The sequence below is a fragment of the Rhinichthys klamathensis genome, unplaced genomic scaffold (assembly GCF_029890125.1).
Source record: "Rhinichthys klamathensis goyatoka isolate OS25496 unplaced genomic scaffold, OSU_Roscu_1.1 h1tg000603l_1, whole genome shotgun sequence".
Classification (NCBI taxonomy): domain Eukaryota; kingdom Metazoa; phylum Chordata; class Actinopteri; order Cypriniformes; family Leuciscidae; genus Rhinichthys; species Rhinichthys klamathensis.
The window spans coordinates 508490-580578 of record NW_026607058.1 but is presented as its reverse complement, the minus strand read 5'-3'; the positions used below and the strand labels follow the sequence as shown (position 1 = coordinate 580578).

Here is a 72089-nt window from a genome sequence, read left to right as displayed (position 1 = left end):
GCCTGTCGGCTGTGTACGGACGTTGTTTTGTGACGCTATTTTGTATTGAAGTCTATGGGAAGTCTAGTTTATTTTCCCCCAAAAGTGGGCATGAATCTGTTCAAAGACATTCAATGACGTAGCGCCGGTTGTGCGTATGGATAAAACAGTGTGGACGGCCCCCCTCCCAGTTAAATGTGTCGAACATTACGCGTCTGCTCAAAGGTAAAGCTAACATGCTGTTTTCAGAATCAGAATGTTTTATATCCATTGTTGAACATAATTCCCAATTAGGAAATAGCTTTGGCTTAGTTAAAGGTGCATAACAGATAAGATAATAAAATAAAATGGATATCTGAATGCCTTGTATTTTGTTTGATCTATTTCATTTTATTATATGATCTGTTATGCACCTTTTAAGCCAAAGCAATTTCCTATTCACGAGTTCACACGTACATGAAATCTAATGTAGTATTTATGCGTATTTGGCTTGCTGTCAAATAATGTTTGGAGGGCTCCGAGCTCGGAATTTTGCCCGAACCCAGAGTACTCCCGCCTTTACTGGGGTTGACCCAGCCGAGTGTGAGGGGATGGCGTGGTGGAGGGATGCTGAGAAACTTGTCGTGAGACAGAAGGTGAGGGAAAGCTCCGGCTTCCTCTTGAGTTGATTGGTTGATTACCTGAACATGCTCCTCCCGAACTTTGTTACATAAAACTTCATTTTGTGAATTCTGTTCATCAACAATGGAAATAAAACATTCTGATTCTCAAAATGGCTATTCTCAAAACAACAGAGAAATGTTAGTTAGCTTTGAATGGCTTTGACGCACATGTAGGTTTACGTTAGCTAGCTAACATACCCTTGTATTTTAACAAAATAGCTACTCGCAATAGACAATAATAGACCATAACATATGAAAGAGAACTTACCCTGCAGTGCAAGAGCATGACTGGTCCACAAGGCTGTGCTGGTTGCATTTGAGGTACAGGTCATGGGGTTTCTCAGATTTCGCTTGAGACCGGTAAGCATTAGCCTCGATAGTAGTCGTGTCTCCTTCATTGCTTATTTTTAAAATTTTAATATATCCCTCCACTGCATACTGTAACCCCTTTTGCCTCGATCTGGAGGATATCGCGGAGGTATTGCTCCAAAAAAGGTCACTGACACGCACGGGTAACGTTAACTTATACCTCTTCCCTTCATGGCAATCTGTCGCGCTGGTCGTGTTTGACCATTTGTTTGTCGGACGTAGCAACAGTAACTAAGGGGGGCGGGGCTCGGCGAAAGGTCATGGTAATCTATAAATCGCTTGTATAGGAACTGTTGTGAGATGCACACAGAGTGACTTTCTATTGCATGTGAAAAGAAGGATGCTAAAGTTTGAGCTGACTCACAAATGTACTCTTATACAACAACTTCCTCTTCTCAACATGGACTGCGTGTTCCCGGGGTGGCGGGGTTTATGTACATTTTAGGGTTGCTGATGTCACTAACCCGGGAGGAATGTCGTGTAGGCTAGTCCCTACCAGCCGTTTGTTGTAGTCCTTAAAAAGAGATTTCTGTAAAAGCCAATATCTTCCTTTGCTTTGAGTTTGAACTTTGAGCGTTGTAACTTTGCAGATGTTGTTTATGCTCAAACAGCAACATTTCACACTAGCTAAAGTTAGAAAAGTGAAATCATACTTTACCACCCCTTTAATAATTATTTTCTGGCCCTTTGCCAGACCTTTCAACTCGGAATACCTTTTGCTGAGAGCTGCACAAGTGAATTTACTTTCTGGATTTTCCCAGCTTCCAGACATAATCCTAATAGTTAGCCTATGTTACTTTTTTCATTCCTTACTATTAATTGATAACCTATAGGCTATCGTCTGTTTCCAAATCAGCTTCTAAATTTTGTGCATCATTTCTTCCTTCCATCTGTCCTGAATTTAAAATAGCTGCTTTGATTTCCTGCAAAGCTTCCTCTGCTTTTTCGGTGACAATTTAAATGTCCACCTTTTATGGTTGTATGGATGGGTTTTGCCATCTGGCTAATGCGAGGGATTAAGTCTCTAACATATCCCATTAATCCCATTGTTTGCTGGACCTGTCTAACTGTTTTCGGTGTCTCAAGTTGGTTTACTCGGTCTTTCATTTTCCCGCTGAAATCCAAAAACCCAAATATTCAACCATATGAGTCATTAGTTGGGTCTTTAGTTTCAAACATGCCTCCGCAAATCGTTTCAATACATATTTTACAGTTTTTACGTGTTCTTCTTCCTCGTTAGAAACTATCAACACGTCGTCTATATAAATTTCAATCTCTAAATCTTTCAGAATTTCTAGCATTATCGCTTGAAATACTACTGGTGAATTTGAGTAGCCTTGTAGTAATCTTTTATAAACATATTGGCCCTCATTTATCATTCTTGCGTAGAAACGGGCGTATATGTTGGCGTGAGATTATGCTTACACTCCTCTCACTGCCTGATTTATGAAGCTGTGCGTACCTTTGAAATTCAGGTGTACGCAATACCTGCCCTTGATAAATGCCGCGGCTGAAAACGATCGTCATTAGAATAACACGCCCCTATATATTCATGTCTCCGCTTCCCCCACGCCCTCATTTTACGACATGGACACACGGAAGACGGCAAAGAAGAGAAACTTCTCCGACGTGGAGATCGAGACCATCACCAGAGAAGTGGAAAGAAACTAAAAGCGCCAGGTCAGCCATCATTGGGAATTGGTGTACTGTGGAAATATAGTTTAAATAGCTGTTTGGATGAGCAAAGGACCTATCACAATGCATTATTTTACAGCACGTGTTTTGAAACAATTAGCAATTAATTTCCTATCATGTCACATGTATTGTTAAAACGTTTTTTGTTGTTGTTGCTCAGTCTGAACATGTTGCAAAATTATTATTAAATCAAACAACAATATTGTTGATGATAAATTCAAAGTTAATTGTATTTTTTTTCAAAACGCTATAAATCCATAATTTTTTTGTCTTTTAAAAAAACAAAAACAACAACAAGAGAACATGCAACATATAATCAGGGACTCATACAATAAATGAATATAAATTAAATAAGTGCAACTGCATGAAATAAATAAAAGCCAAACAAAATGAATGGGCTCTATGCACGGCGGTATTTCCGTTGAAGGTCTAAGGATGCTCGATAACTTCCGCCGATCGTAGAGTCCAATGCAATACCGAGAATTTATATTGAATTTTATACTCCATGGTTATACTAAAGAAACGTTAGTCACAAAAACAGATAAAACAGACACCCCTCGTTGTGTTTATGCTTCTTTTTTAAATTATATTAAATAAACATAACTATATATAAAATTACATCTAAACGTATGAAAGTTTCGTTTCAAAGACGGGAGGACAGTAAATTTTGAAGACTCTGCCATAATCCCGTTTTCCTCGGTTTTCCTCCGCTTTAATCTCCCCAACCGGAAACCGAAGAGCATCCTTGCGTCAAATGCGGAACTTATGCGTGCATATAGCCTATTGTAAAATAAATTAGCCTAAATAGTAAAAAATAAAATAAATATTTCCAATGTCACGTTCCAATATTGTCCACCACATAAAACATAATTAAAACAAATAATTTAAAAATAACACACATACAAATATACCAGTCCTTAAATACAACAATGTTAAAAAAATACATTCAAATCATTTAGTAACACATTTAGGCTAATAGTCATTCGTGCCGAACCTGAAAAAAGTAATGATAACAATATTCAGGCCTACTAATACGTGTTGTAGCCATTAAATAAGTGCATTTAGTTTCATATTTGTAAAATATTATAATGTTATTTTTTTCCCCATCTATGTTGATTATGAAAAGTGAACATGAGTAAGATAGGATGCGCAATATACATGGTCAGACATGATTTTGGCCACTTAATTAAGTTTTGTTTTGTAGAAAGCCTTTCTTTAAAGTGAATTTCGTTTTGTATAAATTGTATCTTAATTTTAATATTTTTTCATCAACCAATTGCCTGGATTTAATAAATAATAAGCAAATAGCAGACAATATAATCATGAGTCATGACATGGAGGCGCGGTCCCTTGCATTGCACGTGAACTGGAGCGCATCTCATCATAAATTAACCGAAACTCCGTAGCCTATAGACATGAGAAATATATCTATAAAGAAAGCTTGAAATGTGAAAAGAAATGGGCTACTCTCTGATTATGTAATCCATTACATGCATTTCTCTCTAGGCGCGTTCACTACGGAGATGGTGATCATCAATTTCATCTTTGCAGACACAACACTAGTTTATTAATATAAATAAAATACAAATTTCTTTTTAAAAATGGCGTTTATCGTGTTTTGGAAAAGAGCTCCTCATATCGTTTAGTTTGTCAGTGCGTTTTGTGGTGTTAGGAATTGTTTTTCTGCGCATTTCCGCACTAACTCAAAACGTGCGTACATGTACACCACCTCCTGAGCTGGCGTAGGATTTGAGCGTGCCGTACGCCAACGTCCATATTGATAAATCTCAAAGTCACCGTGGTTTTGGGTGTAGGCCTACGCCAGGTGTACGCTGGAAATTTGGTGTACGCACTTTTGATAAATGAGAGCCAATGTGTATTGCTCACATTGAAGCAGTTCTTTCTTGACTTTCCCTTGCTAGAGGTATCGACCAAAACCCATATCGATTTTCGAGAAACATCTATCATCTCTTATCTTTTCAATTGTGTCTCGTGCTTTAATCAGATAACGCCTATCCGGCTTCGTTAACTGTTCAAGGCTTTAAAATTAGTTACTAATCTAAAATGTTCCATCGGGTTTCGGTACCAACTGTATCGGGCTATTGGTAATAGGCCAAGCTCCTTTTACCTCCCTTATAATTCCTTGCTCCTCTAGCTCTTGTAGGCTATTGTTTGTTTTAGTTCTGCTATTCATTTTTTATTAATCGGGTATTGTCTTTGGGGTTTATGGATTCCTCCCTCAATAACATGTGCAAATCTATCACTTACTTTCCCGCAGTCATTTTTACTTCTCCCGTATGGGGTTTTCCTCAGTTCTGACATTCATTGCTTCGTTGCCCACTGTGAACCCTTAATTTATTTTTCTATTCTTTTTAATTCTTGCTCATAATTCACCTCTTTAAATCTTAAAATCTTGTTCAGGTCTTTTGCTGCTAATACATTTTCAGAACCCTCAATCATAGTAATTCCATATCTTTCCCCTGTTTTTTCCATTTTTTCTTGTCCGTCATATGTATGTAGCCTACATGAATACCATTTTCGTCTAATGGCTCAGCTGAAATTGAAATCTCTGCCCCCGTATCGATTATATTTATATTAGTGCTGGGCCGTTATCGGCGTTAACGTGCTGCGTTAACGTGAGACTCTTATCGGGCGATAAAAAAAATATCGCCGTTAATCAAAGTTGGGTTGGGATCATAAATAGCTTTTTCGAATATCGTTATATTTTCGCGCAATTCTAATGTGTTGTATGACGCCGCGCCTACTGTCACAGATCGCGCAGCAGGGTATTTTCCTGTCAGGGACACAAGGTGTACTTTTACTTTGTTACGTTGGGCGACGTTCCTCTCGTTACTTTATTTTAACGCAATACGTTGTTAAATGAGTTTATTCCACGCGCGCTGTGTCCTTTGTATGGGCATGAGCGATGCTCTTACAAATGAATCACTCTTTTGAGTCGATTCTGTTCAAAGACTTCATCAAACAAGTTGTCATATGATCTGTCTAAATCGGTTCGCGAATCAGTTGATCTGTTCAGTTCCTCGTGCACTGAATCGTCTAAAGCGCTTTCAATTCACACTCGGAGTCGAAACAGGAAGATTTAAGAGCATCAAGAGCGTTGGATGAAGTGGCCGATCTACAGTCTAGTCTAGTGAATGCAAATCTGCAAATGCATCATATTTTTGCCAGCGATGAAGATCTTTATTAGTTGAACATCTTCGTAAGCTGTCTGTGAATGAATGATTCCACAGGACGATACATTCGATTTCATTTCATTCAGGTAATACATTGTGTGTGTATTGTGCGTGTATTGCGCAGTGGCATAATCACACGAATAGTTTGCATTGATTGAAACTAATTTGTTTAAAAATGAGGCTATTGCAGTAACAAGACAGGTTCACATAAAATTCTTATGACATTTGAAGACATTATTTTTTGATCTAACGAGCATTGGCGATGCAAAAACGGACTGTCGTGCGTATTGTTTTTTTCTTCTTCCAATTAGCCTACTATGTTAAAAAAAAGGACGAAAACATGTTACTTGTTCAATTAATAAACAGTTTGTTTGATGACAAATCGCTAAAGATGAAATTGGCCTCCCTTTCTGTCATTGCGGTTTTTTTTTTTTTTTTTTTTTACGATATTCGACTTTTGCTCCTCGATTGTCGAATGGCATTTTTGGCAGAAATGCACATCCCTACGCGAGGCAAACTATTCTCAAAGACTTACTTTTAGTCATTATTTGGGTAGCACACATATTCTGAATGCCTTCGGGAGAATTCAAATGAGCCATTTTAATCTAGATTAATCTAGATTAATTTCAATATTAATCTAGATTAATCTAGATTAAAAAAATTAATCTATGCCCACCTCTAATTTATATATATAATTATAGTTATAAATGTAGCCTATTGCTGTTTGAGCTGCGCACGCTAAAGGATAAAGATATCATTACCGGTAGGCTACAATTAAGCGCTTTAGCTATGCATCGTTCATTAACTCAAACGCATCCTATATTAGATACATCATATATATATACACATTACACACACAAAATAAACATATTACAACTTACAATGGCACAAAATGCTGCGAATGCTCAAGAGAACTTGACTGTGCTTGTTATGACGGCTTGACTCATGTAGACGCACGCTTTCCGCCACAACGCGCTCGTCGCGCTGAAACTACTGAAATGGCCACCATAACAGTGGAGTGTGATGTGTAAGATGAGAAAGCAGAGGTTAAGTCGTTTGTCATGGTTGTGAAAAACAATCTTTGCCAAGCGCAAACCAGTACAGTAGTAATCAATACATTTTATCGGGGACCGTCATGCCTTTTTTCACAATAATTTTGGCGGGTCATAGAAAAATGTATTGCTGGCGAATGGAGGGTCAAGTCTATTTTGACTATTTATCTCAAAACTCCTCCGGTAGCCCCTTAAATAAAAAACGAACAGTCCCTAACATGTAAGAGAGATCAGATGATCAAATGTATGTGCATGTCTTGAGTTCCCATTTACGTGCAAATATAAGTGTGTGTCCAAGGCCTAGTTTTGGTAGGTGTCCATGATGTGCACATAATGGAAAGAAGTTGCTGTCTTACACAAGGATAGTCAAATGTGAAACCTAAGAATTTAAATAAATATTAACAAGAATTTCTGATCAACGATAGTGCTCAGTCGAATGTGGTAGATCAATATTAGCTAATCAATAACTACTATTTGTTCATACCTCCTGGAGAGCTAAGAACTATACAGGTTAATAATTAATGTGAATAATGCATAATGTATAATAAATTCTAAAGTGAAGGTCATGGTAGCCCACTAGTAATGACTCAAGTATTATAAAATCCTTCAGAAGAAATTACTAATTATTTGGATCAGTTTTCTAAAGTGAAAAACATGATAACTAATGTCTGAAGTCATTGTAAGCTTTGGAGGTTTTTGTAAGGTTTTGGAACTCCTTCCGATGGATTTTGGTAATACTTGAGTCATTACTAGTGGATTACCATGATCTTCACTATAGTTAATAAGGGTAGGGTAGGGAGACATGTATGCCTACCTCTCTGTTACCTCGCCATGAACAATCAGTTAGCTTTTCTCAGGAGGATCTATTTGTCTCACTGTCTCCTTCAGATTCCTTGGATGAGCCTGAACAAGGTCACTATTCCTTATTGGAAGACACGTCATCTCTCTTGCCCAGGGACGTGCACAGGAATTTTGTGGGGCAGTTGCTCTGACCTGAAAAAAGGGCACTACCCCCAAAACTCAATGGCTATATGAAGGAATATATTCAGTTGAATTTTGCCCATACAAATTGCCTTATCTGATCGTGTTTATGTCCAAATGCAATGCCTCATATTATGGTCTTATTATTATTTATAAAGATTGCAAACATCAAAGATGACAGGTTTATGATATACAACTTTGTAAACAGTATACAAAATGTATTAACAATATGTTAAATGTCACCAAAATACACATGAGAAAAAGAGTTCCTCATATTATTGTTTATTGTTTTTTAATTATTATTATTTTTTATTTTATTTTTTTTATAAATAATCTGGATTGAATTGACAGATGGGGAAAAACTCGCTTCTAATAAAAAATAAAAAAAAGCTTAGATTTCGGAAAAAATACAATCTTTTTTAACCTTTTGGCTTCCCGTACATTCAATTGTGCTTTTTGCTCATCTGGGCAACTACGCATGATTTGTAGTATGATTGCGTAAAGGGAACAGGAATTCCGGTAAGGAACAGAATCGACTGCTACACCCAGTGCCGATCCTGACCTCCCTGGGGCCCTAAGCAAAATTCTGCTAAGGGGCCCTCTACCTGACCTGTGATGTCGTGAGCTATGTAAACCATTTGCCATTGCCACAGTCACACCTGACACTTCAGCGCTCCCATACAATCCTCCCTCCTTTAAACAAAACAGTCAAAGAATAAGTACAACAATATAGAACAGAATGAGGTTCAAACACACAATATTTATTGAATAGAGTATTTTCTATAGAATGTTAAGATAATAAGTGAATATTATTAAGTAAGTGAATATTAACGTAAACATAAATAAGAAGAAAATAATAAATTATAACCCTGAGCTTTGGCTTTTGGGATTAACTTTGGTTCTTTCTACAGCCTGGGCATTTTCGGCATCAGTATGATTTTTTTATTTTTTATTATGCATGTTGAAGCAATTCTTGATTTATGGTTATTATTTACTGAGGGATGTGCATCCATTTTGACCAGTATGTCCAGCTAATCAACATTTTTAATTCAATATAGCCTATAAATCAATAGTCAATCAATGTCAAATTGTCAATACATTGCTTTCTATCTTGCATAATTAGTGCAGTTGTTTAGAGTTTTTAACTACACTGAGACTAGGTAATCAGTGTCTTGTTTTAAACGTATAATGTGTACTTTGATTGGGAGTGCCATCATTCACATGCATATATTGTACAGTATGTCTGGTCTCCACATATTTCTGCTTGAAAAATGCGAGTTTCATTTCGGCAACGCGCATATGAACGCACGATAACACACGCGACGCGGTTATGTTTTCTGAGCTGCAGTAAACAAACACCGTTGCACTTTGTCGTTTATCAAAATCAAACGTAATAAATAATTGTATTTTACTCTCACTTTTGTCAGCCAAAAAGTGATGCAAGAGATGCACTGCCTGCCCAGCTAGGTTAGCAAGACCGAAAAACATCAAACTTTGCTGACATCAAACTTAGAGAGGAGAGAACACAAGTTTACCTGATTGTTGTTCCCGCAATTCACTCTCATGGTTTTTTTCTTCTTCCTCTTTTCGTGACCAGAAGGATAGTTTCGCTTCATTTTGTCGTGGATGTTGTAGCTACACATTTGACGGCGCGCTATGACTATGACACGAGATGCAGACTGATCTCATGAAATGGCGTATGTATGACACGCCAATTCGTATTTCCATTTTTGGCGTGCTATCAACACGCATAATCGCTTTTCAGCGTGTTTATCAACGCCTTTGACTTAACGTTATATTACTGTATTATGTATATATAAATATATGACCTACCCCAACCCCGTCCCTAAACCTACCCGTCACTGGGGTTAATACCATTTATGAGTCTTCTCCTACCATCCTAGGAAAATAAATATCACTCCACAGATGTAGATATAGATTTTGCGTCGTTTCGCTCGGACATTTAACGGCGTACACATACACGCGGAATCACTCGGACATTTAATGGCGTAGACATACACGCAAAAGATTTCGGCGTGGACATACACGCGGATAGCTCAAAATGCGTATAGATAACACGCCACTTGAATTGAAAGTGGCGTGTATGTTTACGCAAAGTCATGATGTCATGTTGCGAGATGGAGGCGTGGCCTTAAGTAATTTGCGTGGCCCTACGCCGGTCGCGTGCAGTCTATGGTCGCGTGCAGCGTTTGCCCTTCATACTGACTTTCACTTTCGGTGCCCGAATGTAAGTGAATGAGGCTTTGCGATTTTTTTTTTAATCTAGGCCTACGTGACATTCTGCATCCATTGTACGATTTAATTTTTTTCTCGGAAGGGCAATTTGAGTGAGAAGGGCAACTTGAGTGAGAAGGGCATATGGGCAGTTGCCCGGGCAACCTGAGCAACCCCCCTGTGCACGTCCCTGCTCTTGCCCCAGTCTCAGCGGTCCCATAGTGATGATGCTCGGACCTCAGGGTTATGCTGAGCCATCAGTAGTTTTCTTCGTTAGATATACTGAAGATGGCACTAGCCATATTCACTGTAAAATATAGTTAGTTGAGTTTACTTAGAAAACTTGATGAAATCGTTTGCCTTAAATTTAGCAAGTAAATTAGCTCATGGTTTTTGAGTTGATAAAACTTAGTACAACTTAGTTGAAGTAACTAGAGGTTACAATTTTACAAGTTGAGTATAAGTAACTAGAGGTTACAATTTTACAAGTTGAGTATATAGTTAAGTTAAAGATTTAAGTACACTGAACTCAAACAAAATAGTTAGAAAACATCAGTATTTTTGGTTACACTTTATTTCGATAGTCCACTTCAGACATTCTACTAACTAGAAGTAACTTTTCAACTACATGTCAACTAACTATCATTAGAGTATTAGTGTAGAAGACTGTCAGTAGACTGTTAGGTTGTGGTTAGGTGTTAGGGTTCGGGTTAGGAGAATAAGTTGACTTGTATTTGCCAAGTTACTTATAGTCAGTAGAACAGGGGTGCCCAACCCTGCTCCTGCCGATCGACTGTCCTGCACAGTTCATCTCCAACCCTAATCAAACACACCTGACTTTAATTGTCAAGTGATCCTGAAGACCTTAATTGGTTGCTTCAGGTGTGTTTGATTAGGGTTGGAGATAAACTGTGCAGGACAGTCGATCGGCAGGAGCAGGGTTGGGCACCCCTGCAGTAGAATGTATGTTGGGGAACCAACAAAATAAAGTGTAAGCAGATATTAAGCAGACAGTCTACTAATCCTCTAATGACAGTTAGTTGACATGTAGTTGCAAAGTTACTTATAGTTAGTAGAATGTCTAAAGTGGACTATCGAAATAAAATGTTACCGTGTTTTTGTCTTTGTGACTGGTTGCTCCAGGAGGGAGCAAAATGTACTATAAGGAAAAAAGCATCTGCTAAAAAAAGAATATTAATAAAATAGATCCATGGAGCATATAACATTATTGAAGGAGTCTCATATGGAATATAAGTGGTAAGAATATAAGTAAGCATGCTGAACACCAGTGCACCTTCATGTTTGCATTGTAAATATAATCATATCCTTCTCCCCTCGGTAAATAAACACAGAGGGAATGAAAGTTAAAGCTGTTCTCTTCACATTCAGGTTGCAACCAGCACAATGGACAATCCTCTACTGAAATACAACGCTAAAGAGTACTTCTGGAAAGCTGCTCTGTGCCACTTCATCGTGGATTAATTAAACGCAAAGGGCCGGGTTTCCCAACAACGATGTATCTTAGCTCTTAAGAGCGCTCTCTACGTGCAAGGTTACGAACGCTCGCCGCAATTCCACGCGCGTTTCCCAAAAATGCACTTAACATGAACGCGCGAGAACGCGTTCTACGTGCTACTTAAGCGTCGCTGTCCATTTGCGAAGTGCTGAAATATAACCTGAAATTTATAATGGAATCGTATTCTGAATGTTTAACCTAATAATCGTCATTTGTTGTGGATTAGAAATCAAGACAAGTCTATATAACGCACCTACAGGCGGAGGCACTGACAAAATGGCTGAACAAATATAAAAATAAAAAAGAGAAGATAGCCTACCTTCCAAAAAGATAAAATGTATTTTTAGAGGAGATAGAGCGAAACAAAGATTTTATTTTTTATCAGATTTAAAGGACACCATATAAATAAGGAAAAACAAAACATCTGGGAGGACATTGCAAACTAACTACAACCAGGGGTGTTCAAAGATCAGGGAAGGAGGTCCGCAAGAAATGCCCAATACATGGTTATAAATACTGGTTTTCGTGCACGTCAGCAAGTCATTGACAGATTTTTTTTAATTCATCCCTATTTTGCCCAGTCTTTAAAGCATATTTCCCACATTACTTCTTTTATGATTTTTTTTGTTCATTCATTTAATTTAGATGTGTATTTCTATTTTTTTTCTTTCCTTTTTACACTCTAAAAAATAAAACATTGGGTCAACAAAAAAAAATATGTTAACGTTTTCCACTAGAATTTTTAGGTTAAGACTGCTGGCAGAATTACATTAATTCAAAGCGATGTTTTAGGCCACAATAAAACGCATTTCTAAGTAACATGAATGCAAGTATTTACGTTGGTCCAACATAATGTTTTAAGTAAGGTGAAGAAGCTTTTAGGCCACATTAAAACACATTTCTAAGTAGCATGAACTTAATAATTTTCAACATGAATGCAAGTGATATTTTAGTGCAAACAAAATAATTATTCATCATGAATTCACAATCTGTATGTTAAATAAAACAAATGAATGACTTTTATAAGGAATTATTTATATTTTTAAACAGCTTTCAAATCACTATCTTTTTAACACCATTTTTAAATTGTAATATATTTCTCTTTTAAACATACATGTAACATTCATCTTTTAATATATTTCCCTTTCAAATCATTTAAATGAACTGTATTACAATTACTGTCCTTTCTACAACGTAAAGCATCAATTTTCTTAGAAATTAACCAGTGTAATTATCCCTTCAAATCAAACATTCAATTGAAATGTATGGTGGTCACTACACTGTCATTGGTCAGGCGTGCACACGCTGTTAAAGGGATACTCTACTGGTTTTTCATATTAAACTATGTTATTCCCTTAACTAAGACGAGTTGATACACACCTCTCTCGTCTCAGTGCGTGCACTAAATCGCTGTCTTGCGGCGAAACTTTGTTAGATCTCATCTCAGCCCTGTTCATTCAATACGTGCCCAGAAGAGAAGCGACCAAACACCTCCACGTTTTCCCTATTTAAATACAGTTACACGAGTAGTGTAACTCGACCTAGGACGGTGACACAAAATAAAACGTTGCGCTTTTCTAAGCGTGTAAAATGGATAACTATATTGTATGGCAGAATACCATAGCAAGTGCTTGGGAGCACTTCGACTCGGCGCAGTAATATCATCTCTCGTGAAAAGTCCGCTCCCGTTGAAATGAGAGGGAGGAGGAGAGGGAGCGGGGGAGAGGACTTTTCACGAGGACTTTTCTCGTCTTAGTTAAGGGAATAACATAGTTTAATATGAAAAACCAGTAGAGTATCCCTTTAACGATACCATTGGCTGTAGAGTGTGACAATCTGTCAATAAAAATCAGCCAACACTTTTTTGTTCTCCGATACATTGATCTCATAAATTGCCTCTGTGAAGTTTGAATGACGGAAATCCGTGGTAGCGACGGAGAACTTGAATCCATGTTTTGAACTAATTATTTATCACATTAACTGTCTTAACATGAATATTAACTTATTAACCCTTATAAATGAAATATGGTTCTTCAAAATAAATTCTCAACAGACAATGAGAGCAGGCTGTCAGAGTGTTTCTGTTGAAAACAAGCACTGAGACCCGGGGAGAGAGCAGCTGCTCGCTAACAGCATACAGGAGATATACCCTGGTCATTTTTATTTAATTTGTGTAACGTTACATTTTATTCATAAATATTAAAAACACACTCTTTTGTGTTAAAATACGAGCAAAAGGTGCGGTGTCGTAGACATGCAATTAATATCTCATGTCGTTATGATTTGTGAATTCGTGTAACGGGTTACTCCGGTCCGAAATCAGTGTTTTTTCCCCTGAATTTTAATTTTAAATTAGGCATAGCTCCAAAAGTCGGTCACTTAGAAGTCTGAACCCAGTGTCATCTTGACATGCTAGATTTGTGATTTTTTTCACAGCAAAGCTCTTGTCTGTAAACCGGTCGCTAAGTCCGTCTTTCATGTTTAACAATGTATAATAACAATTTATAATAAACACACACACCGTTGGATTACAAAAACACTATTGAGCTTGATTTGTGAAAACTTTCACATGTCAGTTTGGGTCCGTTAACCTTTCCCTGAGTGTTTAACTTAAAGGACAAGTTTGTAATTTTACACTTAAAGGGTTAGTTCACCCAAAAATGAAAACTGTCAGTAATTACTCACGCTCATGTTGTTCCAACCCCGTAAGACTTTCGTTCATCTTCGGAACACAAATTAAGATATTTTTGATTAAATCTGAGAGCTGGATCACTCCTTCATAGGCCTTTTAAGGGATCGAAACTGGCCGGACCAAAAGTTATGAAAGACATCGTTAAAATAGTCCGAGTGACTACAGTGGCTCAACCTTAAGTTTATCAAGCGACGAGAATACTTTTTGTGCCCAAAAACAAACAAAAATAACGACTTTATTCAACTATTCATTTCCTTCTCTGTGGGCCGTGATATTTCACGTAGTGTAACTACGCAAAGCTTCTAGGTTGTACGTCACGCATCACACACATGACCAGTGTCGGCCAATAGTGAGCCTACGTGTAACGTGCAACCTAGAAGCTTTGCGCAATATCACTACGTGAAATATCACGGCCCACAGAGAAGGAAATGAATAGTTGAATAAAGTCGTTATTTTTGTTTGTTTTTTGCGCACAAAAAGTATTCTCATCGCTTGATAAACTTAAGATTGAGCCACTGTAGTCACTCGGACTATTTTAACGATGTCTTTCATAACTTTTGGGCCGTTCAGTTTCAATCCCTTAAGAAGCCTATGGAGGAGTGATCCAGCTCTCAGATTTAATCCAACATATCTTAATTTGTGTTCCGAAGGTGAACGAAAGTCTTACGGGGTTGAACAACATGAGGGAGAGTAATTACTGACAGAATTTTCATTTTTGGGTGAACTAACCCTTTAAAGCCCTGTTTTAAGATCATTTCTGATGAAATAGAAAGGTTAAGATTGAAATTTGGACATATGCTGCTGTCCCGAGAATTTTCGGTTTCTGTGGTTGCACCCCCCACCTCCACAATGGTTGCATAGGTGCACTGAAACAATCCTTCATAAAACGCATTAAACTTTAGTTTACAAAGACGTGAAACTCACCGAGTGGTCAGGGGTGTTCACTGGTGCTCACACAAAAATCGCTGCAAAAGATGCTTTCCAACAGGTTTTTGTCCAACAAAAACTACGATAAAACCTGTTGGAAAGCATCTTGCAGCGCTTTTTGTGTGAGCACAAAAATTATTAGCGATTTTTGTGTGAGCACTAGTGAACACCCCTGACCACTCGGTGAGTTTCACGTCTCTGTAAACTAAAGTTTAAATCGTTTTATGAAGGATTGTTTCAGTGCACCTATGCAACCATTGTGGAGGTGGGTGCAACCACAGAAACCGAAAATTCTCGGGCCAGCAGCATATGTCCAAATTTTAATCTTAACCGTTCTATTTCATCAGAAACGATCTTAAAACAGGGCTTTAAGTGTAAAATATCGAACTTGTCCTTTAACCATTCTGATTTGTGAAAACTTTCACAGGTCATTTTGGGTCAGTTAACCTTTCCCTGAGTGTTTAACTTAACCATTCTGATTTGAGGAAAACCTTCACAATGCAGTTTGGGTCAGTTAACCCTTACCTGAGAGTTTAACTTCACTACTCTGGTTTGATACCTCTTTCTTGATTTGTTAACTGTCAGTTTTGAGACAAAATCCAGACAGGAACCAAAACACTGGTACAGTAATCCAACACAGAATACCGACAGAACTTGAAAAGGCACGTGGAAAAATGTCATGAGTAGCACAAAACTAAACTCAGGTAAGGGTTAACTGACCCAAACTGCATTGTGAAAGTGTTCACAAATCAGAATGGTTCATTTAAAACACTCAGGGAAAGGTTAACTGACCCAAACTGACCTATGAAAGTTCTCAAATCAGAATGGTTAAGTTAAACACTCAGGGAAAGGTTAACTGACCCAAACTGCATTGTGAAAGTTTTCACAAATCAGAATGGTTAAGTTAAACACTCAGGGAAGGGTTAACTGACCCAAACTGCATTGTGAAGGTTTTCTCAAATCAGAATGGTTAAGTTAAACACTCAAGGAAAGGTTAACAGACCCAAAATGACCTGTGACAGTTTTCACAAATCAGAATGGTTAAAGGGATAGTTCACTTTGAAATTATGTTTTAGCTTACCTCCAGTGCATCCAAGATGTAGGTGTCTTTGTTTCCACAGTATCTTCAATTTTGATAATTTTAGGTAAAACCGTTGTTGTCTGTCAGTCATACAATGGAGGTGAAGGGGGTCCACCTCAAAGAGCAGTCAAAATTAAACATTATTTAATGACTCGTAAATGTAAGTACACATAGATGCCCTAAGACACGAAACGAGTGGTTTTTGTGAGAAAACGAACAGTATTTATATCTTTTTTACCTAGTGTAAGCATATCCACGTCCAACTGATCTGAGAGCAGGGCGCTTCGGTCTGCGCATGCGTACGGCGTTTGCCGGAAGGGCTCCCTCACGCGTGTTTACGTCACTCATTGTTTACGCAGAGATTTCGGAAGCAATGGTTTTCTTTTACTACGGTTAAAACATCCCGGATAAGCACAATTTCGTACCATTTTAATTAGCCGTCTTAAACTACAATCTCAGTTCAGCGTAAACAATGAGTGACGTAAACACGCGCGAGGGAGCCCTTCCGGGGCATTCCGGCATTTCCATTCACAAGGTGGTGGAAAAAATGTCTACAGTGGTGGATGACTTACTTGAATGTGTTACAATAGAAGTATGTAGGGAAAAAAAGAAAAATGTTACTGTAAGTTGCATTTATAGATCACCTGGTTCTAATATTGATTTTTTTATGGACTGGATGGAGGAAAAATTTACAAAAACAAATCAGAAAGTCATGTTCATCTGTGGGGATTTTAACATTGATTTGCTAAATCCCAACAATCACAATAAGACAGATGATTTTATCAATACAGTGTTTAGTCTGGGCTTTTTCCCCAAAATTACCAGACCCAGTAGGATTACTACCCATTGTGCAACTGTTACGTAGCAGCAAGGAAGAAGCAGAGAGAGAATCCAATCGCAAGCACTTTAATAGTCAGACAGACAGTAATCCAGGGAAAACTCAGAATAAGGCACACAGGACACGGAACTGGGAATAACTCACATCAAACAACTACAACGACCGACAAAACACAACTGAAACACAGAGGTATAAATACACAAGCAGACAGGCTAAACAAGATAACAAGGGGGCGTGGTAAATCAGGGACACCTGGGAAGACTAATCAACATAACGGGGAACAGCTGAACATGGGACAAGACACATGGCAGGAACACATGACAAACAGGGAATCACATGACAGACGAGAACAAGGAACAAGACACAAAACCCACACCGTGACATAGCCCCTCCCCTATGGGCGGCTCCAGACGCCCATAAAAACAAAAAACAATAGTTCAGGAGGGTGGTGAAGCGGAGGCGGTCTGGGGGAGGGATGGAGGGCCAGGCCAGCACAGGGGAACGGGACCAGGACATAGTCATGGTGGACCTGGGCCATGAAGCGTGGGCGGACCAGGTTGTGCAGGCGACCAGGGTGGAGCAGGCAGTTCAGGTGGCCACGGTGGAGAAGACCCTACGGGCGGCCACTGCGGAGAAGACCCTTCCGGCGGCCAGGGCGGTGAAGACCCCTCGGGCGACCACGGCGGTGAAGACCCCTCGGGCGACCACTGCGGAGAAGACCCTTCGGGCGGCCACGGCGGTGAAGACCCCTCGGGCGGCCACGGCGGTGAAGACCCCTCGGGCGGCCACGGCGGTGAAGACCCCTCGGGCGGCCACGGCGGTGAAGACCCCTCGGGCGGCCATGGCAGCGCAGGATCAGTGGGCTCCGGTGCAGGATCGGCGGGCTCCGGTGCAGGATCGGCGGGCTCCGGCGCAGGATCGGCGGGCTCCGGCGCAGGATCGGCGGGCTCCGGCGCAGGATCGGCGGGCTCCGGCGCAGGATCGGCGGGCTCCGGCGCAGGATCGGCGGGCTCCGGCGCAGGATCGGCGGGCTCCGGCGCAGGATCGGCGGGCTCCGGCGCAGGATCGGCGGACACCGGCTCAAGTGTGTGCGTAGCCCACACACACCACATGGCTGTGGCCATAATGGCCAGTGTTGCGGTCACTGAGGGTTCAGGCGGCGCATGCGTGGCGTGATCGGTCTCTGGCTGGGCAGACGTGACGTGAACGGTCTCTGGCTGGGCAGACGTGACGTGAACGGTCTCTGGCTGGGCAGACGTGACGTGAACGGTCTCTGGCTGGGCAGACGTGACGTGAACGGTCTCTGGCTGGGCAGACGTGACGTGAACGGTCTCTGGCTGGGCAGACGTGACGTGAACGGTCTCTGGCTGGGCAGACGTGACGTGAACGGTCTCTGGCTGGGCAGACGTGACGTGAACGGTCTCTGGCTGGGCAGACGTGACGTGAACGGTCTCTGGCTGGGCAGACGTGACGTGAACGGTCTCTGGCTGGGCAGACGTGACGTGAACGGTCTCTGGCTGGGCAGACGTGACGTGAACGGTCTCTGGCTGGGCAGACGTGACGTGAACGGTCTCTGGCTGGGCAGACGTGACGTGAACGGTCTCTGGCTGGGCAGACGTGACGTGAACGGTCTCTGGCTGGGCAGACGTGACGTGAACGGTCTCTGGCTGGGCAGACGTGACGTGAACGGTCTCTGGCTGGGCAGACGTGACGTGAACGGTCTCTGGCTGGGCAGACGTGACGTGAACGGTCTCTGGCTGGGCAGACGTGACGTGAACGGTCTCTGGCTGGGCAGACGTGACGTGAACGGTCTCTGGCTGGGCAGACGTGACGTGAACGGTCTCTGGCTGGGCAGACGTGACGTGAACGGTCTCTGGCTGGGCAGACGTGACGTGAACGGTCTCTGGCTGGGCAGACGTGACGTGAACGGTCTCTGGCTGGGCAGACGTGACGTGAACGGTCTCTGGCTGGGCAGACGTGACGTGAACGGTCTCTGGCTGGGCAGACGTGACGTGAACGGTCTCTGGCTGGGCCGACGTGACGTGAACGGTCTCTGGCTGGGCCGACGTGACGTGAACGGTCTCTGGCTGGGCCGACGTGACGTGAACGGTCTCTGGCTGGGCAGACGTGACGTGAACGGTCTCTGGCTGGGCAGACGTGACGTGAAGCTCAGTCTCTGGCTGGGCAGACGTGACGTGAAGCTCAGTCTCTGGCTGGGCAGACGTGACGTGAAGCTCAGTCTCTGGCTGGGCAGACGTGACGTGAAGCTCAGTCTCTGGCTGGGCAGACGTGACGTGAAGCTCAGTCTCTGGCTGGGCAGAAGTGACGTGAAGCTCAGTCTCTGGATCGGCAGAAGTGACGTGAAGCTCAGTCTCTGGATCGGCAGAAGTGACGTGAAGCTCAGTCTCTGGATCGGCAGAAGTGACGTGAAGCTCAGTCTCTCGATCGGCAGAAGTGACGTGAAGCTCAGTCTCTGGATGGACGGTCTCTGGCTGGACGGTCTCTGGCTGGACGTGAAGCTCTGGCTGGACGTGGCTGACGTGAAGCTCTGGCTGGACGTGGCTGACGTGAAGCTCTGGCTGGACGTGGCTGACGTGAAGCTCTGGCTGGACGTGGCTGACGTGAAGCTCTGGCTGGACGTGGCTGACGTGAAGCTCTGGCTGGACGTGGCTGACGTGAAGCTCTGGCTGGACGTGGCTGACGTGAAGCTCTGGCTGGACGTGGCTGACGTGAAGCTCTGGCTGGACGTGGCTGACGTGAAGCTCTGGCTGGACGTGGCTGACGTGAAGCTCTGGCTGGACGTGGCTGACGTGAAGCTCTGGCTGGACGTGGCTGACGTGAAGCTCTGGCTGGACGTGGCTGACGTGAAGCTCTGGCTGGACGGTCTCTGGCTGGACGTGAAGCTCTGGCTGGACGGTCTCTGCCTGGACGTGAAGCTCTGGCTGGACGGTCTCTGGCTGGACGTGAAGCTCTGGCTGGACGGTCTCTGGCTGGACGGTCAGGTCTCTGGCTGGACGGTCTCTGGCTGGACGGTCTCTGGCTGGACGGTCTCTGGCTGGATGTGGAGATCAGGTGATGACCTGGCGTACCACGGAAGGAAGCTCTCCTCACAAATGGAGAGGGCCTCTCTCCAGTTCAGACCGGCTAAATCGGGGAGTTCCCTCGGGCTGACCTCCTTAGCCCCCAGCCGGTAACAAAGTTTTATCTCCTCGTCCCCCAGGGAGCAAGAGGCAGCAACTGAAGCAAACCCCCAGGTGAACTGAAACAGGTCTTGGCTATCTAGGGCCAAGGCCGCGACCTGTCCAGCAAACTCACGGATCTGTGCTGCTGGGTTCATCTTTGATCGGTCGTTCTGTTACGTAGCAGCAAGGAAGAAGCAGAGAGAGAATCCAATCGCAAGCACTTTAATAGTCAGACAGACAGTAATCCAGGGAAAACTCAGAATAAGGCACACAGGACACGGAACTGGGAATAACTCACATCAAACAACTACAACGACCGACAAAACACAACTGAAACACAGAGGTATAAATACACAAGCAGACAGGCTAAACAAGATAACAAGGGGGCGTGGTAAATCAGGGACACCTGGGAAGACTAATCAACATAACGGGGAACAGCTGAACATGGGACAAGACACATGGCAGGAACACATGACAAACAGGGAATCACATGACAGACGAGAACAAGGAACAAGACACAAAACCCACACCGTGACAGCAACATTGATTGATAATATTTTTACTAACGACATACACTGTAAAAAAACCCCGTAAATTTACAGGTAATGGCCTGTATTTTTTTACAGAAATTTGCCGTTTTGTCATTATACAGTGAATTCCTGTTATTTTACAGATATTTGCTGTAATTTAAAGGTCCACTATTAAATTTACAGGTAATTGCTTGTATTTTGGTTTTACATCAATTTTACGTTTTTTTTAAAGGAAATTGTCTGTATTTTTACAGGGTTATGTGTAATTTTACATAAAATATTCGTAATATTTTACAGATTTTTTCTGTTAAATTAGAAAACACAGAAAAGAAGGTATAACTGCAGAAATCAGCAGTCATTTAACATGTTTTCCTTGAAGATCATATCTATGAAGATCATTAAGCATGTGGGTGTTAAAGTGAGTTTTAAGGTTAAAGCTGCTGTCCGTAGCTTTTTTTGGGTTAAAAATTATCCAAAATACATATTTGATAAAATACATAACCAGCCAGTGTTCAAAACTATCTGCTTGCCTTAGCTCGATGCAAAACGGTAAGCTTGTAATAATGTTTTTAATTTTAGTGGTACTGGTGGATTTCCGCGGGAGATTCGAGCATGTCTTTGGGTCATTACGTCACATCTGTACACATAAAGAAGGAGTCTCGGCTAGTATAAGCTATATTGCGTGTGAGGATGTTGGAGGTAGAGATTTATAGCCTTTTCTCGCAGCACTTGATATAATTAAACTTATCAATTTGATGGCGGATCCAGAAAGGTTCAAACGACGATCATCACCAGTGACAACTAGAGACTCACCCGCTGTAAAATGCAAAAGACTTCGTTCGGACTTCGGAGTGGCTACAGAAAAAAAGAGACTGCAACCGGACCCATGCGAAAACAAGGATAATATCGGAAGGACATTACATGATGTAGTCACGCAATGCTTGCTGACGTTGTTAACATTAACAATTTGACGTATAGCTACTTTGCACGGTTTTGCGTGAAATGATAACTTATAAGCAATTGTTAGATTTAATCAGCGCGATTTACTGCAATGTCAGAACCAGAACAAAAGTGAATGTTTCTTACTAGTTCAGATGACATTTCCCGGTGAAAATTCTTATGTTGGTCATACTTCCAAAAAGAATAATCTGTGATTCTGAATGACAATAGAGGGGTTTCACCAACGTCACGTTCTGGGCGGTAACCCGGATGCGCGGCCATTATGGAGGCACTCGGATGTAAACAACAGCATGGATTGCACTGTTCATGTACTACTGAACACATTGTTACACTAATAAACCACGGAAAAAACACGTGGTAGGTGCGAAATCATATAGAGAAGGACTTGGGAAGCAGGACAGAGCGAAACATTTTGACAAACTAAAGTTAATATGTTTTATGTGGTCACATTATGTGGTAGCTGCTAAAGATCCGAACGAGTTAGCTTCTCTAGCACGTAACATTACTGCAATTCTTCCATCTATTTATTATCCCGAAATAAGATACGTTCAGATTGTCAGTCCAAAAAAGCACATGAAATTCGTTTCAAGTTACATCCATATGTGGTTTGAAATCCTATTCAAATCACATATCAGGACATCAGCCTCAGTCTGAACGCTCGGATTTCGCGTGGTATGTCTTAAAATGCAAACGTAATTTATAGGAAACATGCTGAAAGTCACTGCCGAAACAATGCTGTGTTGTTGCAAAGTGCCGGACGAGCAGAAAAGTATTATTTCTGAAACCGGCGCAGACGAGCGTGGGAAAAAAGCAGTAGCTAACGTTATATACCAGCCTCCTACAGTTCTGCCGTAGTAGTCCAGCGCGGCGGCTACACATTTCCATGTTGTAACATTTAAAAAAGACAACATCTAACATTATATTGCAAATGCAACCCCTCCATCAACGCAAAGTCATTGCCATATTACCAAATAACATGCATGGACACACACGTCGGATCTGAACAGTTGCGATACACAGTGTGGACATCATTTTAGATCAGATTCCAATTTGATACAAAGATAATCGGATTTGGACTGACAGTGTGAATGTAGCCATAGTTAACGTTAACTGCGTCGACATTTTAGCCATAGTCAACGCTTCATTTACATGTGTCTGATGCTGTACCTCTCTCAACCACAAACGCCTTCTTTCATCAGTTTTTTGCACTCTTCTCTTTAACTTTTGACAGTCTATAGCACTCGACATGTTTTTTCCCGATGTGACCGATTGGTACAGACAAAAACTCGACCATTTTTCAGCAGCAATAATCAGCCAAATTTGCGAGTCCATTCAGTTCAGTGGCATTATTTACGTTCTGTGCCTCCAAAATGGCCGACTTCCGGATTGATGACGCGTCGTGAAACCCCTCTATATCCACATCGGCGCGGTGACTGACAGCTGCACACTCTCCTCAAACACTGTGTTCCTCCGCGCTGTGCCGTGTCGAGGGTGTTGAACTACAACTCAAGTAAAGTTGATAATTCCGCGAATGACTGCAATTGCAGATTTCGAACAGAGATGGCGACAAAGTGGAAAAATGCCGGACTGCAGCTTTAAATAATAGTATTTGTAAGCTACATACAGCAGCCTGGATCATTATAGTCTTTTAATCTTGTCTTGCAAATAGATGCTCATTTTGATCATCATTTATTATTCTCCCTTAATTTCATGTATATTTTATGTCTTTTATGAATATTTTTCCAAATCTGCGTTGCTGCACATTGCGTGGCTTTGTGTGCGTGTGACTGTGTGTGTGTGCTCGCGCGCGCGATGACGCAGATTCAAATTATCCGCCATTACATTTCCGTTGCTTAGTCCCGCCATAGACGAGTCCCGCCCACAACGGTTAGCTGGTGGTTAGATCAGTCGTCAATTTTGGATCTGTGTCAAGGCAAGGGCGAGCGGGTCAGCGAGATATATCCAGCTGCAGACCCGCAGCACCACCAGTTTCAGAACCCCAGTGCCAGAACCCCAGCGCCAGAACCGGAAGAGAGGGAGGGGCGGAATTATTTACAATGACACAAGCATGGTTATTTTTGCAAGTATTTAAAAATATTTAAAATTGTTGCACCTTTTAAATAATATTTAGGGTATGTTTATTACACAGTGAGTCACAGTGAGCTCGTTGTATGAACTATAACTGGTATGTGACAAATAAAGAGCAAGACAGCGCTCGTGTTGTTTGAAGACGTGAGAGTGCGCGCGCGCGGCCAGGGCTCTCTGTCATGCGCAGCAGTCATTCTACTCTACATCACTCACCGATCAAAATAGGCTTTGGCGGGACAAAAATTTGCTTTGGCGGCCGCCAAAAAGCGGGCGATCTGACGGGTTTTAGAAGATTAAATACAACCCGAAACTAAAAAACAGACCCGACCTCTATTTGAGACCGGCCTTATATTTACCCAGACCTGCAGCCACACCAGGCGTGTAAAGAGACAATCGTCTATTTGGGACTCGGCTATTATTTGAAGTTTTACGGTACATTGTTATTGTTTCTTTTAAAACAATGCCGAATTTTATCTCTCTTTTTAGATTTTTGACATTATTTTACATAAAGAAAAATGCATGCTGCACATGTTCTTGTGAAATAAAGTATATTTTATATAAAATGCCCTTAAGTTTCAAGCATTATTTTTCACCATCGTGATCAGGAAGTAACTCTCATAATACAATGAAACGGATAACTATATAGAATTATATTACACAAAATCAATGTTTTAAAATGCTTATTGTACTATACCTTAATGTATCATTATAATACGTATAAAGTATGACGATTCGTGTCTAAGCAAATTACGCTCCAAAACGTTAGGTGGCGCTCCGCCCCTCACTTCCGGTCCTGGCGCTGGTGTTAGAACGTAAGCTCCGCCCTTACTTCCGGTTCTGGCGCTGGGGTTCTGAAACTGGTGGTGCTGCGCATAGACATCATGTCTCTATATGATATCTATGGTGCTGCGGGTCTGCAGCTGGATACTATTGGGGTCAGCGGGAGATTTGAATTCAGTCTACGCTCGTGAAGTGGATTGTGATCACAGTGGTTCAAAGCTATAATCGTATTCGTCAGGAGCAGCCGTGAGCAGGAGCTGAACAACACATGAGTTATAGTCCGGGTGTCTGTCAGTCCGGTGGGAAATAACGCGCGTTTTTCAGTGAGCCTGGTTCATCACCACGGACATCATGCCAACAACCGATCACCGGCTGAGGTAAGAGTCTCATACTACATATGAACGATATTTTATATTACATTTGTGTTAGTTGACAGTTTCCAAGCTAACGTTAGCATTCATAAATGTTCAGTCATAACTGGCGTCGAGAGCTGGAGGGCAAAACACTGCAGCATGCGTCTTTCAATTTCCCATCTGTTTTAAGAAAGATCATTTGAACCCACATCTCTAAAGACCTAAAACAAGCTTTAGTAGACTTGTTATGCGTATCAAAGTCCGTCCAATTGTGTATAAAATCTTTATAAAAAACGGCGGGACATTTTGAAACACTGTCTGGAAGCTGAAAACTCTTCTCTTAAAAAACATCCTTGATTTTATTTTAGTAAAATTGGAGTAACCACGTTTTTGGCGAATTTATTATCATTTTAATAACCCTGGTTTTACAAAAAAATAGGTCTACCGTGTTTTTTTTTTTTCTTTGTTTTTTTCTTTGTAGTTAAACCATGGCTAATTTTCGTAACGTTAATGGTTAACATGATTAACTCTATCAAGACCGTTAAGAAATCGAATTAAGTTCTGTTCTGTAGGCTACTTGTTGATAATAATACAGCAAAGCCTAGAACAGGAAGACTAGAATATGAATAATGAATATAACGTGATGAACCCTCTAGGTCAGGGGTCTCAAACTCAACTTAACTGGGGGCCGCTGGAGGTAGAGTCTGGGTCAGGCTGGGCCGCATCAAGTATTCCACAAAAAATAGTATTCAAGTATTCCAAAAAAGGAGCACAACTGATTCAATCTTCTCAATATTTATTATTAACGTTTCTTCTGAACTGTTCCTCTGAATTTGAACATTCCTTTCTGTACATGATTGGTTCTTCATGAGCCGTCCTTCTGACAGTTGAAGTTCATTTTACATTTTACTTTCTTTGTCTATAACACATATTTGTGATATTTATATTTGCTTATGTCCTTTTTATTTTCTTTATACAACACATTAATGATATTGAATGTTTTTTTTTTTTTTTGGAAGGCACATTTCCTTTTATTACACTTAGAAAAACGATTATTGCTTTTGAAATACAAATATTCTTATTCCCGTCTTATTGAATTCTCTCTACACATGTATAGTGTCTCAAATTACTGACTGCACAAATCAAAGCAAACCTTCTTATGAACCTGTTGGACACATATTACAAGCTCAAAATGATTATTCTCACATTGTTTTAGAGCAGGGGTCTCCAACACGTCGCTCGCGAGCTATCAGTAGCTCGTGGCCTGATTGGTGTTAGCTCGCCAAGGGGCCGTTCACATATCGCGCTCACATATTTTGCGCGCTCAAGTTCGTTATTTCAAATGTAGGCGCGCGGCAAGCATGCTCATAATTGAAGCGACGCGCTCATTTTTTCCAGGCGCAGTATGTTTGTACTTCGCGGTTGTCTATGACAACTATTGACAACAAACCCACCGTGTCACGAGACTATCTATGGTAGCCCATAAGGGATAAAATGTTTTTTGTTTTGTTTTTTAACGCGCCACACGCATCGACGGGCCGCACTAACATTAAACTTTAATGTCAAGTAGGGGGCCACAAAATATCACCCTGCGGGCCGCAAATGGCCCGCGGGCCGCGAGTTTGAGACCACTGCTCTAGGTGTAACTGATGCAGCTAGGTCACAGTAAATCATATTCATTTTTACTTTCTATAAATGTAGCTAAAATCACATGGCAGCTCAAAACATACTGTTAACCTTTCCTGCTCAGCTTCCAGATCATAGTCAGTTGAGGTTTTGCATTGTCCCAATGGAACATATTCTGACATGTGTAAATGTAATACTGAGTTTTAAAATAACTTTTTTTTTTTGTGATTTCAGGTCATGTGGAAAGCAGATGATCATGGCAAACAAGGTATGGGAAGAATTAACTTTAAAAAAATCCTAATGACCAAGTCTTCTGATTCCATATGATTGCACTAAAAGTGTGCACAAGGTTTGGTTTTGCTACAGTAAGACCACGATTGTGTTAGATTCCACCCATCTATAGTTTTAGTTTTTTTTGTAACTAGGCTCTGTCATTTAGAAACATGTCTTTTCCTATCACTGCTATCTTAATGACACATATCTCTACCTTTCATTCCAGCCAGATGATCTGACGGTAGCTGCTCGCATCCCGGCCTAGCTGATGGAAAATTCATGCTGGATGAATGACCTTCACCTTCAACTCAACCTTGCCAAGACAGAACTGCTTATGGTTTCAGCCAAACCATACTTGCTGTGATCCTGCTGATTTACCTTATACATCATTAGGAGGATCAGGCCCTTCATATCGGAGCGGCACAACTCCTGGTCTAAGCTCTTGTTCTATCGAGACTGGACTATTGTAATGCTCTCTTGGCAGCTCTTCCAGCATCAGTCAAACCTCTGCAACTGATCCAGATGCTGCAGCAAGAGTGGTCTTTAAAGGTAGCCCTATAAACTCACTACTTTAGATCTATGTGTCCTCCAGAAGCTTGTGTTCTGCAAGTGAACGGCGCCTTGTGGTGCCATCAGCCCAAAGAGACACAAAACCACTTTCACTGACCTTTACCTGGACTGTTTCCTGCTGGTGGAATGACCGGCGCAACTCAACACATTTTCAAGAAACTGCTAAAGATCCATCTTTTTCGTAAACACTTGCCCCAATAATACTAAATCTTTGTTAAAAACAAAACAAAAAACTTGCTATGTGTACTGTGCTAGACTAACTGGGACTTGTCACTGCACTTATTGCTTCTATTGTTATCTTAATTGGTAAGTCACTTTGGATAAATAATAAGTTATATTAGAGTATAATGGTATACAGCAATTGCATTTTAATGTGGATATTTTTACATGTTCTAAATTATATACTAAGCTCCTATTTCCTATCAATCACTTATCTTGATGTTCAGTGTTTGTTTAATTACTAATACTGTAAATGTGCAGGTATTCTCTCATACATTTAGTTAATTTAACAGAAATTGACTGTAAATTTGCTATTATTAAGTACTTAATTAGAGATTGGTCAAAGTTGTGAAATTGGATCTGTGCAAATAAAAATTAAAACTAAATTTACAAACATTTGTATTTGAATTTATGTACTTATTGAATTTTTATACATAATTGCATTGTTATTTTACACAGAAAAACTATACCGGTATATTAAAAGAACATTACTGTAGATAGACAGCATTATTATATAAAATAACTTTATAAAACCCTAAATTTACAGTTTAACCTGTAAGTTAAATATGTTTTTAATGTAATTTGACATAATTTATCAGTTTTTCCACGGTTTAATAAGCCATTTTCAACAGTAATATACTGTAATTTAATAATTTCATTGTTATTTTACACAGAAAAACTATATATTAAAAGAAAATTACTGTAGATAGACGGCATTATTATATAAAATAACTTTATAAAACCCTAAATTTACAGTTTAACCTGTAAGTTAAATGTGTTTTTAATGTAATTTGACATAATTTATCCGTTTTTCCACGGTTTAATAAGCCATTATCAACAGTAATATACTACATATACATATTTGACTGTAAAGTAAATTCTGTATTTTTACGTTTTTTGCATGTAATTTTGTGAAATGGTTTTTTGCTGTAATTTAACGGAATATGTCTGGAAACTTTGCTGCCAGAGATTTGCCGTTTTTTTACGGGATTTTTTTTACAGTGTAGATAATACAGTGAGTGGACTATTAATAAATGACATCAGTGACCACTTACCAATTTTTACAGTTTACAATAGCAATTACACATCTAAAAAAGACAACAAACCTATATTTAGAAGGGTCAGAACAGAAGAATCTATGGTTGCATTTAAAGATGATCTGCTTTCACAAGACTGGGAATTAATATATAAGGAAAAAGATATTGATAAAGTATATGGTGAATTCCTAAGAATATTTCAATCATTATATGATAAGAATTGTCCGATAAAAAAATATGGTAGAAAACAGAAATATAGTGATAGTCCGTGGATTTCAAAAGGATTACAAAATGCCTGTAAAAAGAAAAATACACTTTATAGAGAATTTATTAAACACCGAACTAAAGAAGCTGAAAATAAATATAAAAAATATAAAAATAAGTTAATTATGATTATGAGAACTTGTAAGAAAGAATACTATAGTAAACTATTAGATAATAATAAAAATAATATGAAGGGTATATGGAATATACTGAACAGTATTATAAGAAGAGGCACGAAGCAGTCTAATTATCCCCAGTATTTCATTGATAATGAAAAAAAGATCAATAACATGGAGGAGGTGGTCAATAATTTTAATAAATATTTAGCAAATGTTGGACCAGATTTAGCTGGAAAAATTCCTCAGCCACAGATAAGCCATATCAGATGTAATGACCTTATTGAAAGAAATCAATGTTCAATGTTTTTAAAAGCAGTAGAAGAAAAATAAATCATAGACATTGTTAAAAAATGCAAAACTAAAGCATCCACTGATTGTAACGAAATAGATATGAAGATAGTAAAACATGTAATTGAGGGGATCGCCAAACCGTTAACTCACATTTTTAATTTGTCATTCCAGACTGGTCAATTTCCAACAAAAATGAAAATAGCAAAAGTCTTACCTCTGTACAAAACTGGAGATAAACACCACTTCACAAATTACAGGCCTGTCTCTTTACTGCCACAATTTTCGAAAATTTTAGAAAAACTCTTCAATGACAGATTGGATAATTTTATAGATAAACACAAACTGCTTACTGACAGCCAGTATGGATTCAGAAAAAATAGGTCAACATCTCTAGCTTTAACCGAACTCATTGAAGAAATTACAAATACCATTGACCAAAAAAAAATTGGAGTTGGGGTATTCATTGATTTGAAAAAAGCGTTTGATACAATTAATCATGAAATACTAATCAGTAAATTGGAAAGACTTGGGATCAGGGGGATAGTGCTGAATTGGTTAAGCAGTTATTTAAAAGACAGGAAACAATTTGTGAAGCTGGGTGAATACACATCTGATTGTTTGGACATTGCGTGTGGGGTCCCCCAGGGGTCAGTGTTGGGACCTAAATTATTCATTCTCTACATTAACGATATATGTAAAGTATCTGAATTACTCAAATTTGTATTATTTGCTGATGATACAAACATCCTTAGTTCTGGCCAGAATTTACAGCAACTCCTGGACTTAATCACTTCAGAATTCAGAAAAATTAAACAGTGGTTTGATACAAATAAATGATCATTAAATTTGAGTAAAACTAAATTCATGACATTTGGCAATTGTAAATTTAGTAATCAAGTTCAGTTACAGTGTTAACATAGAAAGAGTATATGAAATGAAATTTCTTGGAGTGATTATAGATGACAAGATTTGCTGGAAATCTCACATAAAACACATTCAAACAAAATTGTCAAGAAGTATTTTAGTACTGGCTAAAGCTAAGTACATTCTGGATTACAGATCACTCCACATTTTGTATTGTTCACTGGTGTTACCTTATTTAAATTACTGTGTAGAGGTTTGGGGCAACACATATCAACATTCATTGCAATCGTTATTTATACTTCAAAAAAGAGCGTTGAGAATAATTCATAACACTGGATATTTGGATCACACCAACTCATTATTTTTACAGTCAAAAGCATTAAAATTATTTGATTTAGTTGAATTTTAAACAGCGATCATTACGTTCAAGGCTAGAAACAATTTATTGCCTGGCAATATACTGAAAAGGTTTTTTGAAAGAGAGGGAGGCTACAACTTAAGGGGAAAGTCTAATTTTAAAACTCCCACTTTTCGAACTACTAGGAAAAGTTTCTGTTTATCTGTTAGTGGTGTTAAATTATGAAACAAACTAAATAATGAATTAAAGCAATGTCCAAACTTATTACATTTTAAAAAGATGATCAAAGAAACTATATTCCAGAGGTATAGAGAAACTCAGTGCTAATAATAAACTGTGCTAAGCCTATATTGAATCATTTGTAGTATGTATAAATATTGTCGTGTTTGTGTAATATTAGTATGTGATTAGAACTTTTGAATATATTTTTTCATTGATTGTAGATTTATTATCTCCGCAGATTTATTATTTTGTAGTTATCTCGTTAAATATGGTAGTAATGGTATAGGGGGTAGGAGTATATAAGTTTTACTTCTTCCTACCTCCTTTTGTGCATGTAAATAGAAGTCTTTAAGTTCTTGAAAGTATGGAGTTTTACTTTGTTGTTCATTTGTTTTGTTTTTCTATTATTAGTTTCTTTGATTGATTTTATTTATTTTTATTTACATGTTCAAATAAATAAATAAATACAAATACATATACAAATTTCGTTTTGTATAAATTATCTTAATTTTAATATTTGTTTCATCAACCAACTGCCTGGATTTAATAAATAAGAAGCAAATAGCAGACAATATAATCATGAGTCATGACATGGAGGCGCGGGCGCGGTCCCTTGCATTGCACGTGAACTGGAGCGCATCTCATCATAAATTAACCGAAACTCAGTAGCCTATATGCCTCACAGACATGATAAATATATCTATAAAGAAAGCTTGAAATGTCTTTAAACGAAACAATTATAAACGAAAAGAAATAGGCTACTCTCTGATTATGTAATCCATTATGCATTTCTCTCTATAGGCGCGTTCACTATGGAGATGGTGATCATCAATTTCATATTTGCAGACACAACACTAGTTTATTAATAGAAATAAAATACAACTATCCCACTGTTGGTATTAACGCGCCACCCGAGTGAAAAACCTTATTTTTTTGTTGTTTTTTGTGATTTTCTTTGTCCAGTCGGTGTTTTCTACCCCCAGGTGTAGGTCTCACTGGCTCATCAAGGCCATCAAAAGTGTTATCACCGTTTAAAGCATTCATTTTGATGAATGAATGCACATAACCTCTGTTCAGCGCGCCGACATTGGATTGCAGAACGCTCACCGAATTCTGATTAGTCGAGAGGATAGCCTATATCGCGTAGGCTAATGATTTCCATTACACGAGAGTAGATGTCAAAACTTCGTGCTAAATTGTACTCAGCTTTCGCCAAGATACGCACCAACTAAGACGTAGCTTTACAGTAACCTATGCTTCTCCATCCATTTACGCTTCTTTCAACCTGGATTTAGCCGAGTAGGGGACATCTCTAGGGTTTTCAAGTGGGCACCTTCCGTCCTCAGTGTTTCGTCGACTAGCCCACGACACCACAAGAGGGCTCGACAGTGACTCTGGCGTCCCAGAGTCACCCCCCTCCGTCCGCCACTCAACTGAGCCCAGCTTACTGACCTATACATCCCTCCTGCTGCTGAGGTTGCTCCTTAACTATCCAACCCGACCATACGCGCCAACCCGTTTGTCTAAGGCTGTCGAGCCCCACTGGTGCGTTAAACAGGAGCAGATAGCAGTGGCAACGGTTCCGTATGGCATACTACCTACCACCAAACCTTCCAAACACATTCAAGAATTCTTCAAAACCTTAGCGTGTCGGTCTGTACCCAGCCAGCCAGAATCTTTCCGTCTCAACCACAGCCAGTTGCTGCTTTTCTCTGCTGCTTCAGATAAGTTCTTTACTGTGCGACGCAACTCTTGGCCACTGAATCCGACATCTCTTAGGAATCGGGTTGTAGAGTGTGCCACAAACCCTCGACAACCCACTTTCACTGGATAAACCCGGACTCTCCATCCTCGCTGTTCTGCTTCAGCGGCCAGATGAGCATACCGCAGTTTCTTCCTCTCATATGCCTCATCTACAGCATCCTCCCATGGCACTGTTAACTCTATCATTTGAACTATGCATGCTGATTCCGACCACAACACAATATCTGGTCGGAGGTTAGTGTTGGCAATCTCAGGTGGAAAAATAAGCCGTTGATCAAGATCAGCCAGCATCTTCCAGTCTCCAGCAGCTTCCAGTTGTCCTAGGCGAGAATTGGTTTTAACACCCTTTCTTGGTGGTTGCTCGCCTGGGCGGAGAAATAATGTCCTCTGTGGGCAATGTTTTGCTAGAACAGGTGGCAACTTATTGGTCATGTTGCGCTTGTCTTCCAATGCTATAGCCAAACATCGCAGTACTTTGTCATGGCGCCAAGTAAACCGACCTTGGCTAAGAGCCACCTTACATCCTGTCAAAATGTGCCTTAGTGTGGCAGGTGATGAACACAAAGAACAAGAGGGATCTTCTCCTACCCAGAGGTTTAGGTTCTGTGGTGATGGGAGAACATCATATGTTGACCTGATAAGGAAACTGATCCTACTCTCTTCCATTGACCATAGGTCTTTCCAGCCTATCTTGCGTTGTTCCACACTCTCCCATCTCATCCACTCTCCCTGCTTGGCCTGAGAAATGGCCTTTATACACCTCATACTCTCCTCTTGCTTTCGTACCTCGTTGACTACCAGCTTCCTCCTTTGAGCTGGGGCTGCCTTGTGCCATTTAGGAGGAGCTAAACTGAGCCCAAAACCCCCTCTTCCATGCTGTACCTGTCCCACAATATCACCAATTTGAAGGGCAGCCTTTGCCTCTTCCACAGATTTCTTTGCTGACCACTTTCTACCCGTTTTTAACACTGGTGCTGCCTCCCTTACACATTTGTCACGTGACTCTACTAAGGTCATTTCCAGTCTGACCTTGGCGCACTTAAACTCCTCAGTTAAAGCAGAGACTGGCAGCTGCAATATTCCTTTACTATAAAGCCCCACTCTGCTGAGACAGCGTGGTACTCCCAACCATTTTCTGATGTATGAACTTATTAACGCTTCCAGCTTCTCCACTGTTGTCAAAGAAACCTCATACACAGTCAGCGGCCACAGCAACCTCGGCAGAAGCCCAAACTGAAAGCACCAGAGTTTTAGTTTGCCTGGTAGAGAGCAGCTGTTTATGCTCTTCAACCCTTCCACTGCTTGTCGTCTAACTTCTCCCACTCGAACTGTGTCCTTTAGATCCCTATCGTACCATCTCCCAAGACTCTTCTTCTCAGAAACTGTTGGTATTGCCTCACCATTAATGAAGAATGTTTTATCTACTACCTTACCTTTAACTATCGAGATGCTCCTTGATTTAGAGGGCTTAAATTGCATTCGTGCCCATTCAATGTTATCGGTTAACTTGCTCAATAACCGATTAGTGCAGGCTACTGTTGTAGTCATTGTTGTCATATCATCCATATATGCTCTGATTGGTGGTAGTCGCATCCCAGATGCCAAGCGCTCTCCTCCTACTACCCATTTTGATGCCCTAATGATTACTTCCATTGCCATGGTAAAAGCCAGCGGAGAAATGGTGCATCCTGCCATTATTCCAACCTCTAAGCATTGCCATGTAGTGTTGAATTCTGCAGTTGAGAAACTAAATTGCAAATCTCCAAAATAGGCTTTCACTAAATTTGTTATTGACATTGGTACCCTGAAAAAATCAAATGCTGCCCAAAGAAGCTCATGTGGCACTGAACCATATGCATTAGCCAAATCCAGGAATGTCACGTGGAACTCCTTCCTCTCCCTTTTAGCTGATTGAATTTGTTGCCAGATCACATTGATGTGTTCTAAGCATCCTGAGAAACCTGGAATGCCCGCTTTTTGAACTGAAGTGTCAATGAAGCCATTCTTTAATAGGTAGGTTGACAATCTCTGAGCAATAACGCTGAAGAAAATCTTACCTTCGACGTTTAATAGTGAAATAGGACGAAACTGACTGATGCTTGTAGCATCTTTTTCTTTAGGTATAAAGACTCCACCTGCTCGGCGCCATGCTCTAGGTACAACCTGTTTTTCCCATGCTACTTTTATCAATTTCCACAGAATTCGTAGAACTCCTGAAGCACTCTTGTACACTCTGTACGGAACTCCATTAGGCCCTGGAGATGATGAACCCCTTGCCTTTCTCACAGCCTGCTCTACCTCTTTCCACTTAGGTGCACAGACCTCCATTTGGTATTCTGGTGGATTGATAGGTGGGATGTCTGACGGAATTGACATAGGCTCATGCCTTTTTGCATCTGTATGCGTTTCCTCCAAATATCTCTCTAGTTCAACCCTAGATGCTTTTAAAGTGCCATTCTTTTCACTGGTGAATAACTTCTTTACGAATTTGAATGGATCTTTATAGAAATTAGTCCTCGCACGCTCCTTCTTTTTGTAGCGTTTCCGTAGGCGCTCAGCTCTGCGTAACGCTGCAAGCTTATCTTTTATAGCTCTTCGTAGGCTATTGAGTCCCTCCTTCTGACTTTGTTCTGCTCTTTTCCATTGCTTCCTCAGCTGTCTCCTTTCTCTAACTAACCCTTCAATTTTCTGCTGCCGTCTAGACATTACAGGAGTAGTTTGTACTTTTTCCTTCCTTTTTTCCACACCAAACCTCTCACTTCCGTAAGCGTAAATGATGTCCCCAAATTTATCCAGCTTCTTTTCAACTGAACCAGTTAATCTTTCCAATGCAAAGCATAGGTCTGTTTAATGTGTCCCATGCAGTTTTCTCACAAGCTCTTGGCCATCTAACTCCAGGCCTATGCCCGTTGAGGTTCTTTTCTCTCTTATGCTGGTTAGTCTGACCGGGTTCACAAGAATCAATATGTTCATCACTACCTGTGCAAACCCTCCTCTCCTCTATGACAGGGGTGCTGATATCCTGCGAACTGTGGTTTGCCTCCTGCCGCTGGATTTCATTCGACTGACTTGACTGACTTCGTAAGAAGTACTGATCAATGCGAGGCCCTTTTCCCTTCTCCCTCAAGCATTTCATTTTCCCTTAAAAATAGGTTCGGCGCTTATCGCGGTTTGGAAAGAAACTGCATCTTGCAGTATATTTTAAACAAGGAAATATAGCGATTTGGCATGAAACGTTGATGGAACAGTGAATAGGTTCAGTACACAGCAAAATGACATGACAAACTCATTTTTTTTTTTAAATGTCGTTTATCGCGTTTTGGAAAAGAGCTCCTCATATCTTTTAGTTTGTCAGTGCGTTTTGTGGTGTTAGGAATTGTTTTTCTGCGCATTTCCGCACTAACTCAAAACGTGCGTACATGTACACCACCTCCTGAGCAGGCGTAGGATTTGAGCGTGCCGTACGCCAACGTCCATATTGATAAATCTCAAAGTCACCGTGGTTTTGGGTGTACGCCAGCTCGCCAGGTGTACGCTGGAAATTTGGTGTACGCACTTTTGATAAATGAGGGCCATTGACAGCCAATCAGAATCCATTCTGCTTTAAGAGCTTGAGCATTTAAAGCGGCAGATGACAAAACTGCAGCGCGTGATTACAATAAACGATATTGTGCATTGGTGTGGATGCTAATATAGTTTTGTTATAGTTATCTTTATAGTTATCTTTCTTGGTTTGAACGGGCCTTTAATGTTGTAAAAAAATTAATAATTTATGAAACAGTTTCAGTTGTAAAGCAGCTCTACAGAAGACACTGGTCATTCAGCTCAATTTAGTTCAGTGTCATTCAGTTCAGTTCAATAACTGTCAATGTTGCAGAGTTCATCAATTATCAAACAAGTTCAATTCAGCAATAGTGTTATTATTTAGCTCAAGTCAGTAGTAATGGGGATAGTTCACCCATAAATTAAAATTCTGTCATCATTTACTCACCCTCAAGTTGTTTCAAACATTTATACATTTCTTTCTTCTGTTGAACACAAAAGAAGACATTTTGAAGAATATGGGTAACCAAACAGTTATATATATATTAGGGCTGGGAAAAAATTAATCGTGATTAATCGCATCCAAAATAAAAGTTTTGTTTACATAAAATATGTGTGTGTAGTGTTTATAATTATTTTGTATATATAAATACACACATATGCATGTATATATTTAAGAAATATTTGCATGTATATACTGTATATATATTTATACATCATTTATATTATATATAAATATACATATTTTTATATTAATAACACATTTTTCTTAAATATATACATGCATGTGTGTGTATTTATATATACAAAATAATTATACACACTACACACACATATTTTATGTAAACAAAACTTTTATTTTGGATGCGATTAATCACGATTAATTTTTTCCCAGCCCTAATATATATATATATATATATATATATATATATATATATTTTGAAAGAAGTCAATGGGGCGCTTCAACTGTTTGGTTACCGACATTCTTTAAAAGCTCTTCTTTTGTGTTCAGCAGAAGAAAGACATTCATACAGATTTGGGATAACTCGAGGGTGAGTAAATGATGACAACATTTTCATTTTTGGGTGAACTATCTCTTTAAGCCGGTTGATATTGCAGTTGTCTTACACTGACACCTAGTGGCATTCATGCAGCAAACATTTTCAGTCACCAATGCCATTGTATTAATATGCTGTTCCCAGTCAGCTGTAATTAATTCATTTCTTGCTCCTGACATGTAACAGCTCATCTGATGCAAATGTTCTGTTTGTTTTCTTTCAGCTTGCAATTGAAAAGTATGAAGGGATGTTTCCTGCATTCTCTGATTCAAGAGAATGTAAGCTGTTGAAAGTAAGTACAATTGTTTCATTTATTTAGCAGTATTGCGCTGCAGTGATGATGCATTTTAGTAGGCCATCCCAGAAGTTAGCATCCCCTCGACAAAAACCCAACAGGATTTTGTTCATTGGCTTTTGGATTATTGCAGAGAATAAGCTTTATGAGCAAAAGTTTATGATTTTCATGATAATCACAAATGAACAACTTTTATTAATTTTGAAGCCTAAATACAATCGGCAGAAGTAAAAGGCTAAATGTGGGCTATAAGTGAGTAATCAGTGTAAGGTCAGTATGAGTGCAGAAATGTGGTTGTCATATTTTGCAGTATTTGCACTGATGGTTTTGTCTTGTACAGAAACTATTGGAGGCCCATGAGGAGCAGAACAGCGAGGCGTTCACTGAAGCCGTAAGTTTATAACCTCTAAAATGTGCAGTGGCTTTGGATGATCATACTGTACACTTTCGAATATAAAGGTTCTTTATTGGCATTGATGGTTCCATGAACAACCTTTAACCTCTAGAAGCTTTCCATTGCACAAAAGGTTCTTTATAGGTTTTTCAGATTATTCAAATATTCTTCACAGAAAAAGAGTCAAAAAAAAAAAAAAGGTTCTTTTAAGACCTGATCACTGAAAGGTTCTTTGGGGAACCAAAAATGGTCCTTCTATGGCATCACTGCGAAAACACACGTTTGGAACCTTTGTTTTTAAGAGTATATAAGAGACACCGGGGCTAGTTGTCACACGTGGACTCAGAGGTTAAAGTAACACTATGTAGTTTTTCAACCTTCATAATATATTTCCAAGACCCTTGTGATGGTACATCGACTTAAAATAAGTTAAATGACACGTCTGCCATAGCCTGACGTGGTCTGTATCGCTTTTACTGGCACTATGTAACTTCGGGTTTCGGGTAGGAACCCGAGCACAAAAAGAACTACAAAATTCGACTGCTTTACGGCATACGTCACTTCCCCCACCACTTCCTCAAATTGTCTGTGGCCATTGCAAACATCCCAAGTCTCCCGGGAGTCTCCCTCATATTGATAGCGTCTCCCTGATGCCCGAAAATTAGTTCAAATCTGCCGGAATCTAGAGCGCGCATGCGAGACAGGACATACTGCGCGCATAACATACATAGCACGAGCATGGCAGAGAGGGAGAGAGCGAGAGACCTTGCGAGTGTGCCTCACGAAAGCTAGTCAACCTAGCCCCCCCCAACAATCCAGTCACCAAGATATACCTCCCTGAAATGACTTCTTGCAGGTTGGGATGTCTGCCATTGTTGATTCCAAAGCCGGTACTGGATAAACAGCGAGCGTGCGCGTGCGACAGTAGGCTGCGGTAGGCTAAATTATTTACGACAGCGGTAATGGACAATTCTGCTTCTAACCTGTAGGGCGACCGCTGAAGGAAAAAATACTTGGTGTTGCTTTAAGTCAAAAGTCCAGTTAAACAAATGCTTGTTTTGTTTAGTACTTTTATTTCAACTTTCTTAAAAAAAAATTGATGATTCTGAATTTTTGTGTTCGTTATTTTGTCTTGCACAATAGATTTAATTTTGCTGAAAAGACTATTTTTGAAGGTTCATGTATATACATAAATTGACTTTCTTAGGAAATAATTGAGAAAAAGGTGTGACAACTAGCCCCTACGTCATTTATATTCATGCATTTGTCAGACATGCATTGCATTTTATCTGTTCACGCTGTGGAACATGCATCACAGAAACACTGTACAAATATGTAGAAAAATCAGATGCAGCTCATATGTTTTTCTCAGGAGTGTTCGCTCATTTTGATCTCTAAATCATGTGCTGATCCTCCAGGTGAAGGAGTTTGATTCGATCTCCCGTCTCGACCAGTGGCAGACCACCATGTTGCTGCGTATCAAGAAGACCATCCAGGGTGATGCCGGTGACCTGAAGTGATGTGTCCAGGACAAATACTGTGGCATAATGTCTAGTTTAATTTCTTACCGTATATTGTGTGTGTGTGTGACAATCTGGTTGAACATTTCTGTAGTGATACTAGCTCAAATATCAGCCGTTTCTTGGAAAATTCAGAGGGAACTTGCATTGCAATTGCAATGCCTTGCGTTTGAGAAAATAGAAGTATATACAACACTAACATGGATAATTCTCTCATGGAAGGCATTTCTCTATCCCTTTACTTCGCCATGAGGAAATCTTTACCGTACACCCTTGTTTGTACTTGTGTGTGGCATGCGAGACCCGTAGAGCTGTTCTCTTTCTAATGTTCACCTCAGTGTTGTTGTCACTGGCATTGTCATGCATGATAAATGTTTAAAGTGTGTTAATGTGCTGTAGAATATCAGGATTTTGTGGGTGCACTTTATTTCAGGCCTAATCAGCTGTCAGTTTAGATTGAAAACACATCGCCTTTGCTCAGTTAAACCATTTGTGTGCCATTGGTCTCAGAAATGCATCCTCACGTTGTCTTTGTCGATATGGCAGTGCCAGTTCTGTCGGAGTATTTGCTTTAGTGGTTGAATTAAGCGTTGTACATGTTTCATAATCAGTAGAATAGTGTCTCTTGCTCACTTATGGAGGTGAATTTCTCGGCTCAAGTGATTTTTCACAGTGTGATATTACAGAAAGCCTTGATTCTCTAACGCAGATCATGTTGAATATGTACATGTAAGTTCTGATTGCTGATTTCTTGAGTATTATTTGTAATTTTACGTTTATTGGTTGTCGTTTCACATGGATACGGGGCATTTGTTGTTTAGGGCATTCAGACCTTATGAATTATTTTAGTTTGAGTGCTACTTTTTGTGCTTTGAAATTCTTTACAATATTGTTGATAATTTAATGAAGAATAAACAGCTTTACTCTTTGTGTCGGTAATTAAATTGATGATTGAATGCTCTATCTAATATGTTGTATGACTGAAAGGGGATTAAAAAATGTATGTTAAAATGTGCTTTAAAATAGGCAAGTCTTATTAAGACGTTTTAATAAATGTTCTATCTATTTATTCAAAGAGAAATGAATAAATTATCATCTACATCATGTCTGGAGTTTATGGTCATATTTTATATACATCCTAATGCATGGAAACTCTGAACAGCAAAAATTTGCGGTAAGATGTACTTTTTTTCTGACAGGTGTATGTGATTTCAAATGCTGCAAGTATGTAAATATATCTAGAATATATTTAGACAAAACATCAATGGATGTTCAAATCGTGCCGGAGGTTCAGTTAAATTTGGATTTTACAGTATACCCGTCTTTAGACTTCATGAATGTGAGAAGACTACGTTAAGCTTTTGTCAGAAACGACGGAGGTTATGGCTGCGAGGATAATAAACAAGTTTACACTTTGCAGTTTGAATGATGTCCTGTATTAACATAATGACGAGGTATTAAAAACAACAACAGTTTCCTCTGTTCGATCGCGCGCGCGACTCACACACACACACACACACACACACACACACACACTCCAGCATTGCAATCTCAGATTATGTCCCTAAGCCTAGTTCACACTACATGATTTTAAAACGTCGGGCTGAACTGTGCAGTTCACAATACATGACTTGCTCTCTGTGAAATCAGGAGTGTTCAAGTTGTTGAGCTGTTCACACCACACGACACACCGTGATTGATCCGCAACAGGAGGTAACACACTACACGAGTTGACAACAACTCTATCACCCAACGATTCTATCTTGTCTTCAAACCACGTTTTGTCATGAAAAATCACGCGATAAAACTAACCGGAAATGACGCGAAACAGGACGCGCGCCAATACCATAGACAGTAAAAGAAATGGACACAGCGACCCCATAGACTTCAATGGAGAAAAGTGAAGTCAAATAGAAGCACTCACTTCCTGATTGCCAAGCGAACTGCGCAGGCTCAAACTGAGCTTGACGACGTAGATGTGACGTGAGCAACTTGTACGTCTTCTAGTAGCTGTGCCAAGAGGAATCTGAATCATTCCCTTCCGAATTTTGCAGAGCCGGAGAGCGTGAGTATTAGCAGTTCATGAGCTCGCAGCAGGAGCAACTTTATGACTCTCTATGGGCTTCTCCCTTGACTTTATGCCTCCACGTCCCCCCGATTGCGCGCGACTTCTGTCTATACGGTAATTTATCTACTGTGCGACAGAGAGTCGCGTGTTATGATGCAATCGTTAGCCTATTTTTACAAAAACGGCTTCTACGGGGCCATAACGTAAGATACAAGGTAATGGAGCCGTTTATACATTGTCGTGTTTCTTTAGAAATAAACAATGGACAAATGGAGTCTTTAAACGCCTCAGATGTAAAGTTATTCGCTGTCAAAGTGACGCAAAAATGAATGGGAGTCAATGGGATGCTAACAGTAGGTGAAGGCTTGTTAGCCAATGGCGGCCCCCGGGGAGACTTCAGTTTCCGGCTGGTGGATTACCCCCTTGGCCAATACCAAGGGGGTAATCCATCGACCGGAAGTTGAAGCCGGCCGGGTGCCGCCATCTTGTAGCAGAACTTCACTTGCGTTAGCATTTCCATTGACTCCCATTCATTTTGGCGTCAATTTGACAGCGAATAACTTTACATCTGAGGCGTTTAAAGACTCCATTTGTCCATTATTTATTTCTAAAGAAACACGACAATGTATAAAGGTCTCCACTTCTATGTTACATTATGGCCCCGTAGAAACAGATTTTGTAAAAATAGGCTAACGATTGCGTCATAACCACTCGCCTCTCTGTCGCGCTGTACAGAAATTACCGTACAGACAGGAGGAGAAGCTCGCAGGCAATCGGGGGGACGTCCCGTCAAGGGAGAAGCCCATAGATAATGAGTCCATAAAAGCAACGGAATACTTACTCCTGCTCACTCACGCCAAAGAACTCTTTGCTCAAGTTCCCCGTCTCTGCAAGATTAACGTTGGCCATTTTCACGCACAGCTACTAGAAGATTTACGTCTGTCAGACAGGTTCCTCACGTCATCAAGCTTAGTTTGAGTTGGTTTGAGTCTCAAAAATCGCTAAAAATGGGCTTCAACTGTCTCAACTGAGTTCCAATGAGATGGCTCTGTCCACTTCTTATACTGTGGCCAATACCTTCTTTTACTGTCTATGGCCAATACCCAGAAGAAGACGAAAAAGAACACAACACGCGAATATGGACATCAGACAGAAACGTTATTTTTTTTACTTAAAAAAAAAATATATATATATTTATTATTTTTTATTGTAGATCACGTTACAATTTGCAGAAAAAAGAAATTGAACTTGTAATACAAAAATCATTTAGTTACAGTTCACGCTTTCATAAAAAATTAATAAATAAATAAATATACATCATCCAATACATAGAGAATTGAAACAAATATCATCTAACAAATAATCTGTATAAAAATAATAAATAACATAAAAGTACACAGCCAGAGTATCAGAGAGTAAATATCAGTTAAAATAATTATTAAGTTAAATTAGATAAATATTGCATACATTTTGATGCTGATTTACCATCTAATCTAGAAATACATACAGTCAATATAATTTAAGTCAATTTTAAAAACATTGAAAAGAGGTTTGTTCTTCATAAATTTCGATTTATGAATAAAGAATTTTCCAAGCAAAATTAATAAGTTGACTATATGTTGTATAGAGGAGTTTGAGTCAGAAAAGTAAAAGAAGATGTCAAAACTAGATAAATGTATGTTTGAGCCAAAGTGTCCATTAATAAAGCATTGTATATCATTCCACAGAGAAGAGCTATGTGAACAGCAGAATAAATGGTCTAACTTTTCTGTTTCCAGAGAGCAAAACGCTGCATTTGTCGTCTACAGTAGGGATACATTTTGAAATAATCCTGTTACAGGGGTAATAATGGTGAAGAATATTTAAATTATATTTCTTTTACTTTGTAATTAAAAATGAATATGGGTTACTCCATGCTCTATTCCAATTAATATTTCATACAAGGGGGACCATTTGTACCTGGAGGCAGGGATAGATTTTGCACATAAACGTTTTTTTATTACTTTGTTGTTGACTTTTCTGTCTTGAAAAGATAAACTATTTATTGAAACACTGCTGGAGAAAAATGCATTAGTTTGATCCACATCTGTCACAGGGTGATTATCCCATGGGTTATTTATTGAAACACTGCTGGAGAAAAATGCATTAGTTTGATCCACATCTGTCACAGGGTGATTATCCCATGGGTTATAGCTCTGGTTACAATATCAAATTCTTTTCTTGTAGGATGGAAATTAAATTTATGGAGACAGAAACTAGTGCTCCAAACTGTTTGCGCGATGATTTGCTCTGATTGGCTGTAGTTCATGACATCACGTAAGATTGAGTCGCGCGGCAGCTCTGGATATCTGGCATGCTAGTAGATATTTTTATGGGCTCGGCGACGCGTCTGCGAGCGTCTTTGATGCGTTGTTGGCTCATTCATACTAACAGATTGGCGAGCGTTCATCGCCCGCTAATCCCCCGCGATTTGCACGCGATAACACCCTGACCTGTCGGCGAGCTCAACGATGGCTTAAATCGGGCTTAAAATCATGTAGTGTGAACTAGGCTGGCCGTGTGTCCACCAAAGCGTTTTTCCACACGCCTGGCATATGTTTTTAGAACGTCATGAGCGTAACGAGGCGCTGAACGTTTTTTTCACGCTGAAGCGCTGAGAGCTCTGCGTTTTTACTGGTCGCAGAGAGTTGAAAAATGTTCAACTTTGGATAAAACGCAGCGCTCATCAGTGTCACTTTTTACCCAGCCGTGCAGTCACAGTGGAGGAGGGGCGGGGCTAATACCACACCGACCAACTGTCACAACATTCTTTCTGTACAACGACATCAACCAGCAGAGCTAACCGAACAAAATGGATGAAAAATAAAATTTTAGTATGAAACAAATTATCTGCGAAATCAGTTACAAGTAAACTGTGCTGCGGATATTCTGTATCATAGCAACGAAACGTCTCAACGGAAAAAACGCTGCGCTGCCAGAACGCTCTCAAAGCTATGGCCGTGTGTCCACCAAAGCGTTTTTACTCGCGCCTGGCGTACGTTTTCAATGGGAGCGCCGCGTTTTTTAAACGCCATGAGCGCAACGAGGCGCTGAGCGTGTATTTAACGCTCAAGCGCTGAGCGTTCGGCGTTTTTTACACGCTGAAGCGCTGAGCGCCCGGCGTTTTTACTGGTCGCCGAGAGTTGAAAAATGTTCAACTTTTGGATAAAACGCAGCGCTCATCACTGTCACTTTTCACCAACCGTCCAATCACAGTGGAGGAGGGGCGGGACTAATATCACACCGACCAACTGTCATTCAACATTCTTTGTGTACAAGGAAGGACATCAACCAGCAGAGCTGAACAAAATGGATGAAAAATTAATATTGCTGGTCTCCGAACATACGTGTTTATACCAGATGACATCCCCGGATTACCACAATGTGAATTTAAAAAACAATGCTTGGAGGAACATTTCATCGGCGATCGGTCTATCAGCAGTCAGACAGCTGATCGGTGGGGGCCGGGATCTACGTTAGCGTAACGTTAGCTTGCAAACCGTCAAAGCTAATTTTTTTTTAGATAGCTGCTACATTTCTATTAAATAACGCCCGGTAATCGGAATATTCTATTCAGATTCTGTATCATAGCAACGAAGCGTCTCAACGGAAAAAACGCTGCGCTGCCAAAACGCTCTCAAGCGCCCACAGCTGGGCGTTTTCAGCAGAGCGTCTAGCGTTTTCAGCCGGATAAACACGCTTTGGTGGACACACGGCCTATGCGTCTTCAGCAGAGCGTCTAGCAGCTAGCGTTTTCAGCTGGCTAAAAACGCTTTGGGGAATACAAGGCCTAGAGAACCCGCGTATAAAGTAGTTCCGCATTACATTAGTTTTATTTATTTGTATACCGTGTATATTCATGCACTGAACCGTGACGCCCGTACAGTTTCGGTTCAATACGAATACATGTACCGTTCCAACCCTATTCTTCAGTGTACAAATAAGTACATGCATATTACAGAAAGCACCGATGACTGTTATAAGGGCTGTTATGAAGGCTATGGCTTTTTAATAGACAGATAGTCTACCATCACGCTACATACATTCGCTATGATGACAACTTTTCCATTGATTGCACTTGAGCAAACGTCACCAACCCAACCCTCGACAAACTGATTGTACGCCTCCAGTGATTTCCAGGCTCGGAATTGCTCACATGTGTATAAAATACGATAATTATGGCAAGCCGTTTTAGCTTTAATTGTACCCAGCCTTACTCGTCGTAATTACATTTTTACTAGTAAGAATTCAATTAGAGAGCTCTACAATTCAATTCTTACTAGTAACAATTACAATTAGAGAGCTCTCTAATTCGATTATTACTAGTAACAATTACAATTAGAGAGCTCTCTAATTCAATTCTTTCCAGTAACAATTATTATTAGAGAGCTCTACTGTTACGTGGATGCAGATTGACGAACCCAAAAGCAGACTGAATGCTCTTCACACAATTTATTGAAGACAAAAAGGGGAAAACAAAGCCCACGAGGGGGCAAAACAAGACAGGACTCTGGTGACTAACTAGACAACGACAAAATACTAGAAAACAAACACTTCGAGAGATACTAACAATGACAAGACTTTCACAAGATACTCACAAGTAACGTTTGGCAATGAACCGACACAAGACAGCAAACACAAGGGGATTAAATAAGGAGACTAATCAAGACATAACAGGTGAAGCAATAAAGACTGAATCAGGATAACAAAGGGGGCGGGGTAAAGAGACGAGACGACACAAGCACATGGCCTTGACAATTGGCCATGCGCTTGTACACAAAACATTGGTTCTGTCATGATCCTGCCACAAGACCAGGAATAATCAATAACATGATGGCAGAATCATGACAGAACCCCCACTTTAAGGAGCGGCTACCATACGCTCCTCAAAGGGACACTAAGCACAAGACAAGACGGAACGAGACATTGACAAAAACCAACAAAACATGGAAAACACTAAAAGCGGCATACATGAATAAACAATAACAGGGTTAGGGTGAAACATCAAAAACAACATACAAGGCAAAGGAGGTGGAGGAAACACAGAGTTCATGGGGGGTGGTCCAGGGTGGATGGGAGGACTGGGGGTCTTGGGTCCATGGGATGAGGGCTGAGGACAAGAACTCAGGGCAGGTCTGGCGGAAGACACACGAGGACGAGACTTGGGCGGAACAGTCCGGGGTTTCGTGGTGACGGGGAACAGTCCGGGGACTAGTGACGACAGGGACAAACGGGGAAACAGTCCGGGGGCTGGTGGAGACAGGGACGAACGGGGAAACAGTCGGGGGCTGGTGGAGACAGGGACGAACGGGGAAACAGTCGGGGATGCTGCAGCAACAGACTCAGACACAGGGGACACAGAGGACACGGAGGATGAGGTAACGGGACTTCTGACGGGGGACATGGCAGGTGACGGGGCAGGACTGGGTGCGGCGCTCACGGCGACCGGCTCGGGTGCAGCGCTCACAGGGACAGGCTTGGATGCGGAGGACAAGGCAGGACAGACAGGGGGTTCAAGAATCGCGACAAGACGGGACAGGTAATTAGAAAGGGCCTTGGCCGCAATGATGACCGGCATCTCCTGATGCGCAGAAACAGCTTGCAGAACATCTTTAGTGGCTAGGTCGGCCGCAACTCTCTCCGCAGATCCTGGAACAGCGCTTGCAGTAGCGGGCCCTGGAACAGCGCTTGCAGTAGCGGGCCCTGGAACAGCGCTTGCAGTAGCGGGCCCTGGAACAGCGCTTGCAGTAGCGGGCCCTGGAACAGCGCTTGCAGTAGCGGGCCCTGGAACAGCGCTTGCAGTAGCGGGCCCTGGAACAGCGCTTGCAGTAGCGGGCCCTGGAACAGCGCTTGCAGTAGCGGGCCCTGAGAGAGACGGAGGGCAAGAGGCTCCCCTCTTCCTCTTCTTCTTCCTGGGTCGCGGAGCAGAGGCCGTAGCCGGGCTTGTGACCAGTTGAGGCTGTACAGCCGGGACTGCAGTCTCAGCGGAAGAGGACTCCAAAGTCGACTCCCACGACAGCCGTCTCTCTCGTTTGCCACGGAGATCAGCGGGTGCAGATGATGCCTCGGGAGTCGAAGTGGGACGAGTCTGGTCTCCAAGCGTCACGACGCCTAACATACGACCCTCCAGGATCACCGGCAGACAGGCAGGAGGAGATCCCGTAGAAGAAGCCTGCAGCTCCCCCCGATAGTGATGCTCCACCAACTCCCGGAATGGGCGAAGAAACAGTTCCTCCCGTTCAGACAGAGGAGGGGGAAAGGAAATCCCACCACTCTTCGGGTAGGAGACAGACGGCGACCACCATTGTTCCCAGAGCATAGATTGTTGTTCGATAAGGGAGGACATACTGTCTGCTGGGTTCTGCATTGGTCGGTTCATTCTGTTAAGAGGATGCAGATTGACGAACCCAAAAGCAGACTGAATGCTCTTCACACAATTTATTGAAGACAAAAAGGGGAAAACAAAGCCCACGAGGGGGCAAAACAAGACAGGACTCTGGTGACTAACTAGACAACGACACTGACAAAATACTAGAAAACAAACAACACTTCGAGAGATACTAACAATGACTAGACCTACAATGACTTTCAATGACAAGACTTTCACAAGATACTCACAAATAACGTTTGGCAATGAACCGACACAAGACAGCAAACACAAGGGGATTAAATAAGGAGACTAATCAAGACATAACAGGTGACACGGGTGAAGCAATAACGACTGAATCAGGATAACAAGGGGGCGGGGTAAAGAGACAAGACGACACAAGCACATGGCCTTGACAATTGGCCATGCGCTTGTACACAAAACATTGGTTCTGTCATGATCCTGCCACAAGACCAGGAATAATCAATAACATGATGGCAGAATCATGACATCTACAAATGAATTTTTACTAGTCATATGTCTCCATTGACTTCCATTAATTTTTAATTAGAGAGCTCTATAATTGAATTGTTACTAGTAAGAATTACAATTAGAGAGCTCTCTAATTCAATTATTACTAGTAAGAATTACAATTAGAGAGCTCTCTAATCCAATTCTTACTAGTAACAATTACAATTATAGAGCTCTCTAATTCAATTCTTACTAGTAACAATTACAATTAGAGAGCTCTCTAATTCAATTCTTACTAGTAAGAATGCAATTGCAGAGCTCTCTAATTCAATTATTACTAGTAAGAATTACAATTAGCGAGCTCTCTAATCCAATTATTACTAGTAACAATTACAATTAGAGAGCTCTCTAATTCAATTCTTACTAGTAAGAGTGCAATTACAGAGCTCTCTAATTGAATTTTTACTAGTAAAAAAACAAATTAAAGATATGTATAATTGCAGAGCTCTGTAATTGAATTAAAGAGCTCTGCAATTGCATTCTTACTAGTAATAATTGGATTAGAGAGCTCTTTAATTGCATTCTTACTAGTAACAATTGAAATAGAGAGCTATGGCAAGCCGTTTTAGCTTAAATTGTACCCAGCCTGACTTGTTGTAATTTCATTTTTACTAGTAAGAATTTAATTAGAGAACTTTACAATTCAATTCGTACTAGTAGCAATTACAATTAGAGAGCTCTCTAATTCAATTATTACTAGTAACAATTGCGATTAGAGAGCTCTCTAATTCGATTCTTACTAGTAAGAATGTAATTGCAGAGCTCTTTAATTGAATTAAAGAGCTCTGCAATTGCAATCTTACTAGTAAGAATCGAATTAGAGAGCTCTCTAAATCAGTTTTTACTAGTAAGAATTACATTAGGAGAGCTCTTTAATGCAATTATTACTAGTAAAAACTGATTTAGAGAGCTCTCTAATTCAGTTCTTACTAGTAAGAATGCAATTGCAGAGCTCTTTAATTCAATTAGAGAGCTCTTTAATGCAATTCTTACTAGTAGGAATTCAATTAGAGAGCTCTACAATTCAATTCTTACTAGTAGCAATTACAATTAGAGAGCTCTCTAATTCAATTCTTACTTGTGAAAATACAATTAGAGAGCTCTCTAATTCAGTTATTACTAGTAACAATTACAATTGCAGAGCTCTCTAATTCAATTCTTACTAGTAACAATTATGGCAAGCCGTTTTATATGGCAAGCCGTTTTAGCTTAAATTGTACCCAGCCTTACTTGTTGTAATTTCATTTTTACTAGTAAAAATTTAATTAGAGAACTTTACAATTCAATTCGTACTAGTAGCAATTACAATTAGAGAGCTCTCTAATTCAATTCTTACTAGTAACAATTATAATTAGAGAGCTCTCTAATTCAGTTGTTACTAGTAAAAATGCAATTGCAGAGCTCTCTAATTCAATTACAGAGCTCTCCAATTATACATATCTTTAATTCGTTTTTTTACTAGTAAAAATTCAATTAGAGAGCTCTGTAATTGCATTCTTACTAGTAAGAATTGAATTAGAGAGCTCTCTAATTGCAATTGTTACTAGTAATAATTGGATTAGAGAGCTCTCTAATTGTAATTCTTACTAGTGATAATTGAATTAGAGAGCTCTGCAATTGCATTCTTACTAGTAAGAATTGAATTAGAGAGCTCTCTAATTGTAATTGTTACTAGTAAGAATTGAATTAGAGAGCTCTCTAATTGTAATTCTTACTAGTAATAATTGAATTAGAGAGCTCTCTAATTGTAATTCTTACTAGTAACAATTCAATTATAGAGCTCTCTAATTAAAAATGAATGGAAGTCAATGGAGACATATGACTAGTAAAAATTCATTTGTAGAGCTCTCTAATTGCAATTGTTACTAGTAAGAATTGAATTAGAGAGCTCTGTAATTGTAATTCTTACTAGTAATAATTGAATTAGAGAGCTCTCTAATAATAATTGTTACTAGTAAGAATATGTATTATGTCTATGGTCTGCGGGGCTGCAGCTGGCCTCTCAATCATCTCGTCACAGTTAAAATCCTCCATTCAATCTAATATAACTTCTTACCATTTCGGAGAGAATTGTTGTCGCATGCACGATCATCTGCCAGTCATGGGTCTTTAATGCGAGACTCTCCTCATGTGTTTGGAATTTGAATATAATAATGCATTTAAAAGTTAATGGCTAAACGTATCTTTGCAAAAGTTCACAATGCTGCTGCAGATGCAATATAATGTGGAGAACATTGAATAAATACATTTTCGTCAGGTTAGATGCTGATAATTAATCACTCAAACCCCTTTTTCTAAACCTCTCTACATAACCGTCGGACTCACGCGTCCTCCATGTCTGTAGTTTTTGAACACTTTTCACTTGTGTTTGTAGTTCTAACCGAATCCTCGTCCAACGCGCGATGGGTTGTGGGCAATATCAGCCGTTAGAGTGCGCATCGATCTCGATCATAGACAGTAAAAGAAATGGACAGAGCGATCTCATTGGAACCAGAGAATTGTTGGAACTCAGTTGAGACAGTTGAAGCCCACTTTTAGCGATTTCTGAGCACTTCCGTTCCTGACGCGCAGACTCCTCGATCGATCTGCACTTCGGATTCTGACCGGATTTAGTAGACCATCCGGGTCTCTTTGGGACTTGGGGTGCTTCTCAATATCCCTCCTCGTCTCCTCCGTCCTCCATCCTATGACCCGGAAACCGATCGAGCTCAGCCATCTTGAAGGACATCTCAATTCTCTAATTGCACCGCGAGGAGGCGAGGATCGAGGAGTGAGGAGGCTTCCAGAGGAGCTATGAGCGAGGATACACAGGTGTACCCTTTGCGGAAGAGTTTTATCGACTAAACATGACGCACGTATCAATTCTCCTCCCCCTTCACATCTGTCACAATCATTTGAATTTATACTTTACTTTTGTAGTTTACATAAACCACACAACTCACATATTTCAACAAGGTATCTTGCTTAATTATTATTTATTATTAATTTCTTAAATAAACAAACTTTAACAACATAAGGGCAGATCCTTTGAGCGCTGCTGATGACGCAGTGAAGTGACGCTCGAGTGATCAAGTATTCCAATGTATAAAAAAGCTTTCATTCAATTCCTCCGTCCTCATTTTTTTTCCTTGCAGCCTTCCCTCGCGTCCTACAGGGGGTGGAGCTGAGACGCGAGGAAAGGAAACGAGGATATACAAATAAGAAATGAGAAGCACCCACTCATTTCAACATACTACGATTTGGGACGTACCAATTCTCTTTTCGAATAGTATTTAGGACGGATAGTATGCGAATTGGGACGCAGAGAAGAAGAAAGAAGGTTATGGATATGAGAGAGGAAGAGCATATCGCATACTATGCCCAGAGTGAGATTAACATATTACAATGGATTCGTATTTGACACAGATATACATCTTTGCCAATGACAGTGGAAACTAAGCTCAATTTAACACCACAAGCTCATATTAAATACTTTGCCATTATTATTGTATATAGCCTATATATATATTTGTATACCTCTAATGTGTTCGAATATTTCACCAGTATCAGCACTGGATTGTAGGCTACTGTTTGTATTGCCCATACTCCACTTGTCTGTTTGCGCAACTTGCATCATTAAGCCAGTAGGTGGCGACAAGTGGCTGTCTTTATGAGTGAGCAATTAAACCATTAAATGAACAGATTAGTCCAAAAACATTGATTATTGATTCTGCCTCTAGACACAAAAGGATTGCATTGGCGTTTGATTGAAATGTAATATCTATGCAAAGAAATTCTTGAAACATTTCTCATTTAAGGCTTTTTGAATAGGCCTATGTAATTGTGTATAGTCAACAATAAGCATAAACATTCGGCATTTCCATTTATCATTCATTGCAACATTCAAACTGATTCTCATGTTTAAGAATGTGTCATCTGCTTGACAAATAATGTATGCTATACTGCCCACTGACATGCTTTTAAAGCTACTGTTATCCTTTTTTTTTTTTTTTTTTTTTTTTTTTTTAGGATTCAAACACCTTAAAATGCACGTGTGGAGATCGCGAAAATTTAAATCAAAATGCCCTAACCTATTGGGACCTCTGTATTTATCAAACCCTGCATACGGACCTGGTTAAAGCTGATCGTAGACTCTGGTTCCAAGTAATAGCTACAATTAGGCTGTGGCGTGACATAGCTGAAAATGCGAATTAGTATTCTTATTAATATTAGAATATTATAAGTCATATAGGCCTATAAAATAATTATTGAAGAATTGTTTAACGTTAGAAAATTGTTTTATTAAAAAAAGTAATGTATTTCTGACTGGGGTGAGCAAGCTGTAGCTGCGCCCCAGACTGGTTCAATAAAGAATATTACATGTTTTAAGTGTTTTCATAACTTTTCTGAATTATTTACGTAGACAAAAGACTATGTGATCATAGTAAATTTTATTAAATTTGAAATGATTTTCACTTCCTAAATAAAACTTCTTGTTGACAAATGGATAAAACCCGTTTGAAGGATAGTGGCAAAATATAAATAATGAAAAATGTTCCTTAATTTGTATTTGGGGGCTGCACTGTGATCCTTAATTGAGTAGGCTATAGGGATGGTTCACCCCAAAATGAAAATTCTGTTAGTAATTACTGACCCTGGTGTTGTTCCAACCCCGTAAGACTTTCGTTCATCATCGGGACACAAATTAAGATATTTTTGATTAAATCTGAGAGCTGGATCACTCCTCCATAGGCTTCTAAGGGACCTTTCGGTATTTATGGAAAGGGCCACCGCAGGAAAATAGGGGAGGGTCATGTCTTTTTATTCTTTGTTGAGGGGAGGGTCATCCAACTTTTTTAGTCTATAGGGGAGGGTCACCCAACTTTTGTATTCATCAAAACAGCTACATTTCAAAGTGGCTTATTTTTTCCATGTAGCTTTATGTAGCTCTCTCGGTCTCGGCCCCCCATCGCTATGGTCTGACCCAACAAAAATCTAGTTTGGCGCTGTTTGACAGTGCGCGCGCGCTTCAGTACGCGCTCAGAAAAAGTGTATTAGAACAGAACGCCAAAGTAATGGTTTACCCGGCAAAGGAGCAAATAATGAACTTTTGTGATTGCGAATAAGTGCAGTGTCCTGTGAGTGTAACTCTACCGCTGCATTAACATGTGATGTGAATGTACGTCGAGTTTTACAGTATTGGGACTGAGGCGCCAGAACTGCAGCTGATATAATGTGCGCTAGCACGATACTACCATATTTCAGTTTCCATTCTTATTGTGTTTCCACAACAATGTTAGTGAGTAAATCTACTGAAATTGCCCCCATAACAGTGGAGTGTGATGTGTTGGACATAGGGCTACCACATTTTGAAATTACTATTAGTATTATTTGAAGTTAACATAATAAAATAGACCTACACCAAAAAAACTAGTTGAGGATAAATTCTTTAAAATTGGGCAATTCCAGCGTTATGGATGTCACATTTGCTGTCAAAACATGAAATATAAATTCTCAGAAAATGCATTTAACCCTCTACTGCACGGTGTTGCCATATGGCAACATACCCTTTCTTTGGACATTTCTTGAAATTTGAAAATAAATATGAGCTCTGATTAATCTTAAATTCATGGTAGAACCTGGTGGTAACCAATGATATGCTTTGATGACATCACGACACTACACACACCCTTGCAACGTCATTCTTTTCACACACTTTTGATGACTCCAGCTGCTGAAAAAGTGCTCGTGTATATGTGAAGATTTTCCTTATTTTTTTCATATTTCTTCAAAAAAAAAAAAAAATACATCAAGCATCTGGGGTAAGTTCTAATGTTTTTTCAATCATTGTCACATTGTTTTGATACTTATATTACCTTTTTATTTAATAAAATAGGTATGTTGCCATTTGGCAACATTGTGCGGTAATGGAACAATATTTTGCCCATGCTAATGCAGAGTAGCTTTGTATGAATGACAATGTATGGATGCACTGATATAGTTGGATGGTTGTATTCTACTCATATATTTATATATATTTGTATATATTTATAAAGTAAAGTAAAAGTAGGCTAAAGTATAAAAGTAAAATATATATCCGTCTTGACCGCTTTGATTACTGGCCAGAGATGGGTGCACCAAAAGGAAGGTGCAAGAATCCTGGCTGCAAGGGCATCGTCAGAGGGGTTTGCTCTAAGTGCAAGGTGCACCTCTGCCTTAAAGGTGGGGTATGTGATTTGCAAAACGGCCGGCAGATTTTGCAAATACAAAACTCAAAATGTCCTACCTTCTTTCCTCCGACGATGGCCCTGACTCCACCCATTCGAAGAGGGGCATGGGGGAGGGGGGTATGGTACGACCGTTTGATTGACGCACTTACTGTCCAATGATTCTAGGTGGTCTTGGAAATGATTGGCTGGAGTTTTTCGAGTCCTGCCCGTTCCACAGATGATTCAATTTTTTAATTTTCATGTCAGTGCTTCTAACTGCGAAAGTGCTTCAGTGCGAAAAAAATGGTCAAAAAAGAAAATCACATACCCCACCTTTAACGAAGAGAACAACTGCTTTAAGGCGTTTCACATCGAGTAGTTTCACTTGAACAGTTCTTATGAGTTTGCGTCAGATGTTTTGTAAATGTTGTTGAAATAATCGTTTCACATTGAGTAGTTTCACTTGAACAGTTCTTATGAGTTTGCGTCAGATGTTTTGTAAATGTTGTTGAAATAATACTTTGAAAATTATTTTCATATTTTGTACACAAAGCTCTTGAAAACATTTTAAATAATAAAAACAATTTCATTTCTAAAAGACAGGTCTGTAATCATCTATGAATTTCATGTCATTTTGGAAGAAAACGCATCAGGCTGTTCCATTGTCGCACAATGTTGCCATGGCAACGCACCCAAAAGTACCCCCGAAAAAAAAAAGAAAAAAAAAAGAAATGTTAATTTGAGTCTATTTTATATATATAAAAAACACTGTACCATTTTTTTTCCATGATGGCATAATAATGCGTGCAGTAGAGGGTTAATACTGAAACGCCTGTTTATATATTCATACTCCAAGGCGGGCTTACACGGTGCGATTTTTGTTGTTGTTGCTGTTTTACGAGCTCGCAGATGATTTTTTTTCACTCGGGAGAAATCGCGTGGAAATCGGTTGTGCTCGCATGTTGCGGCTCATGTCGTGTGCTAGGAAGATACGAGCCGAGCCGAACCTCTCGACCTCACGATAATTTTTAAACATGTCTAAAAAGTTCGGGAGCTGTAGGCTTGAATTCGTGAGGTGTGTGCCCTGTGCGGTTGAATGAGCCGATGTGTCGATCTATCTGAATTTGACCAACCAGGAGCTGAAGAAATCCACAGAAGAAAGACGAAAATGGCAGCGCCACCGCGAATTTGGACTATTGAAAGGGAAGCCTACTACTTTATTATGATTTTAGTATCATAATGATTAATAAATGCATGCACAATTATCAGTGAACTTGATGCAGATATGTTTTAATATGCACAAACAAATGCCTTTCAACTTGTGTGCAAAATTCAGAATTTAATAAATGTGCAGCAATTTGTACAAATAGAGTCTGTATATGTGTTGTAGCCATAATAAGCGCATTTTCATATTATGTTTTTTTCCATCTATGTTAATTATGAAAAGTATAGCCTGCCCTACGCAATATATCGGGAGACATGGCCAGACATGATTTTGACCACTTCATTAAGTGTTGTTTTGTAGAAAGCCTTTCTTTAAAGTGAATTTCGTTTTGTATAAACTGTATCTTAATTTAAATCAATGTTTCATCAACAAATTGTCTGAATTTAATATATAAGAAGTAAATAGTAGAAAATCATCATGACACGGAGGCGCGTGAACTGGACTCTTGTCTAATAAATTAACCGAAACATCGTAATAGGTGGCTACTTGCCTTACAGATCTGATAAATATATAGAAAGCTTGACATGTCTACTTTTTAACAGAACAATTCAAAATGAAAGAAAACAGACAGACTGCTCTCTGTTTATGTAATCCGAATGTGCATTTCTCTCTGGCGCTTTCACTATTGCGAAGATCGCGAGTCAGCATCATCACCTTTATATTTGCAACCGACACTGACAAAGACTTGTTTATTAATAAACAATTGAAATGTCCCCTTGCTATATTATTCATAATCGTTACTTTTGCTGGTTCTTTGTGGCAGCTTTAAGATACTTTATTGGCAGCGCCACCCTTACATTTTACATGAACGCGTCACCACTGCATCAGCACCGAAAACATGATTTTTTTTTCCAAATCAAAAATTGTGATACGAACCGAATTGTAGGTTTGGTGTATCATTACAGCAAGATGAGAAAGCAGGAGTTTAGTCGTTTATCATGGAATGGCTATCTGAACATCTTTTCCAAGCGCAAACCAGCCTAATCAATAAATTATTGGGGAGGGTCATGCCTTTTTTCACAATCATTTTGGAGGGTCATATAAAAAATTATTGCTGGCGAAGGGAGTCTTTTTTGACTACAGATCTCAAATCTCCTCCGGTGGCCCCTTAAATAAATAACGAACAGTCCCTAAGGGATTGAAACTTGCCAGCCCAGAAACGTTATTAAATCGTTAAAATAGTCCGAGTGACTACAGTGGCTCAATCTTAAATTTATCAAGCGACGAGAATACTTTTTGTGCGCAAAAAAACAAACAAAAATAACGACTTTATTCAACTATTCATTTCCTTTTCTTTGGGCCTCGAGATATTCATTTAGTATAATTGCGTCGAGCTTGGTTGATTCTTGTTTTAAATATGCCTGACAAGATTTTTTAGTAGCCTATATTACACTGTTACACTGGTAGGCTATATTGTCTTCTGTAAATCATGTTTAAAATGTACGATAATCATTATTTTTTGCGCAGGAAAATTAAACAGGACGTCCACATTCTAATACGGGGGTATATTTTAAAAAGCTGTATTAAAATGTAGTTTTATCCTTCAAACCCCCCTTCGTCTTTGACCCAATCACAAATGATATGTATTGCCAGTAAAATTTGACTTAAAATAATTAATGATCATTCTTAAAAGTAGCATTCTGCTCAGTGCTCAGTCAGTGCATTAAATTAACCAGATTAACGATCAATCAATCAATTAATTAAACTATTGTCAAAAATGACTAAAACGCCATCCGAATTCGACAAATAATAAATGGTCTTGTCCCTAATAATCATAAACATAATGCAGGGGAAACTGTAATTTGAACTGCAGCAGTGCTAAACTGCTCACTGCATCATAACACAAACATTCAATGTATGAATCAAACTCACTAAGACTGTCAGTTTCTTTTCCATGCATCATTTTATTATATCCATGTATGTGGTTACAGTTAAATCATATAAAACAGTGAAACTGTCCAGAACTGTCTTGCCTGCACTCGTCTTCACTCCTATTGGCTGTCGCTCGCGAAATTCGCTGCTCATTTGCATAAAGTTAAACTTTCTTGCGTCGCTTGACGCCAATATATCCTTTCGCTAACGGTCACTATCGCCGAAAGTCGCCAGCTCTCCACTGAAAACGGATGGGAATCATGGGATCATGTCGCTGGCGGTGGGAACAGGGCTTCATTCATGGGAAAAAGCTTGTTGACGAACACCATTCCAGACATCCCACCCTGCAAAAACTAATTTCTGAACCTAACAATTAACATTTGTGAGCAACAACTTGCAGCAAAAAAAAAGAAAAAAGAAAAAAAAAGCATGAAATAGCCTACACAATAATATAAAAATAACTAAATTAAAAAAAAAAACACACAGCAAGAAAGGCTTATCAGACTAAATCAAGTAAGCTTGTAATTAAACAAGTACATCAAGATATTTTGAACTTCCAAAAAGTACAGATGCAGAACAAAAAATATATAGATGGACATGCATTATAAAAAAATCTCCCAGAATATCCTCAAATACAATCACTATTTATTGACGGACTCATAAATTTGATACTTTAAACTTGTAATTTATTTGTTTATTATGGTTTCATTTACATAAAAAAAATTATAGTCTGATTGACACTGATTGCCTACAGACTGATTCAAATTTGATACTTCAATCAAATCCAATAATACGCTTGATGTATATGAGTATATGATGCTGTTTAGATGCCATTATTTTAGATGTTCAGATATTTGGATACTGTCAGCAACAGATGTGTATAGCTGGAGGCTAAATGAAGTAGAAACCCAGAGCATCAATTTCAGATCCGCTTCTTCACATAATGCCATAACACCTTCCAGACTTCACATCAACACTCACAGCCTCACCCAGGCGATCACACTTAACAGATAATGTCTTTCTTTCACCACTGATTTTGACAACCACAAATTCCAGACCCCCACATCTGTTATTATTAATATTTGGCCACAGTGTTGCAGCAACAATTTTATCATTTTCATCAAGGACAAGTTTTTGTTGTTTAGATCCTGCTACATCACCGACTTTCACCATTTGGCCAGTGTTTAAAATCACCTGGATTGTGTTCAGAGCCCCCCAAAAAGCACAAATGTATTTAATGTGAATCAAGTAGCTAAATAAAAACAATCTGATTCAAATAATCAAAGAAGATAAATTAGAAAAAAACGATCTTTACACACCCCGTCGTAAGTTATGGTGATCTCCGAAATGTTTCTGTAAAAGGGCTTAAAGGAGAATTCATTACCTCCGTTCCCACCCACAATCACATCTTGTGCTGAGAAAGGAATTAAGAGAGAGAGAGAGAGAGATTTTTTTTTTTTGCTACAAATTGCTACAACTGGAATACGGTGATCAGTCCTGTTTTAGAGTGGTAAATATGGTAAAATTCACAAAAATAATGAGAGCAACAAAATAATTCAATAACTGAATTGACTCACAATTTTTATGATTATTGATACAAATGTGCAGATGACACTTACCTGAAGATGGTACGTTGCTGACAGTATCACTGGCTTCACTCACTCCCACTCTACCCACTATCCTGTAGCGGATCAAGTACTGCTTTCCAGGTTCCAATCCAGTCAGAGTAAAGTCTTCATCAGCTGTGTTTATGAAAAGCCACTGTTCCCTCTCCTCAGCTTTTACCTGCTTGTACTCTACTCTGTACTGCACTGTTACTCCACTTGGAGACTCCTGCAGTATCAGGGACACAGTATGTTCCAGGACATTATTCACTATATCGGTGGGGGCGGCTTGGACACGGGCTGGAACTGTGTGTCTGTCAGATTCCCTTTTTCGTACAAATAGAAAGAGGAGCCTTGATGCGAGGGATCAGAGACAGCTGAAATAATGAAGCTGATTCCCTTCTTATCTTTATTGGCTTCTGAAAAGCCTCTGAAGATAGACAAGTTCTCTATCATCTTTTGTATTACATCAGGATCATTGAACCATTTTCTGTCAGATGCCTCAAGCTCATTTTTGTTTCCATCTAACTCTTTAAACTCATCAGATTTCAGGAACTCATTCAGGGTTGAAAGATACGGGTCTTCATACTTCAAAGATGTGAAGGTCAAGCACACCACAACATCAATATCAGGATCAAGGAGGATGGTGTTCAGACCATCAGAGTCTTCAATCCTGATCTGCTCTAGCTTCTTGGTGTGAGAACTCAAGATGTTACATTCAGACTTTGCATCATTTAACCACTGGTTAAGCTTGTGAGCATTAAAAGGGGAGCTGTAGTGGATCTTCCGGATGTCTGCCAGTGACTGTTCCTCCTTCCCACCTTCTCGAACAGCAGGCAAGACCTTTGCCACTGCTTTCTGGAGCACTGTCTTGTAAATGCTAAATGAGTCCTGAAATGAGTGCAGCCTCTCTTCAATGTCACTGAAAACATTTACCTCTGTTCTTTTGGACAGGTCATTGCATGTCCTCTCTACGTCTCCCAGCTCCTCCATTATACGTTCAGTTTTGGAAACCAGACTTGTGCTGATTTCTCTCACTAACTGAGCGGCTTTTGTGTCCAATAAATTAAGAGGATAAAGCCAGACATTTATTGGAACTGCATTCTGTGGATTCCCCTTCAGCAGAGTTGGGAGCTTCTTGTACAAATCCAGGGCCTCCATGTATGTGGTGGGGTTCTGCTCAAGATGAAAGTCACCATGAAACGTGCAGGTGATTTTCTCAGCAGTTTTCTTTTCAACATCCGTCAGTTTTACAGATCCTTCTCCCTCAATAGAAAACCCTGGAATCTTCTTGACCATGACATTCAGTTTTCCCTCAATGTCCTGCTTGCTTTCATCTTCTGAAGACATCTGATCAAACACCATGAAGGCCTGGGCTCCGTACAGAACAGCTGTGACCACATGAGTTGCAGTTTTCTGGTCAAACACCTGAGGGTAGGTGATCTGGCTAAGCTGGGTCATAGTGAGCTGTTCAAATCTGGAGGTATCACTATAATACATTGTAACTCGGGACTGATTGTGTGAGGATTTGGTGTCATGCAGGTATTTGGCAGATCCTCCTACCTCCACCAGCCCCCCCCCCCCCAGGAAGCTGAGCTTCAGGGAGGCACTTATATCCATGAGATCTGACTTACTAGAGAGAGAGTCAAAGCTACTGAACTTCAAATCTGTCATGAGCTGCTGACGACTGTCCAAATCTTCAGTCAATGATTCCTTATCCCACAGAGTAACACCTGAAATGAGAAGTGGCTTTAACAGTTTTTTACATGTGTACATGTGCAGGTCTTGTATCTATAATACAGATTTAAACTGATTTAATAGATGTGTTGGGTACAGTGCTGGCACGTGAGTTTGTAGGGCCCTAGGCGAGATCATGAAAATGGGTCCCATCAGAGTACAAATTGTCACAACATTGTCACAGATTACATGCAGTATGGCGACTGACCAAGACACACATGGAAAACAGTGAATCCATCCATCATAAACAAACTCCATATGGCTCTGGGGGGTTAATAAAGACATTCTGAACCAAAGCGATGAGTTTTTTTGTAAGAAAAATATTAATATTGAAAACTTTATAAAGTAAAATAACTAGCTTGGGGCGGCAGTGGCTCAGTGGTTCATGTAGGTTGTCTACAAACCAGAAGGTTGGTGGTTCAATCCCCAGTTCCACCTGACCAAGTGTCGAGGTGTCCATGAGCAAGACACCTAACCCCAGCTGCTCCCGACGGGCTGGATGGCGCCTTGCATGGCTGACACCGCCGTCGGTGAGTGAATGAGTGAATGTGAGGCAAAATGTAAAGCGCTTTGGTGGCCATTGGGTCTGTGAAAGCGCTATATAAATGCAGTCCATTTACCAGAATGTCATATACACCTAGGATGGCTTCAGAGTGATTAAATCATGGGATAATTTTCATTTCTGGGTGAACTATCCCTTTAAGTGACGTTGTGTGGCTTTTCAAAAAGTCAGAGATTGGAGGTACACTATCATCACGGCCTGTGTCTGGATGGAGAGTGAACTTTACTGATCCCAGCAAACATTCTCCTGATCTAGTTCATGTTTCCTGTTTGGTTATTTTTTTTATTTTATTTTTATTTTTGATGAGAAAGAGACTATCACAAAACAGATTAAGATCTTTTAAGATAAATTATTAGTGATTTAGTATTTCTATGTTTGATTAAGGAGGATCAGTGAAAATAATAACAAACTAATATCATGAGCCATTCAGTAATGTTTATGACGAAGCTGCAGATGTCAACAGTTTACATTATGACAATACAGTTTTTAGATTTATTTCAAAGTCAAAATATTTTATAATTGAAAATAGAGAGGGAGAGAGGGAAGGAGGGAGAGAGGGAGGGAGAGAGGGAGGGAGGGAGGGAGGGAGGGAGGGAGGGAGAGAGGGAGAGAGAGAGAGAGAGAGAGAGAGAGAGAGAGAGAGAGAGAGAGATGGAGGAACCGGAACAGGATCGGCAAATTACTTGAACTAAGTTTACAGAAGTGCTATATTTCGGAGCACTGCCCACATGGCTATTGCTCACACATCATGCACCTCTAATCCTGCCACTCAAGCACTGCAATAGGCTCTATGCATGATCGCTTCCACGTTTTGTCTCAGGCCGCCCAGTTACATCCGGTGCTGCGTCGGAAGCCGTTTTTTTTTTTGCATTAAGTGGAGATAATGGCAAATTACACTCGCTGTTTACAAGAACTTCCCGCAATTAACGTGAATGATGTTAACAATATTGTGAGGCAGTTAGCTGTCACACATAATAGTAAGAAAGAGAAGGGGATTAAATTATATATTTCGAGCTACATCGACAACTTTGAGGGTGAGTATTCTCTCATATCATGTGAAATCCGACTAGCGATTCAGTTTCTAAAATCGTTGTCTCGTTTCTGAGAAAATGAATTTATTAAAGTTTTCTAGTACACTTTGCTATAGAACGCGCTATGCGGAAGTAAAGATGCTGGCTGAGATTCTACCGGAAATACGTCAGCAGCGTTCGTGCATAGAGCCTATTAAGCAATTGGGCAGAAAAAAAGGGACTTTTTAAAAAAAAATAAAAGTATACAGTAGCCTACCTGGAATGAAGGAATCCTTGCGGCAGTCATACAGCATACCAGGAAACAGAGGTCTTCCAAGGGCTGCAACTTTGATTGGCTCTGATTCCATGGCTCTAATAAATAAAATAAATAAAAAAGATATGTTTAATTATGTAAGGGTTAGTGCCCGACGAGGTGTCTATTGTCAGGTGTTAATGGACGACGGTGAGGCGTGAACCGTCCGACGCGCAGAGGAGGCTAATAGTTTACCTTTTAAGTTTAGCCCCTCGTGAAGTCCATTTACCTATACAATGGACACCTTGAAGGGCATTATCCCGCTTATACCATGGTCACTTGCCAAATAACACATTTTTAAAACATTAGTTTATATTTTAATTAGTTTTACAATCCAAATCTAAAGTTTTTACAAACAATAACTTGGATTCCCTGGTTACGCCTGATGGTTTATTTAGCAACCGCCGGAGATATTTATAGTCCGCTCAGCTCGTAGAACCCTTCAGTTTATTGACTGCCTGTTGCTATGGTTACTCACAGCTGATGTAGCCAGCACATTTATTTATAAATTTCGAACAGTAAACAGTCAGTTTCACCAGAACTCCTTTACTAGGTTTCCTCTATCACTTTTTAATGGACACCCTGCAGCCAATCAGAATTGAGTATTCACCCAGACCATGGTATAATATATACAGAGCCATATAGAGTGATATTAATAATAATAATTAATAATTATTCTAAAATTCTTAAGACAAGTTTTATATTTAAATTTAAGCCAGGTAACAGGTTGGCAGGTACACATAAAACATCGAACTTTTATTAGTTTAATTTTTTTTTTAAGATACCATTTAACTGTATTAATTTTATTAGTTTTAAAAATTAGTTAAATGCTCTTAAAATTAAATAGCACAAACTAATAATGAACTGCACTTCTACAGCATTTATTAATCTTAGTCAATGTTAATTTTAACATTTTCTAATACATTACTAAAATCAAAAAATGTATTCGTTAACATTAGTTAATGCACTGTGAACTAACATGTACAAACAATGAACAGCTGTATTTTTATTAGCTAACGTTAACAAAAGATGACCAAAAACAGTAACGCATGTATTGATCATGGTTAGTTCATATTAGTTAATACATTAACTAATGTTTAAAAATTAGACCGTATTGTAAAGTGTTACCGAATATTTCTATCTGCAGCCTCGAAGTAGCTATCAGTCATCAGCAGGAAACCGGCTCCTCAACCCCTGTGATGTGTGGCAGCAAAAGTGCGGGATCTCAGGAGAATGATCAAGTAGACACAGAGACAGTGCAGTACTTTCTCAAGTTTATTAAGGAAGAAGAGTCATATTTATACTCAAGATAAAGCAGAATCATCCACTATGTCCAGTCCATCCAATCATATACTCAAAGGTCAATCCCTACCATAAATGGCATATAAAAAAAAAAGTATAACAAGTAATTGAGGTCAGATGATCAAATCTTGAGTTCCTGTTTATTTGGTTCGGTTACTTGAGTTCCCGTTAAAGGGATAGTTCACTTTGAAATTAATTTTTGGTATGTTTTCGCTTTCCTCAAGGGCATCCAAGATGTAGGTGTCTTTGTTTCCGCAAAGAGTTTCAATTTTGATATTTTTAGGTCAAACCGTTTTTGTCTGTCAGTCATATAATGCAGGTCTATGGTCACCACCTCAAAGAGCATGCACAGAGAAGTCCAAATTAAACATGATTTACATCTGTAGTGGAAATTTTAATGATATTCATTGATCTTTAGACAAATATAGATGATTCAAAGAATGTCACATGTGTGTCTCTCACTTGTAGTGAGAGAGGATTCTGTTTATGTACCTGGGGAGGCAGAAGAGGGAGACACTCCAGAGAACAGACGAACAAGGACCTCTGACCTAGATGTCAGAAGGCCACTTAGTGCAGGGGGGCTTATTGGGCCAACTAGTGACGTCTATGGAAAACTACTGGGAGGAAGGCTCTGGGGGGAAGAAGGCCTTGAAACTAAGATAAAAGCTAGTTCAGTCTGTCTGGGGGTGTGTCACTCTTCTGCACAGGGTAACAACTGTATATTAGACTGCTCCTATTCTTGCAAGAATAAATACTTCTATTTTATATAATTTGACTCTGAGTGTCTCTTACGCAGTGATGTTTGTTTGAGATGAATTTTTGCCACAACAGTTTTGGTGTCAGAAGTGATATTCCTTGGACGTGCCTCCTGGACCTGAGATCGGACGGTGTTTGGCCACCTGGACTAAGTAAGTTCCAGCTCTACCTCGTAAACTTGAGAGAGAGGGGCCGACCGATATCAGGGCCGGGAGAATCGACCACTGGAATCTAAAGAACCCGCAGGTGGCAACAGAAGCATCTCTGGTAAGAGACAGTTCAATTTATTTTCTTTTGGGTAAGTTAATTAAATTCAGTTTAATTGGGGAGAAGAGTGAAATTGAACCATATTGGCTGAAGGCTGTTTCTGTGGTACGTAATCTGAGATTAATTGAGATCTATATAGATCAAGAAATTTCAAACAGATACGAGGGAAAAATCTGAGATTAATTGAGGTCTGTAACAGAACAAGAAATTTCAAGCAGAGAAATAATCTGGGATTAAGTGAGAACTGTAACAGATCAAGATATTTCAAACAGATAGGTACCCTGAAAATTAGTTGTTCCACGACGGAGCAAATTGTTTTTAGGTACTGAGGCTAATTAGGGGGAACCAGAATTTTTTGGTAAACCATAATTAGGAGGGCACTAATAGTGCAACCCGACCGATTTGGGTTAAAAGAAAAGAATCGGATTTGTTTAGGGACGCCTAACAGATTAAAGAAAACGCGCGTTGAAGAGAAATCCACAGAGAACAGAAAACAGCCAGTATGGGGATGTCTCAAAAGCAAGCTTGCGAAATTTGATACACCGGTTTTCTGTAGAACTAGGAAAGTATGGGGGAAAATGTATGTTTTAGATATTGAAAAAACTGGGAAAATACCATGATCATGAGCTACCATTAGCACAAATAGACTAAGAGTGTGCGAGAATCAGTGGAACAGGGCAGCGGGACAAAAGGTTGTTGTGGCTGCGTTCAACATGTGTGTAAAAAATGTGAACAGATAATGGATTGTTCAGTTGAAGATAAAATGTCGAACTGCCAGGAGAAATAATGTTTTTTTTACTTCTTTATCCAGTAAATGGATGCATGACATTAGATGTCTATAGAACTTAAATTTATATGACAAGGATTGAAGTAGCAAGAAGCAATAAGGCTGTCTGTGTGAAATAGAGGGAACTGTAAGTGAGACTTGGTGGAAGAGGGAAGTGAAAAAACAAAAAGGTTGGTGTGTGAGACATGTGTGTGTGGGGATTGTTCAAACAATCATGTACTGGTTAGATAATGAAGGAACTGGCATGTTTGAGAAAAGAAAGGAGAGGATAATGAAGGAACTGGCATGTAGGGAAAAGAAAGGAGGAATATAGTAGAAAACTATATGTGATGAAAATAGAAATGGTCTGACAGAATTTATGGAAGTCAAATGTAAAATGTTTAAATGATATGAAAAGTTTTAGAATAAAATAAGGCATTGTATGATTGACAGGGATTAACATGATATGAAGAATGTTTTAAGCAGAATGGGGAACAATTCTAGATTTTGATAAAATAATGATTGAAATGATGATATATCTGCCTTATTTTATTAATGTTAAGAAAATAAGGGTATTGAAGCAAGTAGCTATAATGGTTGTCTGTGTAATTTACGGACTGAGTAATATAATCTGTTTTGGAGAAACAGTAGAGATAAGACTGAGACAATAATGTGATGGAAGGAAAAAAGGCTTCAAACCAGTTGTAATGAAAAACAATGATGTACAAATTGTTACACTTTATGAAGAGTAACGGAACAGTCCGGGAAAATAAATAAGTAAATAAATAGTGAGACAGAAGAGAGCAAATGCTGTAAACAGCTCTGCTCTGAAGATCTCACTTTGAAGAGATTTGCAGATGATGTTTTGTAAAAGATAAGCTGGGATAACAGCAACAGTACTTGTAATTAGTGTTGTTGATGATAATACCAAATTAGTAAGGTAAAGACAGAAAACAAATTCGAATATTTTGAGCATTTTCTGTGCTGCTCATGAAATTATGTTCTGCCAATAATAATGATGAAGAGTATGATTTGGCTATTGTGATTGAATCCGCCATTGGTGGAGGGTCAAAGGAATACAGAGAACTGCTTATCAGTGGGTCTGTCTGATGCTGAAGTTGAGGCTGAAACAAATTCACTAGATGACAGAGAGTGTTTTAACGGTGGTCATCAGGACAATTTAATAGGTAACTGTAAATGACCACCGAGAAGGTGTTTAAAAATGTGATAAAATGACAACACATTTCTGGTAATAATATTGGTTTGAAAATAGATCAGTGTTTAAATGATGACAGTGACAATTTTTGGTCTGAGAAATAAGAGATAAAAAACAAGGTCAAAGATTGAAGTCTTAAAGTGAATCCTTTTGTGACTCCAACAAATGTGAGTTGCAAAATATGTAAAGGTAATATAGAGAGACAGATCTCAAAGATGATTTATAATAACTGCAAAAGATGCAGAGTAGCCTTGTCAAAGTTAGTGTGAATCCTGATTGGAGACTGATAAACTCCTAGAAGAGAAAACTTTGAAGTCAGAGATTAAGCTATGGTAATTGAGATTGAGAAATGTGAAACGTTATTGAGAACTAGAATAATTACCATTATGTAAGAACAAATAAGCAGATGCAGTAGGCTACTGAATTAACAGTTGCTAAATGTAAAATGTGTTGAAAGGCATCTGATTAAACAAACAGCTTGAAAAGTTGACCATGAAAGAACTAGAAGCTGATGTTTTGCTTTCAAAAGATAAGTTTGTTATGGGCTGTATTGAAACAGTTCGCTTATCTAAAATCTGATGTGTGCTGTGCCTGAAACTGCCAGTGCGACAGAGACTCAATCTGAGTGGAAATTTGTAATGTCTAAATTCCCTGAGGTGGGCAAAAGACAAATATAAATAATATGTTTATTTGAAACCGTATGTAATTTCTGGCAAAGATGCCTTAAGCTGGGATAGAGTTAAAAGATAATAGATAAAAGTTTGATGTTAGAAGTATATGAGAGAGACTGCCTGAGTTGGAGGAAGGGATGGTAACTGTGTCTGTCTTTCTGTTATCTGCCTGCTAGAGCAAGCTGAAGCAAAATAATGATAATGAAACAAAACAACCCAGCTGACTTGTCTAAAAAAAATCAAATGAATAATGAACAGACGTGCTTTGAAAGTGGTTAAAATACCATGTAAAATTAGGTAGAAGCTACAGGGAAAATGGAAAGGTTAAAATCTTATTTAAAATTTAAATCTTTTAGCAATAATATAAAGAAAAATGAATATTGAAAATGAACAGTTAACATATGTGTGTCTAGTATGAGTGCGTGTGATGGTGACAGCACTTTATGTCTTGTATGTATTAGTTTGGGGCACTAATATTCCGCCTGAATGGTGTGTATATTGCGTCATTAACCTCTGGAATGAGTTTATCATTACAGATGGGTTAAGGCAAATGACAACTTTTAAAGAAGCTGATAATTCTGATGAAAAGACAATACAGAATATGGGACAAGCTTTAAGTTGATTGGCCATCAAGCTCTGTCTGGTAGTAATAATTTTGTCATACATAATGTAGATTTGAAGATCAGTTTAAGTAAATTGGAATTGTGTAGTTGTAGATCACCATCTGGCATGGGCTGAGATAAATGAAAATGTTGTAGATTTGAGGGAAACAACAAAGTGACATATTGGCTAAGTCAACATGAAATTATCAAGAGAGCCTCTCACATTTATGATTATTGTGAACAAAGGGGGAGAAATGATTGACTGACATTGACCAAGTCTGTACAGCACGACTTGACCTGATAGGGAAAATTGATGACTTTGGAAATGTTTGTAGATGACTGACTTGAGAGACCAAACAACAGGCCTGAAAAGCAAGATTCGATGTGAGACTGAGGGCCGTTGCCTTTCAAATACTTCGAGAAGAAGATGAGATTGTGGCTTTAAGTGAAGAATGTAATATTTTTGTTTCAGAGGCAGAGAAATTTGTCTGAAGGACAACGTTTGGATTAGTGTTGATGGCAAACTTTATAAAAACACTATGTTAAATGTTATGTTAAATTGATGCTCGAGTTGTGTCGTGCATCAAGAGGGAGATGGTATAACAATTGCCAAATATGGTTTATTAAGGGGTTCACATTTGCTAAATAAATGTTGGGAGAACACTAGGGGTAATTTGATAAAAGCCCTGAAAGAAGCCATTTTTCTGCCTAACAAAATTGATGTCTGTGAGTGTGCACACACCAATAACAAAGATTGTTTCAACAGGAAACGCCAGGGCATCGAAGGACACGGGAGAACAGTAGACAAAAGAAACTGCGTACTTTACTATCTGACAATAACCTCGAAATTTGTTTCTCTTTACAGAGAGCATGCAGGATTGGGAGACAGGGCAAAATGTGCCAATAAAATAATGGTTATGGATGAATTTGGCTAACTGTCCTGGCCTGGGTTATTAGTGTGGCAGAAAGGTGCTACACCTGCGCAGCGCATAACTTAAAATTTTCCTTTTACAGAATGTCAGGATGGATTGGGTCAAACAGAACTAATTCTGTTCCAAATGTATAAATATTGTGGACATGAGCAAAGTGGGCTGAGTGTTTTTCAGGGTAAAAGGACCCCGAGTGCTATTAAGTGAGCAAGAAATTATCCGGAGATAATGTTTCAGGTTGTTGATTCCACAGGTCACACCAAAGGGGACGAGCTGCTAGACAAGCGGTCACTAACAAAATACTTAAGGTCTCCATTCACAGGTGACAGTTCACTCCAGTGGGGGTGCGGTCGTGATATAAGGGAAAACCTTATAAGGATCAGAAAATGGTTGGAGAGTGACACCTGGGTCCAAGCCTCTCACCTTAGACAACACCAACAGGCCTCAACCATCCAATAGAGCACAAAGTGAGGGATTCAAGGACGTGCTAGTAACGTACCTCCCGAACCTACGAGGGAAAGACCATTGCAACGGCACGCAAAGTGTCACCCTGGCGAACACGGAACGTCCGTAGGGCGAACGAGATGATCAACACAACTGATGGTTTAAGTTTAACAGAAGAATCTGGTTTTGTGATGATTTGGTTTGATTGAATCAAACTAGGTATTGATTTGATTGTAAATGTAGAAAATATATTGATTGTGTCCGTAATGGAAATATTAGAGTTAATATTGAACAACTGCATTGGTTAGAAGAATGGATAAAATTATAAGACTTCTCTGGTTAGATTTTGTTAAATATGGCATTAAATAGAGCTTACTAAATTGAATTAGAAGTGAACAAAATATGGTTAGGAAAACCGAGGTGAAATATGGAGATGGGCGTAGAATAATGGAAAAGGCTTAATGATAGGAGTTAGGATTGTTATTCTAATAATTTTGTTATTCATGGGGGAATATGATTACAGTGACAGGTGAAACATGCTGTCTGTTCAATTGGTGAAAATGACAGTCTATCCCAAGGATGAACAAAATTATGTGACGATACAGGTAGCGGGAGCTACAGTGAGATATGTGTTAAATGTATGTTCTGTTTGTTTTTCTTCTATTTGTTTATTTTCTGAGAAAGATTAAGGGCAAAAGATTTAAAGAAGGTTACAAGCAGCGGTCATCCGTGTTACGAGATGGCGTACAAAGATAGGGTTTGAAACTGAGTGATTTTTATTATACTTTTATCTGTTTGTTTCCTTACTATGTTATAACTACCTTTTTCCTTACTGGCGTGACTGAGGGTCTGTTTACAGGAGCGCAGGAACAGTGATTTCTCGCTTAGCCCGGCGTCGTAAAAATGTTTACTTGCTAGCTAAAATATTACGGGGCCTTTCCCCCACAAAAACAGCCTTATGCTTCTTCATTCTAAACCTTTCTTCACAGGTTCAAGGAGAGTGATCATTTATGCAAAAAAATCAGAGATGAAGAGTATAAGTGTGATGATATGACTTAAAATTTTCTTTTATTGTTTATTATTGTGATTATGGGTAATCAGAATGATAAAAAGTGAGGAGTTGTTGTGGAAATTTTAATGATATTCATTGATCTTTAGACAAATATAGATGATTCAAAGAATGTCACATGTGTGTCTCTGACTTGTAGTGAGAGAAGATTCTGTTTATGTACCTGGGGAGGCAGAAGAGGGAGACACTCCAGAGAACAGACGAACAAGGACCTCTGACCTAGATGTCAGAAGGCCACTTAGTGCAGGGGGGCTTATTGGGCCAACTAGTGACGTCTATGGAAAACTACTGGGAGGAAGGCTCTGGGGGGAAGAAGGCCTTGAAACTAAGATAAAAGCTAGTTCAGTCTGTCTGGGGGTGTGTCACTCTTCTGCACAGGGTAACAACTGTGTATTAGACTGCTCCTATTCTTGCAAGAATAAATACTTCTATTTTATATAATTTGACTATGAGTGTCTCTTACGCAGTGATGTTTGTTTGAGATGAATTTTTGCCACAACACATCAAACATTGATGGCCTAAGACACGAAACGAGCGGTTTTTGTGAGAAAACGAACAGTATTTATATAGTTTTTACCTCTTGTAAACACAGCCACGTCCAAGTGATCTGAGGGCGCGGGCTCTCACACAAACCGCTCGTTTCGTGTCTTAGGCCATCAATGTGTACTTACATTTACAAGTCATTAAATCATGTTTAATTTGGACTTCTCTGTGCATGCTCTTTGAGGAAGTTACCATAGACCTGCATTATATGACTGACAGACAAGAACGGTTTGACCTAAAAATATCAAAATTGAAACTTCTGTGGAAACAAAGACACCTACATCTTGGATGCCCTTGAGGTAAGCTAAAACATACCAAAAATTTATTTCAAAGTGAACTATCCCTTTAAGTGTGTCCAAGGCCTATCTGGTTTCGTCTGTGTCCATGATGTGCACATAATGGAAAGTATAGTTACACAATCGCAGCCTTACACAAGAATAGTCAAAAGTGAAACATAAGAATTAAAAGAATATTAAC

At 39.6% G+C, this 72089-nt stretch overlaps 1 protein-coding gene and 1 long non-coding RNA gene across 2 annotated transcripts; one reads left to right on the top strand and one right to left on the bottom strand.

The window, feature by feature from the left end:
• The first annotated feature begins 37543 nt into the window (after window positions 1-37543).
• Window positions 37544-39705, top strand: LOC130075759 (uncharacterized). The gene is made up of 3 exons (XR_008805574.1): window positions 37544-37614; window positions 37958-38008; window positions 39430-39705. It is a non-coding gene; the product is annotated as an uncharacterized LOC130075759 (long non-coding RNA).
• An 18920-nt stretch (window positions 39706-58625) lies between these two features.
• On the bottom strand, window positions 58626-64296 carry LOC130075757 (cytolytic toxin-alpha-like). The gene is given in 6 exon segments (XM_056240523.1): window positions 58626-59032; window positions 59137-59235; window positions 59441-59699; window positions 59702-61158; window positions 63012-63106; window positions 64176-64296. Coding segments are annotated over 6 exon segments (2226 nt in total). The 5' UTR covers window positions 64217-64296; the 3' UTR covers window positions 58626-58757.
• Between the last annotated feature and the right edge of the window lie 7793 nt (window positions 64297-72089).